General features: G+C 35.5%; 3 protein-coding genes across 4 annotated transcripts; all 3 read right to left on the reverse strand.

The window, feature by feature from the left end:
• Positions 1–12558: 12558 nt before the first annotated feature.
• On the reverse strand, positions 12559–28146 carry LOC129891630 (putative lipase ROG1). Of its 2 annotated transcripts, XR_008767218.1 has the most exons (11): positions 27516–28146; positions 23677–23744; positions 22118–22188; positions 21725–21997; positions 20175–20338; positions 20032–20087; positions 15745–15797; positions 15534–15654; positions 14631–14728; positions 13465–13669; positions 12559–13122 (listed from the first exon to the last, which is right to left on the reverse strand). XR_008767218.1 is itself a non-coding variant. In XM_055967045.1 (10 exons), exons 1-10 carry the CDS (start codon positions 27848–27850, stop codon positions 13598–13600), a joined length of 1311 nt encoding a protein of 436 aa, XP_055823020.1. In that variant the 5' UTR covers positions 27851–28145; the 3' UTR covers positions 13249–13597. The 2 variants fall into 2 exon arrangements, 1 of the variants encoding a protein (XP_055823020.1); XM_055967045.1 differs by lacking the exon at positions 12559–13122 and having other exon boundaries at positions 13249–13669; positions 27516–28145.
• A 27083-nt stretch (positions 28147–55229) lies between these two features.
• Positions 55230–56152, reverse strand: LOC129893160 (pathogenesis-related protein PR-1-like). Its single transcript, XM_055968655.1, has one exon. The coding sequence runs from the start codon at positions 56038–56040 to the stop codon at positions 55444–55446; it is 597 nt and encodes a 198-aa protein (XP_055824630.1). The 5' UTR covers positions 56041–56152; the 3' UTR covers positions 55230–55443.
• Positions 56153–62498: 6346 nt separating this feature from the next.
• Positions 62499–63357, reverse strand: LOC129893161 (pathogenesis-related protein PR-1-like). Its single transcript, XM_055968656.1, has one exon. It carries the CDS (start codon positions 63217–63219, stop codon positions 62683–62685), a length of 537 nt encoding a protein of 178 aa, XP_055824631.1. The 5' UTR covers positions 63220–63357; the 3' UTR covers positions 62499–62682.
• Positions 63358–72089: the final 8732 nt, after the last annotated feature.

A 72089-nucleotide genomic window follows, 5' to 3' on the forward strand; every position in this document is an offset into this window, starting at 1 on the left:
TTCCTCATTTTTTCTTGTGTGTACTCCATAAATATTTTGGTGGACTAGCATCTAATTGATTTTTCTTTGAAACCTTTATGGGAACCTCCTTAGGTACCAAAAGGGATTAGTACGTGTGGATTCGACATGATCCACGATGCATTCATAGCATTTAGGGGCCGCACAAGTGGAATTAAGCGATACTCGCATATTCTTTTGTGTGTGTTAGCTCGTGAATACTTTGGTGAACTAGTTTTCGGTAGATTTTTCTTCAAAATTATTATGGTATCCTCTTTAGGTACCCTAAAAGTCGGTACATGTGGTGTCGACATGATGAATGGCACATTCATAGTATTTAGGGTCCGCACAAGCGGAATTAGGTGATTTATTTATTTTTTCGCGTGTGTTAGCTTATGTATATTTTGGTGAACTGAGTTTCGGTCATTTTTTATTCAAAACCATTATGGAACCCTCCGTAGGTACTAGGTGGGATTGGTATATTTCGCGTCGCCATGATCCACAATGCATTCATAGCATTTTGGTGTCGTACAAGCAGAATTAGACGATTTTCTTATATTTTTCATATGTGTTAGCCCATTAATATTTTGGTGAACTGGCTTTCAGTCAATTTTTCACAACTATCATGGGACCCTATATTGGTACATGAGGCATCGGTATGTGCGCCATCAACACAATCCATGGTGCATTCATAGCATTTTGGGGAGCACAGGGGGGAATTAGGCGATTTTCTCATTTTATTTCGAGTGTTAGCCTATGAATATATTGGTGAACATGAATTTGGTTGATTTTTTCTTCGAAACCTTTATAGTACCCTCCGTATGTTCCTGGAGGAATAATATGTGTAGCTTCGGTATGATCCATGATGCATTCATAGCATTTAGGACCGGCACAAACGGAATTAGGTGATTTTCTCATTTTGTTTCGTGAGTGTTAGTCCAAGAATATTCTGGTGAACTGGCATTCAGTCAATTTTTCTTTGAAATCATTATGGACCTTTTGCAAGTACCTGAGGGATCGGTATGTTCGGCGTCAGCATGATCCACGATTCATTCATAGTATTTAGGAGCTGCACAAGCAAAATTAAGCAATTTTTTCAATTCTTTTGTGTGTTAGCCTATGAATATTTTGGTAAACTGACTTTCAGTCGATTTATCTTCGAAACCATTATGAGAACCTTTGTAGGCACTCGGTGAATCAGTACTTGTGGCTTCAAAATGATCCACAGAGCATTCATAACATTTAGAGGTCGCACAAGAAGAATAAAGCAATTTTTTCATTTTATACTTGTGTTAGCCCATGAATATTTGGGTGTACTGGATTTTGGTCTATCTTTCTTCGAAATTGATATGGGACCTTACGTAAGTATCTGAAGGACCGGTATGTGTGGCATCAGTACAATCGATTGTGCATTCATAGCATTCAGGTGTCGTACAAGAGAAATCATATGTATTCTCATATTTTTCGTGTGTTAGCCCTTGTATATTTTTGTTGAACTTACTTTCGATCAATTTTTATTCAAAATTATTATAGTACCCTTTGTAGGTACTCAAGGGATCGATATGTACCGCATCAATTTGATCTACGGTGCATTTATAACATTTAGGGGTCACTCAAGTAGAATTAGGTAATTTTCTCAATTTTTTATGTGCGTTAGCCCATGAATATTTTAGTGATCTGGCTTCCGGTCAATTTTTATTAGAAATCAATATGATACCCTTCGTAGGTACCCGGGGATCAGTACATGCGACGTCGGCATGATCCATGGCGCATTCATACTATTTAGGTGCCGCACAAGTAGAATTAGGGGATTTTCTCTTTTTTTCGTGTGTGTTAGCCCACTACTATTTTGGTGAACTGGCTTCCGATCTAGTTTTTCTTCAAAACTATTATGAGACCCTTCGTAGGTATTTGATGACCGGTATGTATAGCTTCGGCATGATCTACAATACATTCATAGCATTTAGGGGCTGCATAAGCGAAATTAGGCATTGTTTTCATATGTGTTAGCCTATTAATATTTTGGTGAACTGGGTTTAGGTTAATTTTTTCATCAAACTATTATGGACCCTCCGTAGGAACCTGAAGTATCGGTACATGCGCCTTTGGCATAGTCCATGGTGTATCCAAAGCATTTAGGGTCCACACAAGCAGAATTAGGGAATTGTTTCAATTTTGTTTCATGTGTGTTAGCCTTTGAATATTTTGGAAAACTAGCTTTCGATCAATTTTTCATCGAAACTATTATGGGACCCTCCATAGTACCCAAGGGATTAGTGCGTGCATCGTCAGTATGATCCACGACGCATTCCTAGCATTTAGGGGCTACACAAACAGAATTAGGGATTTTCTCATTTTTTTCGTTTGTGCTAGCCCATTAATATTTTTGTAAATTGGCTTTCCATCGATTTTTCTTCAAAACAATTATAAGACCCTATGTAGGTACAGGGGGATCGGTATGTGCGCTTTTCGCACGATTTATGGCGCATTCATAGCATTTAGGGTCGCACAAGCAGAATTAGCCCATGAATATTTTAGTGAACTGGATTTCGATCGATTTTTCTTTAAAATTGTTAAGGGACCCACTGTAGGATCAAGGGATCAGTAGTGCGTCTTCAGCACAAACCACAGTGCATTCATAGCATTTAGGAGGCGCACAAGCGAAATTAGGTGTTTTCTTTATTTTTTTCATCTGCATTGGCCTATAAATACTTTGATGAACTGGTTTCCGATTGATTTTTTTTCAAAATTGTTATGAGACACTCCGTAGGTACCTAGAGGATCGGTACATATGACGTCAGAACGATCCACAGAGTATTCATAGCATTTTGGGGGTGCACAAGTGAAATTAGGAAATTTTCTTATATTTATTTGTGTGTTAGCCATTAAAATTTTGGTGAACTGACTTTCGGTCGATTTTTTTATTTAAATTTTATGGAACCCTCCATAGGTACCCAAGGTATTGGTAGATGTGCCATCAACATGATTCACGGTATATTCATAGCATTTAGGGGCCGCACAAGCTGAATTAGATGATTTTCTCATTTTTTTTGTGTGTTTGACAATGAATATTTTTGTTAACGGGCTTATGGTTGATTTTTCTCAAAACCATTATGGGACACTCCTTTTGTAACTGAGGGATCATAACATGAGGCATCATAATGAACTATGATACATTCATAGCATTTAGGGACTTCACAAGCGAAGCGATTTTCTCATTTATTATGTGTGTGTTAGCCAATATATATTTTGGTGAACTGACTTTCAATTGATTTTTCTTCAAAACCAATATAGAACCCTCTGTAGGTACTCAAGGTATTGGTACATATGGCATTTATATGATCCATGATGCATTCATAGCATTTAGAGGTCGCAAAAACAGAATTAGACGATTTTCTCATTTTTTTCGTGTGTTAGCACATGAATATTTTGAAGAATAGTCTTCTGAGTGATTTTTCTTCTAAACCATTATGGGAACCTAAGTAGGTATCCGGGGGATCAGTATGTGCAGCGTTAGTACGATCCACTATGCATTCATAGTATTTAGGAATTGCACAAGCGAGATTAGTTTAGTTTCTCCTTTTTCGTATGTTAGACCATGAATATTTTGGTGAATTGGCTTTCAGCCGATTTTTCTTGGAAACCATTATGGGACCCTCTATAGATACTCAAGGGATCAGTACATGCAGTGTCGAGATGATCTACGACGCATTTATAACATTTAGGGACTGCACAAGCAGAATTAGATAATTTTCTTAGTTTATTATTTATGTTAGCTCATGAATATTTTGGCGAACTAGCTTATAGTTAATTTTTCTTCGAAATTATTATGGGATTCTCCGTAGGCACCGAGGGATCGGTGTGAGCGGTGTCGGCACGATTCATGGTGCATTCATAGCATTTAGTATCCGCACAAATAGAATTAGGCATTTTTTTATGCGTGTTAGCCTATGAATGTTTTGATGAACTGGCTTTCGGGCGATTTTTCTTCTAAACCATTATGGGACCCTCAATAGGTATCTGGGGGATCAGTACGTGCAGCTTCAGTATGATCCACGATATATTCATAGCATTTAGGGACCGCACAAGCGTAATTAAGAATTTTTCTCATTTTTTCGTGTGTACTAGCCGCATAAGTAGAATTAGACAATTTTCTCATTTTTTTTTATCATGCATGTTAGCCTATGAATATTTTGATGAACTAGCTTCCGGGCGATTTTTCTTCTAAACCATTATGGGACCCTCAATAGGTATCTGAGGGATCAATACGTGCGGCTTTAGCATGATCCACAGTGCATTCATAGCATTTAAGAACCGTACAAGTGAAATTAGGTGTTTTCCTCATTTTTCGTGTGCGTTAGCCCATAAATACTTTGATGAATTGGCTTCCGGTTGATTTTTCTTCGAAATCATTATAAGACACTCTCTAGGTACCCAAAGGATCGATACATGTGCCGTGAGATGATCCATTACACATTCATAGCATTTTGGGGCCGCACAAGCGGAATTAGGTGATTTTTTCATTTTTTTCGTGTGTTAACCATGAATATTTTGTGAACTGGCTTTCAATTAATTTTCTTATTCCAAATGTTTATGGAACCCTCCATAGGAACCCAAGGGATTGGTAGATGCATCATCGGCACGATCCACGGTGCATTCATATAATTTAGGGGCCGCACGAGCGAAATTAGGTGATTTTCTTATTTTTTCATGTGTTTGACAATGAATATTTTGGTGAACTGGTTTATGGTCAACTTTTTTCAAAACCATTATGGGACCCTCCATTTGTAACCTAAGGATTGTAACATGCAGCATCCGAATGAATCATGACGCATTCATAGCATTTATGGGTTGATCAAGCGAAATTAGGCGATTTTCTCTTTTTTTGTGTGTTAGCCAATGTATACTTTGGTGAACCGACTTTCAGTCGATTTTTCTTCAAAACCATTATGGAACCCTCTGTAGGTACTCTAGGGATCGGTATATGTGGAGTTTACATGATCCATGATATATTCATAGCATTTAGAGTTCGCAAAAGCAAAATTAGGCAATTTTTCTCATTTTTTTCTTGTATGTTGGCACTTGAATATTTTGGTGAACTGGCTTCCGGGCGATTTTTCTTCTAATCCATTATGGGTCCCTCCGTAGGTATTTAAGGGATCGATACGTGCAACGTCAGTACGATCCACGATGCATTTATAGCAATTAGGGGGCGCATAAGTGGAATTAGGTTATTTTCTCATTTTTCATGTGTGTTAGACCATGAATATTTTGGTGAATTGTTTTTTGCCTGATTTTTCTTCGAAACCATTATGGGACCCTCTGTAGGTACCCGAGGGATTAGTACACAATGTCGACATGATGTACGACGCATTCATAGCATTTAGGAGCCGCACAAACGAAATTAGGCAATTTTCTTGTTTTTTTGTGTGTGTTAGCCCTTGAATATTTTGGTGAACTAACTTCGGGTCGATTTTTCTTTGAAACCATTATTGTACCCTTTGTAGTTAACCGAGCGATCAGTATGTGCGGCGTCAACACGATCCACGGTGCATTCATAGCATTTAGGGGACGCACAAGCGGAATTAGGTATTTTCTCAGTTTTTAGTGTGTTGTAGCTCATAAAGTTTTTGTTAATCTAGCTTCCGATCAATATTTTCTTTAAAATCAATATGGGACCCTCTATAGGTACTCGGGAGATGGGTATGTGGGCTATTGGCATGATCCACAGTGCATTTATATCATTTTGGGGCCACACAAGTGAAATTAGGTAATTTTTTATTTTTTTGTGTATGTTAGCCCATCAATATTTTGGTGAACTGGCTTTCGATCGATTTTTCTTCGAAACCTTTATGGTACCCTCCATAGGTATCTGGGGGATTGATACGTGTGGGTTGACACAATTCACGATAAAATTATAGCATTTAGGGGACGCACAAGCAGAATTGGGCGATTTTTGCATTTTTTCGCATGTGTTAGCCAATGAATATTTTAGTGAACTGGCTTTCGGTCGCTTTTGAAACCATTATGGGACCCTCCGTATGTTCTCGTGGGAATCGGTAAGTGCGGATTTAGTAAGATCTACAACACATTCATAGTATTTAGGGGACACACAAGCGAAATTAGGCGATTTTCTCATTTTTCTTGTGTGTTAGCCCATGAATACTTTGGTGAACTAACTTTTAGTTGGATTTTTATTCAAAATCTTTGTGGGACCCTCCATAGTTACCCAAGGTATCGGTACGTGCTACGTCGGCACAATCAATGGCACATTCATAGCATTTAGGGGTCGCACAAGACAAATTAGACATTTTTCTAATTTTTTAAAATTGTTAGCCCTTCAATATGTTTGTTGAACTAGTTTCCAATCGATTTTTCTTGAAAACTGTTATAGGACACTCCATAGGACCCAAGGGATCAGTACGTGCGGTGTCGTCACAATCCATGGTGTATTGATAGCATTTAGTAGTCGTACAAGAGAAATTAGGTGTTTTTCTCATTTTTTGTGTGTGTTAGCCCTTGAATATTTTTTGTGAACTAGCTTCCGATCGATTTTTCTTTGAAACCATTTTGCGGCCCTCTATAGGTATCTGTGGGATCAGAACGTGAAGCATCGGTACGATCCACGACGCATTCATTACATTTAGAGGCCTCAAAAGAGAAATTAGGCATTTTCTCATCTTTTCGTGTGTGTTAGCCCATAAATATTTTGGTGAACTGGCATTCGGATAATTTTTCTTCAAAACTATTATGGGATCCTATGTAGATATTCGAGGGATCGGTACGTGCACCTTCGGCACAATAGATGGGGCATTCATAGCATTTAGGAAACGGACAAGCTGAATTAGTCATTTTTTCCCAAGTGTTAGCCATGAATACTTTGGTGAACAAGCTTTCGTTGATTTTTATGCAAAAACACTATAGGACCCTCCGTAGGTACTCTGCGGATTGGTACATGCGGCTTCGACATGATCTACGATGCAATCATATTATTTAGGGCCGCATTTGTAGAATTAAGCAAATTTTTCTCATTTTATCGTGTGTGGTAGTACATGAATATTTTGATGAACTGGCTTTTGGTCGATTTTTCTTCAAAAATGTTATGGGGCCCTCTGTAGGAAATGAGGGATCGGTACGTGCAGTGTCGGCATGATACACGGTGCATTCATAGCATTTAAGGGTCACACAAGCAGAATTAGATGATTTTTTTATTTTTTTATGTGTGTTAACCCATGAATATTTTAGTGAATTGGCTTCCGGTCGAATTTTCTTGGAAACCATTATGGGAACCTCTGTAGGTACCCTTGGGATCGGTATGCACGGTGTCGACATAATTCATGGAGCATTCATAACATTTAGGGCCGCACAAGCGGAATGAGACATTTTTCTTATTTTTTCGTGTGTCTTAGCCCATTAATATTTTGATGAACTGCCTTTCAGTCGATTTTTACATCGAAACAATTATGGGACCCTTCGTAGCTACCCAAGGAATGAGTACATGCATCGTCGGCATGATCCAAGGTGCATTTATAGCATTGAGGGGCCGCACAAGCGAAATTAGACAATTTTTTCAATATTTTTTTTGTGTTAGCCTATGAATATTTTGGCGAACTGGCTTATGATTGATTTTTCTTGGTACCTATAATGGGACCCTCCATAGGAACCGGAGGGATCGATACATGCGGCGTTGGTATGATCCACGGTGCAATCATAGCATTTAGGATCTGCATAAGCAGAATTAAGCGATTTTCACATTTTTTTATATGTGTTAGCCCATAAATACTTTGGAAAACTGGCTTTCGATCGATTTTTCTTCGAAACCATCATGGGATCCTCAGCAAGTACCCGAGGGATCAATACATGCAGCGACGGCATGATCCACGGTGCATTCATAGCATGTAGGGGCCACACAAGCGGAATTCAATGATTTACTCATCTTTTTCGTGTGTGTTAGCCATGATTATTTTTGTGAGCTGGCTTTCGGTCGATTTTTTTTCAAAATTATTATGGAACCCTCTGTAGGTACCCGGAGTATCGGTACGTGCACCGTTGGCACGATCCATGGCACATTCACAACATTTAGAGCCCGCACAAGCGAAATTAGGCAATTTTTTTATTTTTCGTGTGTTAGCCCATGAATATTTTGGTGATCTGGCTTTCGGTTGATTTTTCTTCAAAACCATTATGGGACCTTCTGTATGTATACAGGGGATCGGTATGTGTGGCGTCATCATGATCCGCAACACATTCTTAGCATTTAGGGGCCACACAGGTGGAATTAGGTGATTTTCTTCTTTTTTCGTGTGTTAGCTCATGAATATTTTGGTGAACTAGCTTTTGGTCAATTTTTCTTCAAACCGTTGTGGTACTTAGTTAGAACCCGAATGATCGATACATGTGTCGTCAACACAATCCACGGCGCATTCATATCATTCAGGGGTAGCACAAGCGGAATTAAGGGATTTTCTCATCTTTCGTGTCTGTTTGTCCATGAATATTTTGGTGATCTGGCTTCTAGTCAAATTTTCTTCGAAACCATTATAGTACCCTCCGTAGGTACTCAGAGGATCGATACGTGCGGCTTCAACACGATCCACAGTGCATTCATAGTATTTAGGGGACGTAAAAGCGGAATTAGGCAAATTTTTTATTTTTTCGTGCGTTAGCCCATGAATATTTTGGTGAACTGGATTCCCGTCGATTTTTTTTAAAATCCTTGTGAAATCCTCCGTATGTACTCGGAGGATGATTATGTGTGGCATCTCACAATTAGGGGTGTTCATGGTTCGGTTTGGGTCGGTTATTGATTAAAACCATAACCAAACCAATTTAATCGGTTATTAAATGTCTAAAACCATAACTAAATCAAGTAAAATAATAACCATGGGTTTGGTTATTGTCGGTTTGGTTCGGTTTGGTTCGGTTATTCAGTTTATAACTAGCTGAGATAATTCAAATATTCTCTCTCTACATTCTTCAAATTCTTACGAAGCTCTTTTTTCCTCGCGGTCCACAAAGATTCGAAACAGAAAAGGAAACAACTTAAACATTCGAAACAAAAAAGAAAATAACTTAAAATCAATTTAAAATTTGAAAAACTTCTTACAAACCTTCTCAAAATTTGACAATCTTGTACTTGGGGTTGAGGAGTTGAGGTTGCTCTTGAGCCTTCACTATTAGTCTATGACTGTGAGTTTGTGACTTTGTACCAACGTGAGAGGAACAAAAATGTAAAAGGAAAACAGATACTAGGGTTTTAAAGTTTTAACTTTTACCTTATGTTGCCTGCTGCTTAAGTGCTTAGTGCTTATTAGAAATTTAGGATTTAGAATTGAATTTAGAATTGGGCTTGACAGTTGGGCTAATGGGCTTGGATTGTTGGACTTGGACTGCTGTTTAGTGTTTATTAGAATTTATAATTGGGCTTGAGAGTTTGGCTTGGATTGTTGGGCCTTAAAAATAAGTAGATTAATATTAAATTAATAATTAAAAGGTATAAAATATCTTTAATTATTTATGAAAAACTAATATTATACATATAAATAATTATAAATTTTATATATATAATTATCGGTTTGGTTCGGTTATTTATTCGGTTATTTTTTTCTATAACCATAACCAAACCAAATATTATCGGTTATTCAAATTTAAAACCAAACCAAACCAAATGTCGATTTTTTTATTCAGTTTGATTAAATTTTCGATTTGGTTTTGGTTTTAACCAAAACTGTGAACAGCCCTAGGCACAATCCACGACACATTCATAGCATTTAGGAGCCGCACAAGTAGAATTAGGCGATTTTCTCTTTTTTTTCGTGTGTGTTAACCCATGAATATTTTGGTGAACTAGCTTCTGATCGATTTTTCTACAAAACCGTTATGCGACCCTCCGTAGGTACCTGGGTAAACGATACATGTGGAGTCGGCACGATCCATGGTGCATTCATAGAGTTTAGGGGCCGCACAAGTATTAGGCAATTTTCTCAATTTTTGTGTGTGTTAGCCTATGAATATTTTGGTAAATTGACTTCCGATCAATTTTTCATCAAAATCGTTATGAGATTATCCGTAGGTACCCTGGGGATCGATACTTGTTGTGTCGGCATAATCCACGATGCATTCATAACATTTAGGGGTCGTACAAGTGGAATTTGGCGATTTTCTCATTTTTTTTTATGTGTTAGCCCATTAATAATTTGGTGGACTGCCTTCCGATCAATTTTCCTTCCAAACTGTTATGGGACCCTCCATATGTACTCTAGGTATTAGTATTTACGACATCGGCACCACCCACAGTGCATTAATAGCATTTAGAGGCCGCACAAACGAAATTAGGAGATTTTTTTATTTTTCGTGTGTTAGCCCATGAATATTTTGATAAACTAGCTTCGGGTCAATTTTTCTTCGAAACCATTATGGACCCTCCACGGGTACTCAGGTAATGTTACGTGAAGCTTCAGCATAATTCACAATGCATTTATAGCATTAAGGGTCGCACAAGCAAAATTAGGAGATATTTCATCTTTTTTTGTGTGTTAGCCCCATAAATATTTTGATAAATTGGCTTCTGATCGATTTTTCTTCGAAACCATTATAAGACTCTCTGTAGGTTCCCAGGGGATTGGTACGTGCAGCATCGACACGATCCACCGCGCATTCATAGCATTTATGGGCCGCACAAGCAGAATTAGGCGATTTTCTCTTATTTCGTGTGTGTTAGCCCATTAATATTTTGGTGAACTGGCTTCCGGTCATTTTTTGTTTTGAAACCATTTTGGGACCCTCTGTAGGTACTCAGTGGATTAATATGTGCAGAGTCGGCATGATTCATGACGCATTCATAGCATTTAAAGTCGCACAAGCGAAACTAGGCGATTTTCTCATTTTCTTTGTGTGTGTTAGCTAATGAATTTTTTTTTGAACTGGCTTCTAGTCAATTTTCTTTGAAACCGTTATCGAACCCTTGTAGGTACCCGAGAGATCGAAAACTGCGGCATCGGCATGATCCACGATGCATTCATAGCATTTAGGGGTTGCATAAGCAAAATTAGGTAATTTTCTCATTTTTTCGTGTGTTAGCACATTAATATTTTGGTGAACTGACTTCCGATCGATTTTTCTTCAAAACCTTTGTAGGACCCTCCGTAGTTAATCGGGTGATCGGTACATAAGGCATTGGCACGATCCACGACGCATTAATTGCATTTAGGGCAAGCAGAATTAGGCGATTTTCTCATCTTTCAGGTGTTATTACACAATGAATTTTTTGGTAATGTGATTTTCGGACGCTTTTTTCCAAAACCTTTATATGATCTTCCGTAATGACATGGGAGAACAGTATGTATAGTCTCACCATGGTTACGCCATTATTTTTAATATTTAGAGACCACTCAACAGAAATTAGACGATTTTCTCTGTTTTTTGTGTGTGTTACGCAATGAATTTTTTGGTTATATGATTTCGGACAGTTATTTTTCAAAACATTTAAATGACCCTCCATAATGAACAGGGGGAACAGTATGTATAACCTCACCATGATCCACGGTATTATTTTAGCATTTAGGGGTCAATAAAGAAGAATAAACAATTTTCTTAGTTTTTTTGGGTGTGTATTGGTGATATAGTTTTCAGGCACTTTTTTCTAAAATTTTTACAGGACACTCTGTAATGACTTGGGAACAATACGTATAGCCTCACCATGATTCACACCATTGTTTTTAGCATTTAGGATCCACTGAACATGAATTATGCCATTTTCTCTGTTTTTTGTGTTAGTCAATGAATTTTCCCTGATATAGTTTTTGGGCATTCTTTTCCAAAAACCTTTACAGGAAGCTTCATCATTAACTGGAAGAACAATACATATAGTCTTACCATGATCCATGTTATTTTTTAGTATTTAGGGGACACTCAACAAAAATTAATTAATTTTCTCATTTTTTTTCGAGTGTAACGAATGAAATTTTTGATAATATAATTTTTAGGTACTTTTTTTTCAAAATCTTTACAGGACCCTACATAATGACTTGGGAAAACCGTGCGTATAATCTTACCATGATCCACACTATTTTTTAGCATTTAGGGGCCACTCTTTAGGAGTTAAGTAATTTTCTCAGTTTTTCGTGTATGTTAGTCAATAAAATTTTTGGTGATATGATTTTCGAACACTTTTTTTCCAAAACCTTTACAAATCCCTCCATAATGACCTTAGGGAACAATACTTATAGTCTCACCCTGATCCACATCATTTTCTTGGCATTTAGGGGTCATTCAACAGAAATTAGACAATTTTCTCAATTTTTCCTGTGTTAGTCAATTAATATTTTGGTGATATAATTTTCAGGTAATATTTTTTCAAAACGTTTACAAGACCCTCCATAATGACCTGGAGGAACAGTACATATAGCCTCACCACGATCCACACCATTCTTTTTAGCATTTAGGAGTCACGCAATAGGACTTAAGCGATTTTCTCGATTTTACATGTGTTAATCAAAGAATCTTTTGGTGATATGATGTGCGGACACTTTTTTTTCAAAATCTTTAAAGGATCCTCTGTAATGACCTTGGGGACAATATGTATAATCTCACCATGATTCACACTATTTTTAGCATTTAAGGGCCATTCAACAAAAATTTAGGTAATTTTTTCAATTTTTCATTTGTTAACTATCAACGAATTTTATGGTGATACGATTTTTGGACCTTTTTTTTCTAAAACCTTTACAGGATCCTCCGTAAAGATATGAGGGGAACAGTATGTACAGATTCAGCATGATCCACACCTATTTTTTAGCATTTAGGAACCACTACCAGGAATTAGGCCATTTCCTCTATTTTTTGTATGTGTAAGTCATTAAAAATGACATTGGCACTATATGTCTCACCTCTTTCTCTCGTAGGTATGAGGCTTTGTCCTTTCCTGTTAGTGGCTCCTAAATGCTAAAAAATGGGTGTGGATCATGCTGAGTCTATACGTACTGTTGTCCCCATATCTTTATGCTGGTCCATTAACGAGGAGAGACCTCTAGGTTCAATGCTACATTCTCCCATCTCCGGCAGTATCTTCTAGGGAATGAATCCCAATTCCGATGATATCTTCTGGAATCGAACTTTCTACTCCACCTAAAGTTGTGTTAGAACATATGAGTAGGGAAATAAAATGAATAACACTATGGTCATGGGAGAAAAAATCAGTTTGTCAATGCAGCAATTGGCCAGATAAAGCAGAATGAATATGAAAATACACAGTCGATTGCAACTAATTTGGGATAGATGCTTTTTTGATTGATTGATTGACTGAACATTTCTTTCCATTATAGTCACTCACAAATTCAAATTGCATGAATCCATCAACGAAATAAAGTAAACACAAAAGAAAGAAAATAAGAGAACATGTTACAAAAATTCTGATCAACGAAAAATTTGAGAGGTTTTTGAAGATACATTCACAAATGATATACTTACAAGACAACAATTTTAGCGATGATGCTCCAATTCGTGGCCATGCTTGTGACTAAGACTTTTGCAAATGGAGTTCCATAATTGTTACTGATAATCAAAAGGAGATCTCACCAAGACAGCCAATCCTCTAAGACAATTAGAGAAGGAAGTTATCTATCATATGTTCAATCACATCTGCGCCATCTGAATTTAGCCAATAAGTCTTCACCTAAATTAAACCAAAAAAAAAAAGGTAAGCACAATAGAACAGTAGAAAGGAATTCCGAGAAGAAAATTACACAAAATTCACCATTTTAGTTGCTAAGGGCAGTTTAACATGCCAAACTCAGAATATACCAAGCACTTGCAATGCTTACAAGTCCTGATATGTCTAAATCTTTTAGATTGCAAACAGACAAAATACTGTTAGTTGCTGACTTTGCCTAATATGTCTAACCCTTCAGATTGCAAACAGAAATTTGTATTCACTTCTGACATCTGCTTGCACATAATAGACCAAGAAAAGGTGATGACCAGAAAATACTCCCGCTATTTTGCTGTTGCTTATTGCATGAGCCCAAAAAGAGGAAACTTTGAGTGGGAGATACTGTTATAATTGCACCGCAGCCAACAGACCATACAATTATAAACTAACGTATTCTCACAACAAAAATTCTTCGCTACATATCTTTAGACTAGAATGAAAACAAACAGGTTTTGGTTTGTTAATTACTTGGGTAAGGAGGTCACCAAAAACAATTTATATTCTAACTCTGATGTGATCCTGCAGGTATTGTGAAATGCATGTGTATAAAATGTCAGCCACCAGTTTGGAGTGTAAATTAATGGATCCACTTACAGCAAAAATGAGCTCAACATTGATAACAGATTTCATTCTCTGTGTAAGAACTTCCCATTGTAACTGACCAATCAAGATTTAAAAAAAGAAAGAGAACAGGCTCCTCAATATAATATCGAACTACCGGTATCTCTGAATGTCAATCAATTTGATTAAGCAAAGGCATAGCATTTATAGTTGAAGCTAACAGTTTCCAGCAAAAGGCTCAAACAATCTACTAAGTCGAAACTTTTAAATTTAAAAATTCGAATACACAATTCTAAGGAAAAAAAATATAGTACATGTGGCTTAACTAGAATATATCAGCAAGAAAAATGGATCTAAAGCTTGCCTGAATAGTATTGTGTGCAACATATCGTTGTCTGCTTTCATGAAAGCTAACATCAATTCTTTCCCATGGTACTTGTGTAAGGCCTTCAATCATCTCCTCTAAATGGGCAAAGAATGGTTATGTGAGAACACCAACAATGCAAAAGATCGTGCACCAAATAACCACATAGTAGACTATTACCAAAAGAAGAAAAAGGACGGGCAAAAGAAGAGCTGAATACTGAATAAATGTACTACTTGTCAATAAGATTTTAGTAATCAACAAAGTCCTCTACTAAAATCTCTGGGAGCAGCATGCCAAAAGAATGAATAGCTTTATTACATAAATTTGCTATTAGTTACAATAATCTATCTAAGAATAGATAAAGGACTAAGACTATCACCAACAATCTGCAATACACGGGTCATCGAGGATCCAAATCACTATGGGGTTGATATCTGCTTTATTATTATTCTTATATATGAACAAATTCCTGGACATAGTCGAAAGCACCTCAGTTTCCCTAAATCTTTTATCAATTAAACAAGTTATTCTAATTAGTAAACTTTCAATATAAAGTGATCTAAGTTGAAATAGAAAAAAGTGTGTTACTGACATCCTACTGCTCAAAATGGAGTACATATCAGTTGATGCAAAAGGTTTCTTGTTTTTTATGAAATAATATTAAAGGATAACTTACGCAATATCAAACAATTTCTCTTCCTGTGGAACAAGAAAGCATTACTGAACTACGATAAGAATAATATGTATCGTAACTTTTATTACCGAAAATGGTGATGCACATGTGATAAACTACAGTTGAAGTAAAAGATGGAGAAAGTATCGTTACTATTATTACTTTATTTTCTTTCTTTGAGTGGGGCTGGGGTATGCTTCAAAAATAGAAGTAAAGGGTTTACAAACCTTCTAAATCAGCCATTTTCTTCCTTTCCAGTGAAGATACTTTATGATTAAAATCCAGAGCGGTTTCTTGCTCAATGTTTACGATATGTGGGTATTTCTGATCCTTTATTTGAAGGTTAGACTGGAGAAGAATGAAAAGAAAACCATTTACACATACAAGAACAAATTAGTACTCTAACACATAATGCAGATCAGTCAACTGAATACCAACCTTTGGGAGTTCATCCTGACGACGGATTGACGATGTTCTCCATCCGACAACATCTTAGAGATGAGTTAAGGATAAAAATAACTCTAGCATTGGTAAATTCCATATAACCATGTCATGTAGAATCTAGAACTACAGCCTACAGCCTCACATGGTACATAGAACCGAATAGCACTATGAAAAGGTTAAGACAAAGGATTGTAGTCGAGGGTACCCAAGGAGAATCAGATATTATTCTACTGTGTGGAAGAATCCAAAGAAGGAAGAGATGGAAAGTGTGAACCCGAGTATTTTCTGCAAAGCAAGAGTGGCATTTGGGATGATCGACAGGCATGAACCAAAGATTGCAGGTGATTTATGGGAATTAGCCTGCTTATTAAAATTAATTTTATTTTAGACCTAAATAAATACTACAACATATCCAGTAAAATCCCACAAAGTGGGTCTGGGGAAAGAAGAGTGTACGTAGACCTTATCTCTGCTTCTAGGAGGTAGAGAGGTTGTTTCTGAAAAAACCCTCGGCTCAAGTGAAGCAAATCAAAGTAGTAATGGAAAGGAAAAAATGGCAGTGACAAAAGCAGGGTGGAGTATATACGCAAGGAGCCGTAACATTAACAACAAGGTGCAATCACCTGAACACATTAAACAACATATGATAACAGATACCAAAGTCGAAGACTAAATGAATAGGCTAATACTACGACAGACACTGTGCTCTAGACTACCACCAAGCCAAAGACTACATAAATAGACTAATACTAAGACAACGCTCGACTACCTACTAACCTTCTACCTTATTCGTGACCTCCACGCCCTCTTATCTAAGGTCATGTTATCGGTAAGACGAAGGTGCGTCATATCCTACCTAATCGCCTCTTCCCAATATTTCTTTGGCCTACCTCTGTGTTTCCTTGTTCCCACTATATCCAACCTCTCAAGCCTATTCAGTGGGGCATCTACACATCTCTTCTTCACATGCCCAAACAATCTCAGTTTCCCTTCCATCATCCTGTTCACCACGGAGGTTTAAACTAATGATGTACGAAAATTAAAATTAACTAAGGGGCAGTTGATTCAGGTTAAAACAAGGTTTTCACAGATTGAGAGAAATTCCAGGGTTGCAGCATAAACTAAGTTCAGGCATAATATTTCTTACTTTAGCATTCGACAGGTTATCAAGTCATTGATTCACAAGGTTAAATTTACAATCATGATCTCTCGACCTCTAATCTCCTACCACCATTGACAGCCTAACGACATCGTTGAGCAGGGATAAACATGAACCAACCGTGAAGCATTAAGCTATCATCTTGTACAATAACCAAATGAGGCGTATAGGTATATTTCTATTCTATACACGAAACATTCTAAGTTTTTGCCATATATATATACTGTTTCATGTTATATTTCTCCATTGCGGGACAATATGACTTAACAGTCTAATGTTCAAGATGGAAAACCAACTTGGATTTTCTTTTTCATAAATATTTATACACAGACGATATTTGATTTTAAAAAAAGCATGAATAATGTTGAAATGACACGAAAGCAAGATGAGTATTAACATGAAAATATACGAGAGGGATTAAAATTTCAGAACTAAGACAGCCCAGAAGCATTCTGGTCTGGGCAATGTCACAGAAAAACTCTGAATTGTGCAGAATCTCGCAGGAATACCAGTTGGGACAATGACCGGAAAAATGGACATAATAACGGCAGGACCAAGTAGTGTGCACCCCAGAACAATAACAAAAGATAAGCTCAGTGGCTAGTGTGGTCCCACAAGTGGGTTCCAGGGAGGTGAGGTGTACGCAGACCGGTGAGGTGTATGCAGACCTTACCCCTACCTTTGTGGGATAGAGAGGTTGTTTCCAATAGACCCCGGCTCAAGACTGTCATTTTTTTAGAACAGGTTTGAAAAAGCAAGATTACAAAAGCTATAATGAAAACATTGAAGAAATAAAAGTACAGACAGCAAAAATAGTAAAGATAACCAAAGTAAACGATACAATAGAAGTAATAAATTGAAGATTTAGATCTATCACAATAATAAGACTACTGGAAAGGAAGCAGAAAGGTGTTCCTAACTAGAACCATGCCAATTGGACTTGGCTGGTTAAAGGAATGTCATACAGATGGATAATGGAGACACTAATCTTGGCAGAAATCATTTGACGAGATACCAATATTCAATGTGGTATGTAGGTACGCACATATGATATACTTATACTAGAAAAATGAAAATCTACTTCACAAGGAGCACGAGTTAATAAAAGAGGATTGGATGTCATCAAAGCTAGAACTTCAGATCCCTTCTCAAAAAAAATAAAAAATAAACTAGAGCGAGCAGAGCCGTATTGAGAGGGATAGGAGATAGATCTATTCACTCCACTGCATACAGACAGGGAAAACCAAACTAGCAATACCACACGTGGAATCCTTATCACGCTTGTTGATTATTGGCTGTAAGAAAAAAGCAGACCCACTTTGACCAGTCTGTGATCAAGACCGAGAAACTTGTCTAGAGCCGAGCCTTTGGGCCAAAGCAACCTGCGAAACTCGGAGAAGATGGGCCTGGATCGCCAGGTTGTCTCTTGCCTGCCCATGGATTCAGCAGCAGTTCGAAAGGCCCTCTACCCTTTCCACTTAATGCTAGAGTTAGTTTGCTAGGAGCAAGGCTTGATCCTGTGACCAAAGACAAACTTCACCAATTGAGCTAACCCCCGGGGATATTAGTTCACTAGCACATCGATTAAGAGAACTTTTGAATTATTAAATTCCAGTTGGAGAAAAATATCTAATTAGGTGCTTGAAGTGTCAAAAAAGTTTAGTAGTCAACAACAACAACATACCCAGTGAAATTCCACAAGTGGGGTCTGGGGAAGGTAGGATGTACGCAGACCTTACCACTACCTCGTGGAGATAGAGAGGTTGTTTCCGAAAGACCCTCGCTCAAAATTCATAGCCTCAAGTAAGAGAAAAAAATAATATATATAGCATAATGACAAAAAAAATGAAAAGCGAAGCAAATTTTATAAGACAAGAACAATAGCGATAGCAAAGTAATGTGATAATTAAAGGCAATAAAAACACAACTATAATGGCAAGCCTAGACCAACGACCAACCCTAAACCGACACGAGGCAAGACACTATTCTATCCCTACTAGCCTTCTACCTTAATCCGCGACCTCCACTCCTTTCTATCTAAGGTCATGTCCTCGGTGATATGGAGTAGCGTCATATCTTGCCTAATCACCTCTCCCCAATACTTTTTCGATCTACTCCTACCCCTCCATATAACCCCCAAATCCAACCGCTCGCACCTCCTCACTGGAGCGTCGGCACCTCTCCTCTGCACATGTCCAAACTATCTCAGTCTTGCTTCTCTCATCTTGTCTGCCACAGAGGTCACTCCCATCTTCTCCCGAATGACCTCATTCCTAATCTTATCACTCCTAGTGTGTCCAAACATCCATCTCAGCATCCTCGTCTCCGCAGCATGCATCTTCTGAACATGAGAGTTCTTTACTGGCCAGCACTCCACTCCGTATAACAACGCCGGTCTAACCACCATTCTGTAAAACTTACCTTTAAGTTTAGGTGGTACCTTCTTATCACACCAAAATAAAAACAATAGAGAGAAGTATCGTTTAGATTAGTTTGATATTTTTGAGAAACCCTTCACATTAAGGAAATACACCAAGTTTATGGAAAAACAAAGGAAAGTGGGTCGGTTTTTGAGGATGACGTTATAATTAGCCTGATGTAGATGGAGGTGTTAACCATGTGACTGGCTGGTGGCATCACAGCATGTCAGTATTAGGAGTCTAATTTTGTTGTAAAGGTCATTTACAGCACAGCGTATCGATGAATTTCCTTATCATCACTACTTTTAGATTTTATCGTAGAGCATTTAAAGGGGGAATGTCTTCTCAAATCCAGCATCATCCACTTTAAGAAGGTCAGATTCGCTGACCTAAAAAATTTTGGTGAAAGCTTTAAGGAAGAACAATGGCATCATCTTCAATCCTAACAGCACGTACTGAGGCTGCATTCAAGAATAGAAATTTTACAAGATGACATCAAATTTATGAAAACCTCACTGCCATAGCAAAATCTAACTTGTATTGGCAACACCAATCAAATGAACATCCCAAACCACAAGAGTTTTACTAGCCCAAATATAACTATTCTGAGGTTTTCTTTGCAGTCTACACGAGCTTATTTGTGTTCTTAAAGCATATAAATTATAAAGAAACCTGAAAAGGAAAATTGAACTCATAGGATACGGTCATAGTTTGCGTTTGCATATGCCACACGACGCTTAAATGAGCGTAATCCTGACCTACACAGAAAGCCAAAGGCAATGTTACATAATAATGCATTTGCCACTTCCCTCTAATAGGAAAAAGATATTAAAAGTGATACTGACATGAACTTGAGATCATCTGAATCATTGACCATCCTAAGGAGCAGGGGAGGCTTCCCATTATCTTTATCAGTGAGGAATAGGTGCTTTCCAGATCTCCCGACAATCCAGTGAGCAGTTTGTGATGCCCCTTTCTCCAGCAAAGGAAGACCACAGAGAAGTGGCAGCTGGATAAACAGAGAAAAATTACAAAGAAAAGGACAATTAGTATGGTCTTTGAAGTGATCAAAGTTAACTGATTTATCGAGATACGCAAGCCTTTGATGAAAATCTAAACAACAATAACTGCTTGAAGCCTCAGTCCCAACAATGATAAAAATTTAAAACATAAAATTACAAACAAACAAAAAATAATCAACGAAATAGAGGATTGTTATGGGTAATCTGTCCCATATTAAGGGACAGAACAAAGTAAAAGGCAAGCTCAATAGGAATGGTTTTGACGCAACAATGTTTACATGGGTGTGAATACTAGGCCTCTAAACCAACAAATTGACACTCAAAGAAACACATATTAAAACGAATGTGTCACCATACCTATTAGAAAAACGAATGTGTAATCATGCGTGATTGAAACATGAAATAATTTGACAGAGCGCGCAAGTAGCACATAGCAAGAATAAATGAGAGAATGTCAGTTAAGATGGCCTTAGTATGTCCTACCAAAACCTCAATATGCATTGTTTGTACATGCAACATTGTAAAATTTGAATGTGCTAAAAGCAGACGAGATTTCATATGGAGAAAATATATCTTAAGTACCTTCAATCACTTGGATCCCAGAAGACTTAGCTAAGAATAAAACTGAATAGGAGCAAATGATCCATATAGGTGACCAACTAGGAGGTATTAAGGCTTTCTTATTGCTGGACTTACATTAGGTCCATTATTTTTTGAAACTGAACTTACAATATGTCCATTATTTACCATGAATTTTGCTAGATTGGTTTGAGATATATATCTCAATGTAGGGATAAATGCGATATTGCAGAGAACTCTTAGTTTGACTTGAAAGACAACATATTCAGCATTGTACTGAAGTAGGCCTGATCAAAGCTGATATAATACAGAAAATTCATATAATCTACTTCAACTAGTTTAGGATTGAAGCATAGATGACTGATGCCAAGAAGATGAAAAAAATAAAGACAGTTATGCTCACAAGTTAGGATGGAAACAAATTTTTTTATTGTTAAGGACGGAAGCAATCCCCCCCCCCCCTTCAAAAAAGAAAAGAAAAGACTGTGATCATCCTTCTCTAATGAAGTTGCTTACTTTAGTAGTGTAGTCGTTAAAAATGGAACCAACCAGAAAAAGTTGAATCAACAACTAATATCCACTAGCCACAAGAAGAAAGCTTGACGATGAAAGCAGAAAACATATGTCCTTATGTGAAGCTTTTAATAGATGCATATGCTCAAACTTGCCCAACTAAACTACACTTTTCAGTAATTAAGCATTTGAAGTGGAATGACTAAAGTTCGAAATTCAGATAGTAATTGCTAAAGTTAGAGAAAAATCGACAAAGAAGAAACTGGGGGATAATGGAACACCTGTTTATGCCCTCTTGAGCCCAAATGCGGAGTTGCAACTGTTATGAAGTTCACAGGTTCCAACCCAGCAACAGTTTCTTCAGAATGCTTGTGACACTGGTCAGACACATTCTCTTCCCTGACTAAGCAGGAGCTATTAAGACCAGCTACTTCTGTTTTCGTTGGAGGTTCATACAGCCTCCCAATAGCATATCTTGCTACAAGGCCACCCAAGGAGTGAGCAACAAAAGAGATCTTGTGCACCCCAGGCCACCGTCTGATCACATCCTCCACCTGCACTATAAAGCAGCAGGTTTTTTCCAAGCCTCAAATTGCTTATTCTAACAGACTTACATTTGCTAGAAATACATTCGGTAAGAACCTATTAAAATCAGAAAGTCATTAGCAAAGTACCTCTTTTGCAAGTCTCTCACCCATCCTGTCAACGCCATCAAAGGTCAACATTGAAGAATTGCACTCACTACCTGGCAAGATACAAGATGTTATCATCAGCTCAAACAACTTTAGTCATCTCAATGGCTAAGATATGCAATAATCAATTGCCATTGCAAAATACATAGAAAGGAAAAGAAAAAATGAAAATCTTGGACAGTATTATTAAAGACACAATTGAGCTGTACTTCAGCCTTAAAATTTGCTTCAATGCAGGAAGTGAAGTTTGCCTCACTTGAGCAGCACTTCAGCGCAGGCAGTTATGCGCTAACTGCTAACTGCTAAGTAGTGCTTTACGGGCTATATTTTCACCCCCAACTAGATGGAAATATATAATATTGATAATGTCTAACAATGTTTCTACTATAGATCTCTGATGTAGCAAGATATAAGTTATATGCATAACCTCCTAGTTTGTCACAACCTAAAGTGACTTAGTTTACTGTAAGTGTAAACCAGTTGAACTTCCAGCTTCACATTTACCTTGAAATTGATGTTCAAAGTCCACTTAATTTCCAAGGGAATAATACATAGATAGACACCTTAACTTGGCCTCTACTGGCAACTAAATACCCCAACTTTGAAAATGCGCATCTAGACACCTTGACTTGGTTACAGTTGGCCTCGTAAGCACACTTTTCCGGATGTGCATTCTCAAAGTTGGGATGTTCACGCGGCCAACTTAGACCAAGTTAAGGTGTATAGATGTGCCTTTTCAAAGTTGGGGTGTTTAGTTGCCAGTTGAGCCCAAGTTAAAGTGTCTATCTATGTATTCTGCCATTTCCAAATACTGACCAAGGAACTTACATTTTTCTACACGGATGCCTAATCCCTATTCATGAGATCACACGGACGAACATTTCAAAAGTTCCTACAAACATTCTATATGCATTTCATCTTAAGTAGACCTAACGTATCAAATATTTTCCAAGTTTCTTTGAGCTTTCTGCTGCCTATTTTGATGCTAGAGCCTCCTTATTGGTCAATAATAAAGAACTTCACGTCAAGGTACTCAGCTAAAGTACATAACTAATTTTGTCAAAAGGGTCCTTGAAAAACCCCACTACTCCTAACGTTGCTTCAGATGTTCATATCGTTTTGCAGTCCTCTAATATTCTTCAACTCAAAGCCTCTCCTTCTATGTTAATAAAAACATCAAAGGGACATGGTTGTCTTTCGGAACAACCTCAAATCACCATTAAAAATTCCCATAATTGTCGTGCACAGTGGTAGCGGAGTGATCACTATGCTGCGCCAGATCTGTTGTACGCTATCACAAACAAATTCTTACACTGAAGTAGCAGCAGTTCTGATTCTAAAGGCAAAACTGATTCAGCCCTGCTGCAACCCAATTGAAGACATTTGACAAAATCCAACCCACAGAAGGGAGAAAAAGGAAACAAAGATATTGTGAACATGCCAACTCTGGTTATTTGGACAGGATAAGATGCAATCACAAATAAGTAACAGTCAGTCATGGGCTGCAATCTGAAATTGATTGTTACTAGAGTTGAACTTACAGTGAACAACAATTTTATCAGGGAGCCTTTTGACAAATTGCTCGGCGGCGTATCTCCAATCTGCAGAACTGCAAAAGGCAGCAGAAATAAACTATAAAGAAGTTTGGATTACTGGAATTACCATAAAAAGAGGATGTTGTTCCAGCAGGAACTATAAGACAAATGAAAGACGGAGCGCATCATTTTGAAAGCACCACAGTTATAGGACATATGAACTCCACAGATCAGACCCACCATTATAATGAGATTTGGTAGCACTCCAACAGTATGCAACATTTTAAATTCTCATCAGAAATGTGTCAGGGGGTTTCCTTGAAGCATACGCGTAAGGTTTCTGATAAGATTTTCTTGGTTTCCTATTACCTTATAATTTTAGCACCAGTAAGAAATTGCATGGAACATATGGAAGGAAAGAAATGGTAGAATTTTTTTAAGGCAGATTCAATTCCGTTCAAAAGATCAAATGGAATTGTACTAGTTCCTTATGTTTTTGGTGTAAAGAGCATAGTATAGATGATGAAATACAAATAGTGGATTTCATACGACTTTTTTAATTAATACCACTCTGTAGCACACTTTTTGGAGGTTGCCAGCATACCCCTTAAGTTTCAAAAAAAAAATGGCATGACAATGAAGTGTCAACGAAAACCAACATTTCCCCTCAATTTCTGATTAAAATGATGTTTTTTTTAAATTTGTAATTTACATTTATATCTTTGGTTGGTTTTTTTGCTTCTAGTTTATGATAGGAGGTAATTCCCTTTTTCAAGGTTCCTAACCTATTTCTCATTGTCTTCTGAAATTTTTGCATTTACAACATTGACCCACTGTATGGAAATCAAAAGATATTGTTGCTAAAGACATCAATAAATCATTTCACTTTATTACCTCTTTTTAAGCTTTCATTATACAGAGTAAAGCTTAAGAAAATTGAACAGAAATATATTCCTCTTCCCTCTCCACACCCCCACACCAAATGAAAGATTTGAAAAGGAAAAAGAACAGCATTCATGAAGGAGCTATGACATACATACCAAAACAAGAAACTATCAGAGAGTTAAGTACATTTAAGAATTTTTTTCTCTGCATTTATGGAGTAGAATAAACAGGTAGTAATAGAGATTCAAGGACATTCTTTGCTACACACTATTCTATGTTTTCAAAATAGTTAACTCAAGTTGGCTTTTCCAACTTACTTTCTCAAAAAAAAAAAGTTGGCTTCCCCAACTTAAGTTTCAAGAGGACATGTTAGAACATTAAGTCACATTTTGCACTTTTAAATACACGTGCAAATGCACCTTTCTTTTCTTTTATATTCTCTCACTCTACCTCAAGAAAAATTACAAGATGTTATCCAAAGACGGGAAGACCCTGTTTTTCCGACAGATACCAGAAACACAACACAGCCCTTCGAACATTAGGTGCCGCCTGAGCCAGAGCAAAGTTAAACTGAAAGTAGAATTCGTGAACAAGCAGGTCAATAGGGAACTTAAGTGGGGGAGCATGTAACAATCCAACCCCTCATTTTTAGTATTTGCATTCGTGTTCCGAGACTTTAAATAAGTTGATATTGAGTTTATAGATTTGTTGGGATGCCACTATCTTTATCAGTGTTTGTTTGAACATATTGAAGTATGATTAAAGGAAGGTGGTCCAAGCTCATTACAAACCCATTCCTATTCCATAAGCAAAGCAACATAAGTGTAAGGAACTATTATGAGAACACTTGCTTTCAGAAAACTAAACATCAAATCCTCCTTCCCAGATATGATATATACCACTACAAAGATCAAACACATGTTTCATATCATGTCATTCAAGCTCTGATCTAGAAATATGCTTCTTAGTGATGTTTCAATGAAACCATTTCTCATCACTCTCTATCAACTACCATTCACAGCTTAGCCAACCCAAATGAGCCTCTCACTATCACCACAATCTTTTAATTCTTTTTGTAATCGAAAAGATACACTTCAGCACGTATGGTACTAAAACATGCATTTTAGCACCAAAGAGAAAAAAAAAAGGGGGTTAAGAAAGAAACTTTAGTCCAGTTAACCATCATTTTCACTAAGATCCTTAATACAATGCAACAATGATGCCAAAACGAAAAAAATCAAGAAAGTCATATATGTCAAAACCATACTATTTTACAATTTGTCAATTTGACAAATTCCTATAAGAACCGTATAGTATTACAAAATTAATAAAAACAAACATATCCATAAAGACATCAACATGCTCCCTGCAGCATGAATGGCACTAAAACATGTGTTTAGGTACCAAAGCGAAACAAAAAAAAGGGGGGGGGGGGGGGAATAGAAAGAAACTTTAGTTCCAGGCTAACCATCATTTTCACTAAAATCCTTAATACAGCAGAAAACAATGATCCAAAACATAAGAAAGAAAAACATCACATATATTGCAAAATCATACTATTCCGGAATTTAGTAAAATCCTATACTACCACATTAATAAACACAAACATGTTGTCAAAGACCATCAACATGCTCCTAATCCCACTTCATAAATTGAAAGTAGATTAAAAAGAATTCTATCATTTTACCTCCCATAGTCCTGTGTGATAAGAAGTTGCCACCAAAACATGAAGGCAAATTCTACGGTGGTTAAGCCGACTATATTGTATGGAGCAGAGTGTTGGCCAATCAAGAACTTTCACGTTCAGAAGATGAAAGTTGCGGAAATGAGGATGCTGAGACGGATGTGTAGCCATTCTGGGAGAAATAAGACTAGAAATGAAAATATTTGAGATAAGGCGTGAGTGGCCTCGATGGAGGACAAGATGAGTGAAGTAGGACTAAGATGAATTGAACATGTGAAGAAAAGGTGCACGGATGTCTCAGTACGCAAGTGTGAGAGGTTGGCTATGAATGATTTCAAGAAAGGTAGAGGTAGGCCGAAGAAGCATTGAAAAGAGGTGAATAGACAGGATATGGCATAACTGAAACTTACCGAGTATATGACCTTAGATAGGAGGTTATAGAGGACACTAATTAGAATAAAAGGTTAGTAGGTAGTTGAATGTTGTCTCACTTATCCCTTCATACTAGTAGTTATAGTATTACTCTTGTAATTTCTTGCTATTCAATTTCGCTTACTATCTAATGTTTCTTGTACCCTGATTATTGTCTTATTTTGGTGTAGTTACGGTTCCTTTTAAGAATGTTTTGTCATGCTTTCTTTAGTATTTTCCCATGGCCTCTTCACTCCCGTTATTTATTTATTTTGAAATGCTTTTCCTTGAGTCGGGGGTGTATCGAAAACAGCCTCTCTATCTTCTATGGTAGAGGAGGTAAGGTTTGCGTATACACTACTCTTCTCAGACCCCACTTATGGGATTACACTAGTTATGTTGTTGTTACCTCCCAATGAATACAATCCTCTTTCTCTTTTTGTAATAGAAAAGATAAACTTCAGCACGAATGTACAAAAATGTGTTTAGTACTGAAGAAAAGAGGAAAAAGAAAGAAACTTTGGTTCCAGCCTGAGTTGCGCGAACTCTTTCAATGCCGCACCCATGTCGGATTCTCCAAAAATACACTACTTTTGGAGAATCTAGCATTCACCCTTTGACATTTTTGAAGAGTCCGAGCAACATAGGTACTAGCCTACAATATCACTCAAATCCTTAAACACAACAGCAAGCAAATGATGCCAAAACAAAAGAATCAAGAAAATTATACATATAACAAAATCATACTATTTCACAATTTAGCAAATTCCTATATTACTACATTAATAAACACAAAACATATCCTCAAAAACATCAACATACCCACTAAATTGAGAGTAGATGAAAAAAAAATGAATCTTTTTACCTCCCAACAAGCCCATTGACCATGATAACAAGATGCTCAGGCTGCAACTTTGCCCTAGCAGAAGCTGCATCAAACACATCTTCACCATCATTGACTGACTCAATTTTAACCTTCTGACCCTTGTTGAGACTATTCCTGAAACACCCTCTGTTCAATTTTCTCAGTAATTCCATTTTCCCATTCTCATCCACCCACAACAGCCTACAATTATTGTCAAATCTTGATTTTGACTTTGAGGAGAAACTCAAAACTGAGCCAGAAAACTGTGGGACTGAAGTCGATATTGATATTATTGGGATCTTGGGCTTAAAGGGTTGCTTGATTTTGGTGATCATAGGTGAACGATCGAGAAAAAAATGGGCATCAAGAAAGAGTAATTTTGGATTAAAAGTAGGAAAACATAGATTTTTATGAGAAATTTTAACAAGTCAAAGGCATCAAATTATCGACGGAAAACGAAAGCCATCATCTAATGCCCTATTTTGGGGTTGAATTCAATTTTTGAAACTCAAATTCGTGCTGATGCTCTTCACCATTTCCAAGTTATAAAAAATTGCTCCTAATATTAAATTTTGAAAGAAGAAATCCCAAAGTAAACAAATTTGTTGTATACATTATAAGGCATAAGTTCAATTTTAGAATGCTATGATTTAAAGAGTTTCTGCATTGAATTTTGTTTGGATGGATGGTATATGTATTGTTTCATAATGTATTGTATTGTATTGTATTGTATTATTTTAATAAATACAGTGTTTGGATAGATGGTATCTTTCTCCATTATTACATAATCTCACACATTCGTGATTTGAATGATAAAACTTACAAGAAAAGTAGGGCACAAGGTAGAGATATATGAAAAGGTAGGATAAAAGATGAAATATAATTATTAAATAATAGATAAAGACAAAATGAGAAGAAAATATTAAGGTAGCGACGCGAACACACCAAATCGATCGTTACATAAAATTGATCTTTTCGTCGTTACCTAACGATGAATTTAAATGATACGATACAATAAAATCTAAATAACAATTAAAACAAACATGATATTTAAACTAACAATACAATGCAATACAATACAACGGGTAACAACCATCCAAACAAGGTGTAATGTCTCAAGATACAAGAATTAATGTCTCAAGATACAAGTAATACTCGGTATATTCAGCTTTATGTTGTTTAAGGTATAAGTTCGAGTTTAGAACTCTCTGTCTCAATAAGTTCATGCTACTAAACTTATGTATCAAAAGGGCACAAATTATCTCTTTCAAGGCGTATGTTCAATTTTAGAACTTTATGCTTTTAGAAGTTCCTTTTTTTTTTGTGGGAACAGACCCTACACGAGGCTCCTACCTCTCGTGCACAGTCAGGGGTTGAGCAGCACCCCCAAGCCTTAACATAAATAAACAAAGTAAAAATACAAGGAGGGGGACATAAAACCTTACCTCCGATCCTATGGTGGTTCATAAGTCGGCTAACCTATTAAGGTCGGCTAACTCATCCCCGATACAAAAAAGAGACTAACTATAACTAGAAAGCAATAAACCTATGAGAGGACTCCTCCCGGTACAAATCGACTAAGAAAGCATAAATGAGGGAGACTCTCCCCTTCCATGAGAAAAAATGAAAGTAACCTACACTAGTCCTATTCAACTATGCTACGTACCAGACATAGCTACATTGAAGAAGAACAAGTATATGAAACTTCTATCTCGCATGGGATGGGAAAATTCTTTTCATCTTTGCCCTTTGTAGTCTTGTCATACCAAGTAAGTCCCAATGAAGTGTGCAACAACAACAATAGCAGCTAAGGGGGATGAAAGGAAATGAAGTAAATGGAGCCATAGCATCCAGCAACCTTGGGGCTGTTGTTAAGGAATCTGAGGTACAGAGTAGTTGTAACATGCATTAAATGTTTGACTGAAGGTGCCTTGCACTTTGGAAGGGTCCATTGTTGCTGTTTGATATGCCTGCACATCAGCAAGTCAGCAAGCAAAGATTTCCAGGTGGGTGTTGTATAATTAGCATTGTGTTTGTTGGAGCTCCATCTTCTTGTCTTCTCCTCAATGGAAACAGTCAAGGAGTTCCAAAAGACTTGGATGAAAGGGGACTGCTGCAGGTGTTGAAGGACTACAGCAGGTATGCATGGAGAGTTGATGGGAGTATGTGAGGCCCTTGCAATTGTGGCTGTTATGTCCCTTTGTCTGTGACTTTGTTTACTTGCACAAACAAGCAAACAAAGAACCAAACAAGTTTGATAGTTGTGGGGGATGTTGCAAACCTGTAGGTAGCTTCTTGTTGCCTCCAAAGGAGAATTGAGTAGCTCCTTTGAAGGTATCTGGTGATACCAAGAACTATTGGCTTGTAATTGCTCAGAGTGTGCTGCATCTTTGTGAAGCAGAGGTTGGCTGATGTTGGTTGGTGGTGGGATGGGGATCAATGTATTCTTGAAGTTGGAGTTGTTGTTGTGGTGCAGCATTGCTGCTGCAGGAACTGCTGCTAATGTTGAGCTGCACATCTGTAAGCAGCCTTGCCAAGGTGCCCCATCAGATGAAGAGGTACTTTGCTTGTTGTTTCTTGTTAGGTACAGCAGTATAGGATTCCTCATTTGGATGGTGGTCAAATCCTTGGAATACCTGCGCAGACAAACAAAACCAACAAACCACACAACCAAACAAATTTGCAAGTTGCTGTAACTAGTACTAGTAACTTGTAGTTGTTCCTTGTGTGCTAGATGTTGATGTATGCAGCTCCTTGTTGCTTCCAAAGAAAAATTGGTCAGCTTCTTAGAGTAAATATGTGCCTGCACATAACAAATAAAAAAGCAAGGAGCTGCAGGGGGCTTGTGGTGCATGTTTGTTGCTGCAGGTATTTCAAAAGGGAAGTTGTCCTGGGTGGAGGGCTGATGTATTGGTGGAGTCCTAGCATGGCAGGGTGATGTCTCCATATTATTGCCTTCTATTTTCCAAGGTGTCCTAGATGCTATTGTGCCTACACATAGACCATTAACAAAATACAAGCATCCAACCAAACAGGATAACCAGAAATGGCCATGTGAGGTCCTCTTAGTTGAGGTGTTTGATTTGGTGGTTGTATCTGTGATGTCTTCTATGCAGTTGTTGTTAAGGCATGTTGATGTATCACTCCAGCAACCTGCAACAATACAACAAACAAACCCAAGCAAGAAAGGACTTGCCCAATCTAGTAAAAAAGAAAGGACCTCAGACAGTGCTTTGGAGCTAGTTAGTTTTTTCCAAGTCGCTCGACTAACGTCTCCAATTACCCGTTTGAGTTGAAACTTCATGAGGTTTGCATATATATCCTTTTCTTTAGCCTTGTAAGATTTGAAGGCTTTTTTTCCAAGTTTGAGGTTCCAAATAGCAAATTTCTCTCTCTTTAGGCTTAAGACAGATGATTGTTTCAAGGTCGCTCGCCTAACGTCTCCAATTATCCGTTTGAGCTGAAACTTCTTGGGCCTTGTCAAAATAATATATACTGCAATCCTGCAAAGTTTGGATGCCTTGGTGTAGGTCCTCAGGTTGCAAAACACCCTGGATCTCTGACCCTGCTGTAGTTTGGTCATAGTCTGCTGTAAGTTCTTGGTTATCACCATGTTACTTCCATAGTAGAGGGGGTTAAGATGCTTGTTGTTAAAAAGTAATCCCAAGAGGAGACCCTTCCTTATGATCAGGATCATCTTTTCAGAGTACCTGCATCCAGAAAATCCAAAAAGGAAAACACACAAACCACCAATTCTGTAACCTTTTGCACCATGTCTTTGCTGTTGTATATTGCTGTAAGGGATGTAGCTCTGGCTTAGATGTTTAAGTGATGGTGCCTTGCAGTTTGGAAGGTTCCATTGCTAATGTATTATGTGCCTGCATACCAAGAAATAACCACACAAGGAATTCCAAGTATCTTGGATATCATTGGGCTGATGAAAGTAATAAAGGGTGGAATCTGGCATGTTTGAATTGTTGTTGGGGGCTGGTGAGTCTCTTGCATGTCTAGCATTTGTCTCCCTTTGTTTGGATATCTGTGGACCTGTACAAATAAGTAGCCAAAGATCCACACAAATGTGGGGGAAGTATAGGCTGCTGCAAACCTGTAGCCAGCTTCTTGGTGTCTTCATAGTGGAATTGTTCAGTAGTATGTTGTTGCAAGCTACCTTCAGGAGGAGATCATTCCTCATGATCAGCTCCTTAGAGTACCTGCACCTACATACAAAAACAAAGACAAAGCAAAGAAAAGAAAAGACCTCAAACAGTTCTTTGGAGCTTGTTAGCTTTAAATCGGTTAATTTTTTCAAAGTCGCTCGACTAACGTCTCCAATTATCCGATTGAGGTGAAAATTATTATGCTTTGCAATTACTATATTTTCTGTGTTCCTGCAACATTTGGAGGTCTTTTGGACAAGATAGAAGCTCCAAGTTGTGAAATGCACCATTGAGAGGCTTAAGTCGACTAGCTTTTTCAAGGTCTCTCGACTAACGTCTCCAATTATCCGTTGGAGATGAAACTTCTTGGGTTGTGCAAATATAGTATTTTCTGTATTCCTGCAAAGTTTGGAGGTCACCTGGACAAGTTGGAAGCTCCAAGTAGTGAAGTGTTCCATTTGGAGACTTAATTCGGCTAACTTTTTCAAGGTCGCTCGACTAACGTCTCCAAATCCGTTTGAGATGAAACTTCTTGGGCTTTGCAACTACTGTATTTTCTGTATTCCTGCCCAGTTTGGGGTCAATTTGATGTTGCATGATGCTTTTGTTGGGGGCTGCAGCTGTGGCCTGTGCTGGAATTTTGATGGCTGTTGCTTGCTGCTGGCCTCTGCTGCTGCTGTTGGACTGCTTGTTTGTCCCAACTATAAGTTCAACATTGGAACAGCTGTGGCAAACTTCCAGTGTACCTACAAACTTGAAACCAATAAGGAGGGTATTCCTAATGCTGAGTGATCCTTCACCCGCTGTTGCTGTAATGTTGCTGCACGATGTGTTATTATTTGTTGTAGTATGGCTGTACCAAGACTTACACCTGACTATCCCTCCAGTTGTTGGGTGGTATGTTGCATGTCTATAGGAACCTACACTTCCAAGAAAAGGAAGTAAAAGCAAGAAAAGATCTACTCTAGTCCTAAGCTGAAGGATTATAGTTATTATTCTAAGGAAGTAATAAACAGGGGAGAGTTCCCTTGCTTTTAGAAGTTCAAACTATTGAACTTATGCCCTAAGGCATAAGTTATGTCTATTGCACTTATGCCTAAGTCACAAGTTATGCAAACTGAACTTGAACTTATTCCCCAACTAAAGTTTTCTTTAAGGGATTATCTTGCGAATTAGATAGTACTAAACTTATGTCTCAGGGCAAACATTTTTTTTTAAAAAAAATGTCTTGCAAAATTAGGTCATTAAGAATATTTTGCCCCATAATTCTTTTTATTAAATGAGCAATAAATGTAAAAATTTAAGACCACCTATCTAAGGGACAAAAAATAAAGACCATCCAAAATAGGGGCAATCCGTACCAAAAAAAAATACTAATAAGGAAGGGGTAGCAGCAGAGACCAAATAGTGTATTTGTCACGTTCCAAAAATCGAGGTCATGATGGCACATATCCTAACACTCAACCTGATATGTAAGCCTAAAAGTAGAACTCATACGAGACTCCCAAAAGGAAAAGTCAAGCCATAAAATAAACAAAAGCTGGACACAAATAAAATATCTTAAAACCGGGTGTCATAAGTGTAAAGAACATCTAATACAATAATCGAATCTGATATACATCATAAGTCTTCGAATAATAGCAAAGACTGAAAATAAAAGTTAAAACTAATGGTGGTCCGAATCTCAAGACCTCACCACTAATCTGAATAGTAAATTATCAGCAAGAGAAGGAGATCAGCTGCGCGCGGAATACCCTGACTAGGATCTGCATCAAAAGGGACACAAAAGTAGGGGTGAGTACAATCCACATGTACTCAGTAGTTTTAACTGACTGAGTATAAGGATTAATCAAAACTATGAGATAAATTAAGAAACGCTTCCACCTGCACGCAGAAAAGTTCCACTCCGGCTACGCTGCCGCCAATTTATATAGAACGGCGTGAGTAAGTAAATATATAAATGCAGATCAATATCACAATTAAACAGATAGATCAAATATCACAGGTATCAATGCAATACAATGCATTATGATGATGCAATGATATGATGGTACGGTGGGATCAAGGCTGTCTTATACACCTATCAAGATGTGCTATGATACGCTCAAATTACACCTCCCTAAAGAAGTATAATGCAATTGTTGATCAAATATAGAACCTAACGAATGTTAGTATCGATCCCACGAGGAATATGGTTTAGACTTTAGATCAATCATTTATTATTTGCTTTAGTAATCAATTTATTTCCGTAAAGAGAAAGGGGGGATTTTTATAAAACTAACTATCAAATAAAAAATAAGCGAACACAAATACGATTTTAATGTAGTTTAAAATCAATATGAAGTGAAACTAGGGTTTTATGTGTTCCCCATGGTTCCTTAACTAAGTAGACCTTTTTTTTATTAGTAATACTTTCCTAGTATGTTACATGTAGAATCGGTAAGTTACTTTCACTTAAGTCCTTGATCCGGCAAATAGGTAAATTTTACTACGCAACTTGATCCATCTACGAGTGTATGCTTTATTGACCCTTACCAATGATCCTAGATTTAGCGATCCCTTGATTCGTTCAAGCTAATTAGATGAGGATGATTAGCCCCAAATCTCGTTGTTTAATCCTTTTTCTCATTTGTTACCTCCTTGATCCGACAAGTAAGGATAAGGCGAGTTCTAACGTTGGCCACCGTTAAAAAATAATCAAAACGAAGAGAAAAATAATACATGCATACACACTATTCAAGAATTACTTTTTATTAAGTTCTACGTCGTTAATTCCTCATGGTTCCCACAACCCTAGTTGTGGAGTTAGCTACTCATAACTACGTAATCACAATCTATAATGTTTATGTTAATAGAAATCATGAACTTACAAAGTAACTTTAAGAATCCAAAATCTTCAATAGAATCTAAACGTAAAATATCGATAACAAAAACCCAAATTCAAGAATAAAAGCTCAAAAGTAGTTTAAGCTATATTCTCAAACCCAAAAATGTGCATAAAGTAAACTAAACCAAGGAGTGTATTTATAGAAAAACAATCCTAAATAAATATGAATTTGGAAAACATAGGAAACCTAAAGTTGGTTTGGGTCTACGGCTCATTTCTACGGATCGTAACAAGTCAGACAAGTCGTAGACCCAACTCATAATCCTTCACATTGCACTGAGGAATTCTTCTTCTTCACGACCACTCTATGGCTCGTAACTCTGAGGGCGACTCATCAAATGGGTCGTAGACCCTATCCTTTCTTCATCACCTGTAACTTCAAGCCACGAGAGTATTCTATTACTCGTAGGGATTTTGTAACATCCCCTAAAAACGTTGTATATGATGTTTCAATTTTTTGCCTAAATATGATACAACCTCTGTATTTTGGGCATAACTTTTCAGAGGAATATCAAAATTGAGTGATTCAAATTTCTGAGTAACCACAAGATCATTACCTACAACTTTTTTAAAGACCATATTTTAAGATTCGGAGGTTAAGTAGGTCAAATAAATTAATTTTTGTAAGGTAGAATGCTGTGACGGAAATGAGTGTTTATAGAAGAAAAATCATATATCACTGTAGGTTTATCCAAATTGGTTGATTCTTGAACGATATGAAACTAGACTTCCATATCTACAATTCTTATGAGACACCAAATCCTAATAAGGAATTTATCTTATTCAAACGCAGCTCCCAAAAAGAGTATTCTGTCAAAAATAACTCATTTCACCTACCATAGAAAGATCTAGATACATTTGACATCACTCATGACATAAATTGTCCTCCATTTAACATCATCCATGACATCAATATATTCCACTAAATTTTTAGATTTTTTTTTATAATTATTTTATTTATTGTTAGGTCCCTCTTTTCCACCTATAAATACCCACCTTATTTCCTCATTTTATTCATCAAGCTTTCTCAAGCAAATCTTCTCTCTATACACTTCTTTACACATTCTCAAATATAGTTTTAGTTCTTAGTAGTGAAGAAATACTATTCCGGTGATTCATATACTCCGGGTAGTACACAAAACGTTCCGGCAAGGAGAGAAACTAGGACTCAAGAGTGTTCATTAAGTCTTTCGGTACCAACTAAAGCTTCGGTTTCCAGGTATGTAAGGTTTCAATGAGAGTATTCCTTCCACTCTCATGTCTAAATTATTTTGATTATATGATAAATTATGTTTATTTTCATTAAGCTTTACTCTAAGTTATGTGGGTGTTTATCCATGGGTTCTTCCACCCATGTAGTCCAAAAACTCTTTCAATTAAATATCTTGATTTCAAGTAATATTTTCTTATGTTAATTCTTAATTTTACGTAATAGTATGAATCATGGTTAAACTAATAATTATTGCTCTATATTGATGCAACATAATTTTATATGTATGAATTGATGGTTTACAAATAATTCTTTTATTTATCTATTTAAAGGTTATTGAAATTCATGGTGGGTTGTTTAAAGCATGATTTTTAATTAATGGATTTCAAAGTATTTATGTATAGTTATTTACATACATATTTGCAAGTTGAAGTGATTTGAACCCACCTAGTTTTACTATGTTTTTAACAAAGTTTGACTTGAAAGCTTTGACTCCAAATAAATATTTATGAAAGCAATATCTATGATCAAAAAGGGAGTCTTATGAAATGAAAGAATGATGAAATGATATGAATCATGGATTCTTTATGCAATAAGGACAATTCTTGCATATTTGAATTATTAAATATTTTAATGAGCTATTCTACCGAATATGATGTTTGAATTCTCAAGTTATATGCTATGAATATTTTGAAGTATTAAACTATTCCGTGGGATTGACTTAGCACCAAATGAGGCATTGAGGTGGGATTCGGTAAGGGAATCCTAGTAGCAACCCCTTGTCTCATTAACTATGTGCCAACATAGGAGCCCTTGTAGGCTTAGGCTAATGGATCCATAAATAGCCCTTAAAGTTAAAGTTAAAGAAATGAATGAAGTTGACGGAGTTCTACCTGGCAAGTAGTCTCCCCGGCCAACGTAGGGGGTTATGTTGGATTCCATGTAATAGTTCGCATGGTCTTAAATGTCGGTTATGGTTAATTTCCCACAAAATGAATGTTTTAAAGGATATATATATGATTTATTATGCATACATTAAATTATGTTTTTAATGTTTCCTCAATGTTTATGCATCCTTACATACTTAGTACATTCAAAGTACTAACGCATACTCTTTTGCCTACATGATATCACCATGTACGGATCAGTGCTCTTCCTCGTTCTCCTCCACGTGGCTAGTTGATATTCCATTGAAGACTACTTTTGGTGAGTTCCCATGTTCCGGGAACAATACTCCTTTATCTTTCTAATTTATGATATGTTAAGATATTTTACTATGGAATTTCTTCTATTATGATTGAGGGTGAGCTAGGGACTTGTCTTAGCCCCATTAAATCTAATAGTTAGAGGTATTGTTGGACATATGTAAGTTGAAGATTTACTATTATGATTTCCGCTTGTTTATCATCATTACCTATGAAAGGCTAAAAGAATGCTAAGAGGTTGATTGAGGTACTTTCGGGTACCTTATTCGCCATGTCACGTCTAGGCCCTAGGCTTGGGTCGTGACAGATTTAGACCTGCCTTAGAACTTACTCGTCGTCTTCACTTTTCCCTTATTCTTTCACTTCTACTTTGACGACTTTTCTTGACGACCCATAAGGCTGAAAACGAGTCGTTTACTCACTCATAGTCTTCAGTTTAACTTTTATTTTTCTCTTCTGCCTTTTGATGATTGATACCACGACCCGTATAGATAACGACGAGTTATAGGATGAGCCCGTAGACATCAAAAATTTCTTCCTTCAGTGTTGTGACTCCTCAACCATCTCTCTGACTTGGTTTCATGCAAAATAAGCACAACTAACATTAAATATGCTAACAAATATTTAGAAGACATACACATTCTTAAGTTTAAAACATTAAAAGTGTCGTAAATTCATGGTACATCATGCTACCAAGCAGGACCCATAGGGGTTTCGCAGACCATATACCTCGTCACAATCTCAATATATCAACTACCTCACCACCCAGTTCGTGGCCAAGGACTCATGATACTTATGTCTCATTCGCTTGCCACATATATCGTGGTCAAGGATACAAAAGATATCATATTTTCTTTCTCAAAAAGAATTTTCAAGTTCTCAACTTCCCAGTGATTAATGATAATATGAATGAGGATGAATGCATTCACAACACGTAAGGCATGGAGACAATATTCAACTCAACATGTAATACAAGGTTCAAAGATCTCAAAATTTATCCTAAACATGATATTCACCCTCGATAGATAATACTGGGAAGGAAATACCTCAAATAAAGTGTTCATCCTTTTTCGACAAAATTTCAATACTCAGGTATGTTCATGTCACGCCCCGGGAGGGTACCCTAGACGTAATCGGCACCCGAAGGCCATCTCTGACCTCCGAGCGAACCACTTGGGACAATCACTCATTCATTCAAGCACATTCTATTAGCAGAAAACTCAATTTAAGAAATACTTCTCATATCATAAGGGCCGAAGGCCAAACATTTTCAATCAAGACGATAATCAAAATAGGAATCCTCAAGATGGCCGCTCGACCTCCTCACATCTTAGTCTATGAAGCCTCTATTCAAGTCTAAAAGGTGCCAATGACAAGCCCATGGCTACCGACAATCTAAATAAAGAAGAGACAATCCAAAAACTGTACAGGAAGGCCCAATATCCTCCAGGAACTAGGAGGACTCACCGACTGGCTGAAAGTGTAAGTTGATCTTCAACGGAGCGCCGGTTGATGATCTCTAGTACCTGTCTCTGCATCATGAAACGATGCAGGCCAAATGGCGTCAGTACATGGAATGTACGAGTATGTAAAATGGCCGAATCAATGAACATCAAGGAAGAATAAATCAACTCGGGAGCTCAACTCAAAAGGGATGACAACTCAATCAAATGTCCTAAGTCTAAACAAGGATATGATTTAGACTGGACCAATCATATACAATTCAACTCAATCTGACTTAGAGTACTATCAACACTTATTTGGGAGTTTCTCTTAACCGACAACCAACACTTATGAGCCAGTGAAGGTACAACGAAACGATGTCGTTGCCACGCCCGTTCATACCTTGCCAGGGCATGAACGACGAACACTCATGGATCCAATCCAACCAGGTCCTATAATGTCAGGACAAAAGCTCCGACTTTAACGGTTCAATCCCCCCTACGTTTGGCAACACAGGTATTGGGTTCGAGTATGGACTATACTCTTGCCCAATTCGGTGCTCGATACTCCTCCCAAGACTCAATGCTCATAAAACTCCATCAACTCAACTCAATCAACTCATATCAACAAGTCTCATTACAACCTTGTCGACTCATCAACTCTGTCACAATCAAATATCAATCTCAATGCTCAATCTCAATCATATCTTCAAGGAAGCTTTAAATGCACATGTATAACATCATCTAGATATAATCAATCATTACCTCATCCATTTGAGAAAATCCTCATGACTCACCACATCTTCAAGACTTCAAATCGACATTTTTATAATAGGTAACATTTTAAAGAAAGTAATATACTTTATCAAATCTACATAATTAAGAAGATCAATAAAACATATTTAGCAACTCATTCCTTCATCATCTCATACTCACATAAGGGCTCATTTTAGGAACCTCTTAGCTCAACAACATTAGCACATAAATAATTAAATAAAATGGAGACCAAGTTCATTCAAACATGTACCATACCAAGAAACTCAATTTTCATGGATATCTAACCTCAAGACAAGAATAGGGCACATGGGTGGACTCAACCCATGTTTTGGTTAGCCTTACATACCTTAGTGAAGACTTGAAGAAAACCTTGTAGTTGGGTCTTCAATGGAGGACTCAAATCTTGAAGTTCTTGGACTCTTTTTTTTTGTTGGAAATGGAGAAGAAGAGAAGAGAGAGGAGCTAGGGCTTTTAGAGAGAGAGTGAGGGCTGAAGAAAATGGTCCCAAAATATACAAGGCTTGGGTATATATAATTTGGGACAATTCCCAAATTGCCCTTCCTCCAAAATTCTGAAAAATTAGGCCAAAACGCCCTTAGCGTGATAGTGGCGCGTCGCACCCTTGCAGCGCCAAGGCCAATTACGCCTAAAAACCTGCACACCTCGTAGTGGCGCGCCGCACCAGAGACCAAACTACTGAGGCATGTTTCTGGCGCGATAGTGGCGCGTCGCGCCCTTACAGCGCCAAGCCCATTGTTCTGAATTCTGGGATTTTGGCCTGAAAAACCCTGCACACTTTTAGTGGCGCGTCGCGCCAGGGACCAAACTACTGAGGCATGTTCCTGGCGCGATAGTGGCGCGTCGCGCCCTTACGGCGCCAGGGCCATTTCCCCAGCAGTGGTAACCCAGGCCAAAATGAAGTCCCTATCGTGCTAGTTCGTCTTCGAATCGTCATATCTTTTGGCCCCGAACTCCAAAATCTACGTTCTTGGTGGCGTTGGAAAGAAGACTCGACGACCTTTAATTTGATAGGTCGTGGGCCACCCAGATTGACGTCTTTCAAACGATAGGGTCATTGAAAGTCGACCCTTATGTGAACTTGTCCTAGACTTAGCCACGATGGATCTTTTGGACTTAGCTCGGTCCTAGGGGTCCTCAATGACCCCACATCACCTCCAACGCTCTTAAACTCCTCAGGGACTCATCTTAACTCAAGCATGTACTTCGAAATAAATGTGATGGGCCCCACATGTGTACAAAGAAGGTCCGAATCTTAGGAAAAATTTTGAGGGGTGTTACATTATCTCCCCCTTGGGATCATTCGTCCTCGAATGACGAGCAACCAAGAATAGACTCGGGGTACGAATCACAATCAAAATTCAGTCATTCAATCAATCAAATTCTCAATCAAATATCAATCAAAACTTAAAAAGGTACGAATGAACTCGAGTTAAGGAAGTAGTCATTACCTTCAATGCTCTCCTCTGTAGGCACGAATAGATGTGGGTATTTAGACTTCATGGCTTCCTCCGCTTCCCACGTGGCTTCCTCAACAAATTGATTCCTCCACAGGACTTTGACTGAGGCGACCTCCTTGTTCCTCAATTTGCGGATTTGGCGATCAAGGATTTGGATTGGGACCTCCTCATAGGATAAGCCATCCTTAATTCCAACGCTTTCAATAGGGACTACCAACGAGGGATCGCCCAAGTACTTTTTCAACATTGAAACGTGGAACACCGGATGAATAGAAGCTAGATCTGAGGGTAGGTCCAGCTTATAAGCGACACTCCCGATCCGCCTCAAAATTCGGTACGGGCCAATGTATCGAGGACTAAGTTTCCCCTTCTTTCCAAACCTCATGACTCCCTTCATGGGTGACACTTTCAAATACACCCAATCATTCACCTCAAACTCTAAGTCTCTCCTCCTCACATCGGTGTACGATTTTTGGCGACTTTGGGCTGTCTTTAGCCTCTCTCTGATAACTCCTACCTTCTCCATGGCTTGATGGACGAGGTCAGGTCCAATCAACTCGGCTTCACCAACTTCAAACCACCCAATGGGCGATCTACACCTCCTCCCATACAAGGCTTCATAAGGAGCCATTTGAATGCTTGCATGGTAGCTATTGTTATATGCAAACTCTATAAGAGGCAAGTGATCGTCCCAATTTCCCTTGAAGTCAAGCACACACGCTCTCAGCATATCTTCCAATGTCTGAATTGTGCGCTCTGCTTGGCCATCTGTCTGGGGATGGAATGCTGTACTCAAGTTCACCCTCGAACCTAATCCCTTCTGAAAGGATTTCCAAAATTGGGAAGTGAATTGGGCTCCTCTGTCTGAGATAATAGACAAAGGGACCCCATGCAATCTGACGATCTCCTGTATATACAACTTTGCATATTCTTCTGCGGTGTCAGTAGTCTTAACCGCCAAGAAGTGAGCTGATTTCGTCATTCTATCCACAATTACCCAAATGGAATCATGGTGCTTTCGAGACTTCGGCAAGCCTGTAATAAAGTCTATGTTGATCATCTCCCACTTCCATTCTGGAATTTCTATGTTTTGGGCTAGACCACAGGGCCTTTGATGCTCAACCTTCACTTGTTGACAATTCGGGCATTTGGAAACGAATTCCGCAATATCCTTCTTCATCCCGCTCCACCAGTAGATCTCTCTTAAGTCATGGTACATTTTTGTGGAACCCGGATGAATAGAGTATCTAGAACTATGCGCTTCGGCCATAATCCTCTCTCGAACATCATCAACATCCGGCACGCACAATCTATTTTGGTACCGCAACACACCATCTCCCCCTTGGGTAAAAACCATTACCTCTTGTTTGTGAACGCCTCCCTTCAATTGAAGAAGGACGGGATCTTGGTCTTGCTTCTCCTTCACCTCTGCCATAAGTGAGGACGTAGACCCATCCTGAATGGTAACTCTGCCTTCATTGTTCTCTTCAAGATGAACTCCCAATCGGGCTAATCTGTGTACCTCCTTCGCCAATTCCCTCTTTCCTTCCTCCACGTGGCTAGTGCTACCCATGGACAACCTGCTAAGAGCATCAGCAACAACATTAGCTTTACCTGGATGGTAGAGGATACTCATATCATAGTCCTTGAGTAGCTCAAGCCATCTCCTTTGCCTAAGGTTGAGTTCCTTCTGGCTAAAGACGTATTGCAAGCTCTTGTGATCGGTGAATACATCGATATGCACTCCATACAGGTAGTGGCGCCAGATTTTAAGTGCAAACACCACAGCTGCCAGCTCAAGGTCATGAGTTGGGTAATTCCTCTCATGAAGCTTAAGCTGTCTTGAAGCATAGGCTATCACCTTTCCCCTTTGCATCAACACACAACCCAAACCAACTCTGGAGGCATCACAATAAATCACAAAACCTTCTGTTCCATCGGGCAAGGTTAGAACAGGAGCAGTGGTTAGCTTGGTCTTCAATTTCTGGAAACTCTCCTCACAAGCATCAGACCATTGGAACTTAGCCTTCTTTTGGGTTAGCTTAGTCAATGGTGATGATATGGATGAGAATCCCTCTACAAACCTTCGATAGTACCCGGCCAAGCCCAGAAAGCTCCTTATCTCTGTTGGGGATGTGGGTCTAGGCCAATTTTTCACAGCTTCTATTTTCTGAGCATCCACCTGAATACCATCTCCAGATACAATGTGGCCTAAGAAGGCCACCGATGCAAGCCAAAATTCACATTTAGAGAACTTTGCATACAATACCTGGTCCCTCAAAGTTTGTAGAATGACTCTAAGATGATAGGCATGCTCCTCTTCATTCTTGGAGTAAACCAGAATATCATCTATGAATACAATCACAAACATATCAAGGTACGGTTTGAATACTCGGTTCATGAGATCCATAAAAGCAGCGGGAGCATTAGTCAACCCAAAAGACATGACCAAAAATTCAAAGTGGCCATAACGAGTCCGGAAAGCAGTCTTCGGAACATCGCATTCTCTCACCTTCAACTGGTGGTAGCCGGATCTCAAGTCTATCTTTGAGAAACAAGTGGCACCTTGAAGTTGGTCGAATAAGTCATCTATTCTGGGAAGAGGGTATTTGTTCTTTACGGTGACCTTATTTAACTGCCTGTAGTCGATACACATTCTAAGGGACCCATCCTTCTTCCGCACAAATAGGACCGGAGCACCCCATGGCGAGACACTCGGCCTAATGAATCTCTTAACAAGTCCTTTAGCTGCTCCTTCAACTCCTTCAACTCGGCCGGAGCCATTCTATATGGGGGAATTGAGATAGGCTGGGTATCAGGAAGAACATCAATCCCGAAGTCGATCTCCCTATCAGGAGGGACTCCAGGCAGATCTTCAGGAAAGACATCCGGAAATTCGTTGACAATAGAAACCGACTCAAGGGATGGAGACTCAATGCTGTCATCTTTCACTCGGACAAGGTGATAGATACACCCTTTTGAGATTAGCTTTCTGGCCCTAAGGTATGAAATAAACTTACCCTTAGGCGCAATAGGACCACCCTTCCATTCTATGACAGCCTCATTTGGGAATCTGAAAGTGACAATTTGAGTTCTACAATCAATAGAGGCATAGCAGACATAAAGCCAGTTCATACCAAGGATCACGTCGAAATCAACCATGTCTAACTCAACCAAGTCATCCAAGGTGTCCCTGTGATGAATTGACACAGTGCAATCTCTATAGACTCTCTCAGCTAAGACAGAATCACCGACAGGAGTGGCCACACAAAAGGGCTCAAGAAGACGTTCAGGGATTTTATTGAACTTACTAGCCACATAGGGAGTTACAAAAGATAAGGTGGCACCTGGATCCATCAACATATAACAATCAAAGGAAGAGACTCGAATCATACCCGTCACGACGTTTGGAGAGTTCTCCTGATCTTGGCGACTACCCATGGCATATAGGCGGTTTGTACCTCCACTCGTACCTGGAGTAGCGCCCCTCTGAATTCCTCTAGCTGGTGGTGCGATGGCAGAGGACTGGGCCCTGTTCCCCCATGTTGGACACTCCCTCAGAAGATGGCCTATTTGGCCGCATTTATAGCAACCAACCCTTCCTGCTCTGCATTCTCCCAAGTGGAGCCTACCACACTTGCCGCATGGTGGCTTTCCCTTCGAACCCTGACTTACACTGGCCGGGGATTGAGAAACCTGGGGTCTGAAATTCTGGCGACTTTGTCCCTGCCGATCATACCTGTCCTGCGGCATCGGTGCGCTGGCGGTAGATGAGGCATAGGTGGAAGGCCTCTTCTGGAAGAAGGACCTGTTGCCCTTGCTTTGCCTCTGCTCATTCTCATGCCCATATGACCTTGCCTTTTTGCTCAGGTGCTCTTCTCTGTCTTTTCTCTTTTCCTCCTTTACCTGTTGAGCATACACCATTAATCTGGAAAGGTCCATATCCGAGATCAACAATGCTGCCTTGCATTCCTTCTTCACATGCCTCCCTAATCCGGAGATGAACTTCCTCATCTTCGACCTCACATTAGGAATCATTTCTGGAGCATACCGGGACAATTGGATGAACCTTAGGCCATACTCCTTAACCGACATTCCTTCCTGCTTCAGATTAACGAATTTCTCCACCTTCGCTTCCCTCAATTCTCGGGGAAAGAAGTGGTCAAGAAAAGCCCCCTCGAATTCATCCCATCTAGCAGGTTCAACATCTTCACCTCTACTCTGCTCCCATTGATTATACCAAATATTTGCCACATCTTTGAGTTGATAAGACACCAACTCGACCCCCTCGATTTCTGTAGCGTGCATAGCTTTTAGAATCTTCCACATTTCATCAATGAAATTCTGGGGATCTTCATCAACCTTAGAACCCGTAAATGCCGGTGGGTTCATCCTCAGAAAGTCTCTAATTCTAGTGGCAGCAGATGGTTCCTGGGAACTAGAGCTGAGAGTCGGCGAACTCTGATTGCCATTTCGGGCGGCCATTAGTTGGGTGAGCATGGCAATTACCCATCGAAATTTAGCTTCTGATGTGGGTGCAGGTGGAGTAGATGGCATTTGAGGTGCCTCCGCATATCTCGCGGGTCGGCCTCTAGCTCTTGCTGGGCGTGCCTCTGACTGTGGCATCCCTGCATTATCAATATTCCTCTGGCTAGCGGTACGTTTAGGAGGCATTATCTGTAACGTATGAACGCACGAATTAGAAAGGAAGTTTCATGGAGTTCAACTCCATCGTACGAATTTAGAGTATGAAAGAAGTGAAACAATTCCTAATGTCCTATAGCCTCCTGCTCATAAGTGTGGTGCACAACACACCCATAAGCAAGACTCTACTAGACATGGCTTCATAGACTCCCTAGGACACTTGAACTCTGTGCTCTGATACCATCTTAGTCACGCCCCGGGAGGGTACCCTAGACGTAACCGGCACCCGAAGGCCATCTCAGACCTCTGAGCGAACCACTTGGGACAATCACTCATTCATTCAAGCACATTCTATTAGCAGAAAACTCAATTTAAGAAATACTTCTCATATCATAAGGGCCGAAGGCCAAACATTTACAATCAAGACGATAATCAAAATAGGAATCCTCAAGATGGCCGCTCGACCTCCTCACATCTTAGTCTATGAAGCCTCTATTCAAGTCTAAAAGGTGCCAATGACAAGCCTATGGCTACCGACAATCTAAATAAAGAAGAGACAATCCAAAAACTGTACAGGAAGGCCCAATATCCTCCAAGAACTAGGAGGACTCACCGACTGGCTGAAAGTGTAAGTTGATCTTCAACGGAGCGCCGGTTGATGATCTCTAGTACCTGTCTCTGCATCATGAAACGATGCAGGCCAAATGGCGTCAGTACATGGAATGTACGAGTATGTAAAATGGCCGAATACAACGAACATCAAGGAAGAATAAATCAACTCGGGAGCTCAACTCAAAAGGGATGACAACTCAATCAAATGTCCTAAGTCTAAACAAGGATATGATTTAGACTGGACCAATCATATACAATTCAACTCAATCTGACTCAGAGTACTATCAACACTTATTTGGGAGTTTCTCTTAACCGACAACCAACACTTATGAGCCAGTGAAGGTACAACGAAACGACGTCGTTGCCACGCCCGTTCATACCTTGCCAGGGCATGAACGACGAACACTCATGGATCCAATCCAACCAGGTCCTATAATGTCAGGACAAAAGCTCCGACTTTAACGGTTCAATCCCCCCTACGTTTGGCAACACAGGTATTGGGTTCGAGTATGGACTATACTCTTGCCCAATTCGGTGCTCGATACTCCTCCCAAGACTCAATGCTCATAAAACTCCATCAACTCAACTCAATCAACTCATATCAACAAGTCTCATTACAACCTTGTCGACTCATCAACTCTGTCACAATCAAATATCAATCTCAATGCTCAATCTCAATCATATCTTCAAGGAAGCTTTAAATGCACATGTATAACATTATCTAGATATAATCAATCATTACCTCATCCATTTGAGAAAATCCTCATGACTCACCACATCTTCAAGACTTCAAATCGACATTTTTATAATAGGCAACATTTTAAAGAAAGTAATATACTTTATCAAATCTACATAATTAAGAAGATCAATAAAACATATTTAGCAACTCATTCCTTCATCATCTCATACTCACATAAGGGCTCATTTTAGGAACCTCTTAGCTCAACAACATTAGCACATAAATAATTAAATAAAATGGAGACCAAGTTCATTCAAACATGTACCATACCAAGAAACTCAATTTTCATGGATATCTAACCTCAAGACAAGAATAGGGCACATGGGTGGACTCAACCCATGTTTTGGTTAGCCTTACATACCTTAGTGAAGACTTGAAGAAAACCTTATAGTTGGGTCTTCAATGGAGGACTCAAATCTTGAAGTTCTTGGACTCTTTTTTTTTGTTGGAAATGGAGAAGAAGAGAAGAGAGAGGAGCTAGGGCTTTTAGAGAGAGAGTGAGGGCTGAAGAAAATGGTCCCAAAATATACAAGGCTTGGGTATATATAATTTGGGACAATTCCCAAATTGCCCTTCCTCCAAAATTCTGAAAAATTAGGCCAAAACGCCCTTGGCGCGATAGTGGCGCGTCGCACCCTTGCAGCGCCAAGGCCAATTACGCCTAAAAACCTGCACACCTCGTAGTGGCGCACCGCACCAGAGACCAAACTACTGAGGCATGTTTCTGGCGCGATAGTGGCGCGTCGCGCCCTTACAGCGCCAAGCCCATTGTTCTGAATTCTGGGATTTTGGCCTGAAAAACCCTGCACACTTTTAGTGGCGCGTCGCGCCATGGACCAAACTACTGAGGCATGTTCCTGGCGCGATAGTGGCGCGTCGCGCCCTTACGGCGCCAGGGCCATTTCCCCAGCAGTGGTAACCCAGGCCAAAATGAAGTCCCTATCGTGCTAGTTCGTCTTCGAATCGTCATATCTTTTGGCCCCGAACTCCAAAATCTACGTTCTTGGTGGCGTTGGAAAGAAGACTCGACGACCTTTAATTTGATAGGTCGTGGGCCACCCAGATTGACGTCTTTCAAACGATAGGGTCATTGAAAGTCGACCCTTACGTGAACTTATCCTAGACTTAGCCACGATGGATCTTTTGGACTTAGCTCGGTCCTAGGGGTCCTCAATGACCCCACATCACCTCCAACACTCTTAAACTCCTCAGGGACTCATCTTAACTCAAGCACGTACTTCAAAATAAATACGATGGGCCCCACACGTGTACAAAGAAGGCCCGAATCTTAGAAAAAATTTTGAGGGGTGTTACAGTTCAAAACCCCCAACTCAATCCCTCAGGTGGGCATTACAAGTCAAATAACTTTTTCACATTTCTAACTCAGTTAATTCATGGATTACATAGTCTCAATACAGATAAAATATCAATTAAGCCCCCACACGGGCTATACAGCACATATAAGCCTCTATACGGGCATCACAATATAAATTACAATTCCAAACTACACTACAACCCCATCTCAAAGTCTACCACATAGAATTTGACTAATCACCCCAACTCAACCCCAAGAAGTATAGTCAAACCGCACTCGAACACCTCCACCAGACGACCATCTTTCAAATTTAACGCCCGAAATGTCAACCCACTAACAAGAATGAAATATACGCATCACAAAGAGTTCAATGACGCCCATATTGATAAGTTTTAGAATCGAGAGTAAAATAGTTTAAAAATTGATCATTTTTAAAAGGGTCAAATCTGGATTTTATTGCAAAATCACGTTCTACTTGTAATAAGAAACTCATGGTTGAAAAACCCATAAAAATAGAGTTCAAAATGAGTTAGAAATCACCATTCTCCTTAGATTCAGATTAGGGAAGAAAACAAGAATTTGGGGTTTGAAACTAAAGATTAAGAGTAGAAATCATGATATAAATGATGGAATATGAAAGATTTTAGTGAAATGTGACTTACCCCACGAAATTACTCAAAGAACTCTCTCCAAAATTGCCCTAAGAAGCTCAAGAAACTCAAAAATGGTGAAAATGGAGTTTCTTCCAAAGTTGAACACTATTCAGGTGGAATTGTGCATCGCGATCGCAATCCACTAATGTTTGTGATTGCAAAGGACAGACTATCGCGATCTTGAACCACCCCTCGTGATCGCGAAGACCACAATACTGACTCATCGTGATTGAGTGGCCTAAGGTCGCGATTGTGATGTGATCTTGGGCGCATTTATAAGCCCATGCACTATGTTTGGCCATTGTTGTATGGCATTCTGAGAAGTAATTGAAGCCAAATAACGTGTTTTGGATGAAAATCAAGCAAGTACGAAATAAGGTATGAGTTCCAACATATGCAGGGATTTTGCAAAGCAAAAGGCAAAAAACAATGGTCCTGGCGCTATAGTAGCGCGATGCGCCACTGCAGCGCCAAAACCTGCATATACTTTAGTGGCAGGACGCGCCAGGATGCAAACTACTGCGGCATGTTTTGGGCGCGATAGTGGCGCGATGCCCCACTGCAGCGCCAAACGAAATTCTTCAGAAATTCTCTGGGCGCGATAGTGGCGCGATGCGCCACTACAGCGCCATCACCTTTCCAATTGTTTATTATTCTGCTCTTCAATAATTGAAAGGAGAGAGAACACTTTAAATAGTGGGGTGTGCTAGGGCAAGAGGGAGGAGGAGAGAGGCGTTTTTGGAGGCAGAAAGAGAAGAGAAGAAAGAAGAAGAGAAGCACAAAAACATCTTAGGTTCTTTTCTTACCTTAGTGTGTTCTAATGTATTTGGAATTGATTCCTGGTTGTTGTTATTTACATATGAGTAGCTAAACACCCAAATTTCGGGGCTATAGCTACGAAACATGATTTAATAGCATTTTAACTTGGTGGAAGATGGGTTGTTGATTCTAATTACTCTTCCATTCTTGTGATTATGATTTTGATGCTTGGCCAGCATTAAGATATATATGTTGTTTATCTTGAATTCAGAAGAGGACAGGTAGATAGAACAAAGAAGGGAAGGAATGTGTTCATACTAACATACGTTAGCATGATTAGTAGATAGGATGCTTGTGACACATACCTATTTACCACATTTGGTTATGATAAAGGATGATAGTTAAATGCGTTTTTATTGTTTCATACCTATCACCGCTCAAAGATGTAGTTAGGTTGGCAATGAAGATAGGCAATTATAGGTCGGAAAACCATAATTGGATTATTAACCCTTTTTATCAGTAATTAAATAACCCATCAGAAACTAAGATTGAATGATAGTAAACATGATTTCACATGATGCTATAGCCCTGGAATCTCTTAAAGCCCGATTAATATACATAATTATAGCATTGTCTTCACTTCGAGAAAGTGTTTATATTTCTGAAAATTAGTAACAAACAATCTCAACCTCATTGCATAACTATAATTAGTGGAGGCATTTGAAAGAAACTGTTTGCCTTATCAAGGTCCCTGTGGGTTCGATATCTGGCTTGAAAGAGCCGCTTTACTACTTGAGAGACTACATACACTTGCGTGTGCAATTGTAGCCACAACATGATGGATAAATGTGACTGCACCAGAAACCAGCAAAATCCCAAACTCAAATTCTCCGATCGGACCCTCGGGATTCGTTTAAAATTTCGTACACACAAACCATATATGCACTCCTACTAAATTCGATGTTCTGGATACAATGAAACTATCAAAATTTGAATACGAGGTCTCCTTGACCCAAAATCTGATAAGTTGCAACTAAACTAGTTTCGACACTTAAAATACCCAAAATACCCTCGAAATCTCTAAAAATTACAACAAATCCTTTCTAGCGTTAGAATCACCCTGCGAAATCATTGAAATCATTAGAAACCCAATCCAAGTCTCTGAACTCAATTTGTTAATTAAAGTCAAATTTAGCTCATTTAAAACAAAACTTTCCAACTTGGAACCTCAAATTCACATATCAACCCCAAATTTAATTCCGACGACTCTCCTAGACCAATTTCCATATTTTCGAGTTGATGAAACTCACAGAATCTCATTTCAAGACCCGTATCAAAAAACACTTTTTAACATCTTAACTCTATAAAACTCAAGAACTTGCCCAATTCACAAACTATAAAGAATTTAACAATTAAACCACACAAACTAATCAAATAACACTCCGGGGAACTACAAGAGGAATAAATAGTAATTTCGCAAAAAGTTTCAAAAATGACCCTCAAGGTCATTACAGTATTTTATAATTTTACTTTCGCTTAAATAGTATAAAATTTAGATTAAAATTATATTAAAAAACTACATACTCTTTATATAATTTTAAAATTTTGAATTAAACAATTCAAATCTTCATATTAGTAAATAAAATTTTATGCAACATTATCAATAGATGGTATTGCCACAAATGACTATTAAAGACTTTATGTTTTCAAGGATACTACACTATAAAAAAAAGTGTAAAATGAAAAATAAAATATAGGTTTCTTATTAAAATTTGGCTTTAGGCCATTAATTTTATTGAGTCGGTAGTGACAGTGAATAAGTTTTAAAAGATTTCGGAAGGAAAAAAAAGGGTAAAAAGAAGAGTGGAAGGAAAACATGAGGGCTTATTGATTATGGATAATTTTGATTGGCCTAATTTGTTAGTATTATGTTTGTGAGAAATTTAACGGAGTTTATTGTCAAAAGATTGTTTTTTTTCCACTTTCATTATACAAAGGACAGAGAAGGGAAGTACATGGTCGTTGCTCCTTTTTCGCATGCATACACATATATTCAAGTCTAGATGACTTGAGTATAAAATATTTGGGTTTTCTCACTTTTCTACATTAATTTTAATATGACGAGAACTAAATTATATTCTTGAATTTCATTCATTAAAAAATTCAAAGTGTAATCAATCTGATTTCTCAAAGCAGGAGATAGTACATTTTCATCTCAAAACTCATTTAACAACATCATTTTATTGAGAGATTTTTGTGGAATATGAACAGAGTTATTCGCAGAAATGTCGTAATAAAAAACATGGATAAAAATCACTCATAATATTAGATTTAAGAAAAATTGCAAAGCAAAAAATTTGTCTGACATCAGTTATAATAGGCATAAGTTCCATTTTAGAACATTATGAGTAGAGCTGTCAAAATGGGCTGACCCAACCCTAAATGATTAGTGTGTTAATTGGGTTAGGATGGGCTAACCTTTTTAACTAAAGGGCCTATAAAATAGCAGCCCAACTCAACCCTAAGCAGACTACGGGTAGGTACGGATTGGCTCTTCAATGAAAAGATGGACAACATTGGCCTGTTAGAAAGACTATTGAACATTGATCAACACAACACTAATACGTCAAAAATTCACATGTTCATAAGTTCCACATACTTTAGTGGATTATTTACAAAATAATAGAACAAGCAAAATAAAACAGTCAACAATCATAAGATTTATCATAACAACATACATTACATGATCATTTTTACAAAAACTAGACAAGAAAGGAGAAACGAGAAGTTAGGCATAAACACAAAAGTAAAAGAAGTCAAGTATTCATAGTTATAATAACTTCAATTGCCTAGTTGTCGAAGATTTGGAAAAATAAAACACTACTTAAAATATAGAAAAAATTACCTAATTACACTTTCTTATTTACCATATTTTTCATTATTCCCATCTATTTCAAAAAAAATCAAAAATCCCTTCTTTCCATCCGGATACATTAATTCAGTAATCCGGATACATTAATTCGCATTCATAAATTATCTCTATATTCAATGTATCATGCTATAAATATACATAAAAATCCAAATTAATGTATCCAGATTACCATTTTTTAACGGATTTCTGTAAATTAAAAAAGGATAGAAAAAATGGTAATTAGCCCTCTAGACTATGTGATTCCAAAAATATCTACTAAAATATATATAATAAATATATTTAAAATTCATGACCCACAGACTGATCAGGCTCGCGGGATGAGCCCATGAGGCTGGGCTAGAAAGCCTCATTCCTAAATGGACTGAAAATTTTTAGCCTAACCCCACTTAATTCAAAGGTTGGGTTGGATCGGCCTAACGGGTCAAACCCATTTTGATAGCTCTAATTATGAGTTAAGAAGTTTGTATACTCAAATAATGTCTCAAGATATAAGTTATACCACAAAGCATATTTAGTTTTAAAATATCATATTTTAAGAAATTTATATGGCAAGGCACAAGTTATGTCGTGCAAGGCGTAAATTCAATTTTAAAACTTTATAGTTTAAGAAATTCATAATATTGAACTTATGACTCAATGCACAAGTTATGTCTTCAAAGCATAAGTTTATTTTTAGAACTTTATTTATGTCGTATAAATTCATATTATTAAACTTATGCCCAAGGCAAAATTTTCTAAAAAATTTGTCTTGCGAATTAGATATTACTGAATTTATGTCTCAAGACAAACATTCTTTGAAAAGGTTTGTCTAGCTGAATTAGGTCATTAAGAATACGTTGGCCTATAAATTTTAATTAAATGAGCAGTAAGGGCAACACTTGAATGATTTGGAGGTGCAGTAGAAGTTGCTGCAACATTCACCGTCCAACATTGACTTCATTTAGATTAGTCATTTTTCTGTAACAAATAAACAAACAATTTAGTATTTAGAATACTACTAATAAAGACTGAATATTCATACAAATTGTTTCTAGTTAATGATGACGTTTTTATATTCTTCAAATTGTCAATCAAATGAACTTTGAGTGTTGACAAAGTTTTTATGACTTCAAATAAGTTTTAAATTCAAACGGAGTAGAAACTCAAAAGGCTTTGATCTCCAAAAACCAAAAATAAAGAAGAAGAAAAAATAATAATAAATTCCTTACTCTTTCCTTTTCCTGAAAATATTTACTATTCGATGAATTTTTTATATTCTTTGAAACGAATATTAAAATTTTCTTTTCTTATTTTTTTTCGAAACAAATTTATTATCCAATGAAGGTTTTATACTTTTCGAATCGAATATTAAATTGGAGTAGAAAAATCAAAAGGGTTTTAGTCTCTATATTCAGAAAATAGATGAACACAAAAAATAACAATTATAAATTTCTTAATCTGGATGGGTATTGTCTTCAACAAGAATATAAGAAAAACAAAGAAAAAAAACATAAAGTTTAAATGTAATAAACATATATCCGAGTTTGCAAAATTCATTGTGTGCCCTTAAAGAATTTAATTCCATCACTGTATCCGAGATTGTGGATTATTTCCTTTCACGACAAAATGCATATACGTATTAAAAAAGTAGTGGTACCTCACACTTCAATAACTTCAATGAGCTCAAAAGTTAGCAACAAAAATTACACAAATTCTCTACTTTGTTTGTAAGAAAATGTATGCAGGAGAAGGAGAAAATTCGATCCATAAAAAATGGGAGAAAAGCTTTCCGTTTATAGCCAACATGGTATGAAAAGGTGTTTATTGTGTTTTATCAGAAAGGCACAATAGTTTGGAAAAGGCACAACCATTCGAAAGGAAAAAAAACTTCGAAAAAGTCACGAGTCTTTAAAAAAGTCCACAACCCTTTTTTTTCATTCAAACCTTTTAAAACTCAACACCCACTAATCTAGATAATTAGGAATCCACCCAAACCTACAAGCTATCAAATCTTCAAGATAATTCACATTTTGTTAGAAACTGTATTGTAAAATATTAAAACAGTAACAATAATCTCTGAAAATAAAAGACAGAAACTCGATATAAATTGAAAATAAGAACAATATATGAAAAAATTATGTAAGAACAAAAATTGAGCCCACTGAATGCATAGTGTGTCTTTAAGGAAATTATTCCCCTGAACGTACCCGAGATTTTGGAATCTTTCCTTCTAGGATAGAACGATTTACTCACCAGAATAGCGGTATAACAAATTATGGTGATTGCGAACCACTCGAAGGAAGTATATCACACGAGATTTTAGGAAGTGCAGAAAAGAAGAAGAAGAAGAAGAAGAAGAAGATTGTTTATCAGAAAATTTCGTTGAGAACAATTCTGAGGATCAACAGAAATATATAACTTGTTTGCAACTTTTCAGAAAAGGTGTCTGTTGGGAAGAGGCCGCAACTTTAAGGTTTGCAACTTTTTAGAAAAAGTTGCAACCTTTTTTCAAAAAATTCGTTGAAACAAAAAATGGTAGAAAATGTTTTAAATTAATCTGGGAAAGAAAGAAACGGGTCGGAATTTTCAATTAATTAATTAATTAAATAATAATAATTAATTATTCAATCAATCAAATCATTTTCCCATTCCTATTCTCATTCCGAAGTCGAAGCCAAGCGAGCGACGATGACAGTGCGAGGGGAGACCCTCTTCTTGACCCTTTAGCAACATGAAGGAGTGCTTCTACTTTTAAGTAGGAGATTTTTTCTTTCCACCACCTATGTGAGACAAATGCTTATTTCATAAAAGCAAGAGGGAACAACTCATTTTTTCCTCCACTTCTTTTCCCTCCATTTCTCATTCAACCTATCAATTTAATCCAAACACATTCAACATCATGTTAACATAATCTAAAGAATGAAATGACTAAAAGCATGTATTTATAGTATTTGTCTTTACATGTATAACCCAAAAGTGGTTATTTATGATATGACTCCAAATGAGCCATGCTTCATCACCCAAATACACTTGGCACCTCCCAAGTGCTCCTTCATCATACACAAAAGAAAGTCATTACATATCATCATATTTTGAATCAAGAATAATTTTATAACCACTAAACATCACTAATCAAACATCAATAAGGTTTTTCACCAATATAATTCCCAGGAGGAGAATAATTACAAGTCATGAAAACATCACCACTATCACAAATAACTCTAGCACATCCAACTTTTCTAGTACTCTTCCACACAATTTGTGTATAATGTCCACATAATTGCCCTTCAACACAAGAATTTGATGGATAATCATAATATTTTTGCTCATCAGCCCAAGCATTAACAGCATCTGTTGGAGTCCAAGTATTTCCACTACCCCAATAAATATTTTCACCTAATTTAAAATCACCTTCTGGAAATGAATGCATAAGTCTACAATCTTCTTTTCTTGAACTTGCCCACCATTTTGCATAATTTTCAAGATTTGAATCCCATGTTAAGGGTAATTCCATTTTTGTTGCTCTCACTAAATTGTGATGAAACAAGAATTGAATTGCTTCTCCTAAGCAATTCCAACATAATTGCTTTGAGATTTTGTAGATTGTTTCATTTTTAAGGTTTTTTAAACTTGTTTGATCAAGTGGTGGTAATGATTTTGAGGGGGGGTTAAGGGTTTGGATGGAGGTGATTAATGAAAGGAAAAATATGAGGAAAAAGAAGAGAAGAAACTTCATGTTTTTTTGGGTTATGGAGAGACAGATTGATGTTTAATTTCTTTGGAAATTGAAGTACTGAATAATGTGGCTGGTGTCTTTATTATATAAAAGTTCTAGGAATATTTGTTTTACATAGGAGGATTTATAGTCACGCAATATCTATGACTTGTTTTAGAGCATAAGCTTTTTTTTAAAATTTTGTGTTGAGTCGTCAAAGTGCATAGCATAAAATAAGACGAAGGAAATAATACTACTTTAATTTTACTTAGTCTTTAAATATGTAAATTTATATAAACAAATTTGAGCAAAAAGCACTAAATGATTTATTCTGGTATGTCCAAATTTTTGGTGGACAAAATTATCCAATCCCTATGTTATTGAGAGGCAACAACAATATCCTATAAAACTAGTTGAAATGCACATACGCTAAGTTGACTCGAACATCACCAATATTAGTGTTTCTTTATATGAAAAAATGTTGGACAAAGTTGATTCCTATGTTATTGGGAAATATCAATAATATCCCATAAAATTAATTGAGATGTGTACAAACTGATCTGAACTCCACCAATATTAGCTAGTGTTACTTAATATGGAAAAATTACATGTTATGTGGGTCGATCATTCTAATCATTTTTGTAATATTGTATGGTTGTAAAGATAGCAAAATATTGGTGGCATTTGACAATTTTTGCAAGGATTGGTCATTTTTGTCATGGCATTGATTAATAATTGATCGTGAGCTATGGCATCATGTTATATGTTGAACCCGTGAACTCTTTTTTCCCTTGCTCTATCCGATGGTGACAACTTGACAACAATGGTCCATTGAAAACTTTCTACATGGTACTACTAGAAAATCGACACGTTTCATGGCAGTTAGAATACATATATAAAAAATTAAGTTCTATTTGTCACTTAAGGGAAGAAATATTCCGACTTTGCTAGCCAGGATAAAATAGACATATGAGTAATCAGTTATGAGAGCTCGATCGATCATATGGTCCATTGAAGATTTTCTAAACGGCACTAGCTATTAACAAATCGCCACGTTTCACAACAATTGTGGAATACATATGAAAAATCTTAAGTCCTATTTGTTGCTAAGAGGAGAATATCTCGACTTTTTTAGCCATGATAAAATGCACATATGAGTGATCGGGTAGCAGAGTTCGACTGATTAAACAAGATAAAAAAGAGAAAGAAAGGTCAGTATTCGAATTAAAGATAGTTGAAGAATTGAGTAACACATTTTTCTTAAACAGCAAAAAAATTTATTACCTTTGTTTCATTTTATTTGTCTTAGGGCATGAAACCAAGACCGAAAAAGGGCTTAGGTTAGATAAAAAGTGGCTAAACATTGAATAGTTTTGAGATGATTATTAAAGCTTGATTAGCGGTCCAAAAAGTGATTATTTGCCGGTTTCTCCCATAATTGAGGTTCAAGACCAGCCCAAACTGAAGGCCCAATTTAAAGTGGGCCGATTCTAATCAGACTGGCCTACTTTTCAAGTCTCCTCTTAGCCATAGCCCATAGGTGTATTTGAGTCAATAGCCCTAAGATACTACGATGATGTAAGCTCAAATCTCAATATATATATATATTTAATTTCACATTCGAAAGTTGTTCGGTACTCGCTTTGGGACTCGACAGTTCAGATTCACGTCAAGAAGTCTCACTTGAAAAGTAAAGGTACTATCCAAAGTCGGCATCATTCTCATGACTCAAATTCTAAACCTTTAATTAAAGCTGCAGAAATATTTATCATTCGCCACGACCAAACATTTGGTGGTTCAATAATTACTAGTTACAATGTATCTAATGAGTCATTATGACCAATTTGAGTGCATAAGGACTAATTATCCTTCCATAAAATGGTTTTTCTTAAAATAATTAATTATGTTTCATGTGGCAAGTTATGGAAAATGATTATATTCCTTACACAATTATAATATTGTAGCATGTGCACTTGAGGTATGATTCTTAAAAGTTAGACATATGGATAACAATAACAACATCCTTATATTTAACTATGTTACTCATAATCTTCAAAATATGAAGGGAAAAAAGCTTAAATATACCATCGGATTTTTAGAAAAGACTCATTTATATCATCCGTTAAAAATTTGGCTTATATATGCCATTATTTTTTAACTTCGATTTTGTAGAACCATCTAAATAATTTTTAACACTTTTCAATTGAAGCTTACGATCAAATTTACTCTTTTTGCTTATTTTTCTTGAAGAACATCAAGAATTATTAATTTTTAACTTTTTCAATTTTTCACAAAATTACTTCAAAATTCAATAATACCGTTCCTCTGAGCAAGATAACAGTAGTGGTCGAAAAGTCTCATCTTAGCCATAGCCCATAGGTGTGTTTGAGTCAATACTAAGGTAGTAGGATGATGTAAGCTCAAATCTCAATAATTACTTTCACACAAAACAAATATATAATTTCACATTCTAAAGTTATTTGGTACTCGCTTTGGAATTCATTTACTTTTTCACACACACATATATATAATTTCACATTCGAAAGTTGTTTGGTACTCGCTTTGAAATTCAACAGTTCAGATTCATGTCAAGAAGTCTCACTTGAAAAGTAAAGATACTATACCAAAGTTGGCATTATTCTCATGACTCAAATTCAAAATTTTTAATTAAAAATACAGAAATATTTATCATCCGCCACAACCAAACATTTGGTGGTTCAATAATTACTAGTTACAATGTATCGAATGAGTCATTATGACATATTTGAGTGCTTAAGGACTATAATTATCCATCCATAAAATGGTTTTTCTTGAAAAAATTAATTATGTTTCATGTGGCAAATTATGGAAAATGATTATATTCCTCACACAATTATAATATTGTAGCATGTGCACTTGAGGTATGATTCTTAAAAGTTAGACATATGGATAACAATAAGATCATATCTTTATATTTATCTTTGTTGCTCTCAGTCTTCAAAATATAAATCAATGTATATTAATCAAATACAATGAAAGTAGTATTATTTTGAATTTTTTTTTCCAGATTTCGACAATGATTCTTCCACAGATATTTTGAAAAATTAAACTACAAGTATAATAATATTTTTAAAGAATTCGAATAACATAAATATCAATTCGACAACAAAGTAGACCACCCAACGAATTCTTGGTGGGTTGCAAGTGCCATAAAAGAACAGAATCTCTTTCTTTAAATTGCGTAGGATATATATTCACACAAAAATTCATAATTTAAATTTTTAACTTTTATGTTCTTATTACTAAACACTTGTATGTTTGAAATTATAGGTCTACAATTTAATATTTATTGGAATTTTGATAATTATATATATATATATATATATATATATATATATATATATATATATATATATTAATTAGCCATTAAATGGATATCCTTTGTGGTATTATTACTGAGGTTAACTGAATTTAACATTTTCGACATGTAATATATATATATATATATATATATATATTATATTCCAATGAATGTCTTATAATATCGAAAACGGAAAAGGGTCGCCTTTGCTCCTTCTTTCCGGAGTGCACTAACAGAAAACCTGAGATAATTCTTAGTTGTTGTGGAAGTTAGCATCTTAAAGAAGAATTATTTGAAATGGTACAAAAATATTCCTCATCCATCTATTGGACCTAAAATGTCTTTGGCATCTACCTTTAGGTCTAAAAATGACATTTTCTTTAACGAAAAAGGTCATTTCAGGCCCAATAGATGGATGAGGGGCATTTTTGTACCATTTTCAATAGTTCGAAGGCATTTTAGGCTCTTTTCACATAATTTTAATTAAATAATTTGAATATGTTTTTAAACACGTGGCGGTCATCTATTGGTTACAATTTAATTATTTGAAATTAATTATAAATCAAAATTTATTTAACAGAATTTTAATTAAATAATTTGAATAAATTTTTAAACACATGGTGGTCATCTATTGTTTACAATTTAATTATTTAAAATTAATTATAAACAAAAATTTATTTAACGGAATTTTAATTAAATAGTTTTTTAAATACGTGGCGGTCATCTATTGGTTAAAATTCAATTATTTAAAATTAATTATAAATCAAAATTTATTTAACAGAATTTTAATTAAATAATTTTTTAAACACGTGGCGGCCATTTATTAGTTAAAATTTAATTATTTAAAATTAATTATAAATCAAAATTTATTTAACAGAATTTTAATTAAATAATTTGAATAATTTTTTAAAAAAATGTGCCGGTCATCTATTGGTTACAATTTAATTATTTAAAATTAATTATAAATAAAAATTTATTTAACAGAATTTTAATCACGAAAAATAGTCTAAAATGCCCTCGAATTATTGAAAATGGTACAAAAATGCTTCTCATCCATCTATTGGGCCTAAAATGTCCTTTTACGTTAAAGAAAAGGTCATTTTTGAACCTAAATGTGGATGTCAAGCGCATTTTAGATTTAATAGATGGATGAAGTGCATTTTTATACCATTTTTAATAATTCAAAAGTATTTTTCGAAAAATAACAAATATTTGATAAAATAATTAAGGTGCACCAGGTAGTTTTTTCAACAACTAGATATGTCAAAATTATCATTTTCTTGTTGGATTTATTTTGCATGAAGAGATAGGAAAGTATATGTGGATAAAGAGAAGATAAAGGGTTTGAAAGAGAGATTTCATGAAAGACACGTGGCAATAAAATCAAGTGGTATTTATTTCTACCACAAAAATAAGTTCCCACTTTATCTTTTATTGGGTCTACACAATAATCATGAAAATGAAATGACGATCAATAAAAACAAATTAAAATAGGATAAGAATATATTTATTTTTTTCTCTTGGAATAATCACATGAAATTCGATATTTATTAGTTCGACTAATTTAATTCATGTTATTTAAATTTCGTCACAAAAAAATGTTTTTTACTAAAAAAAATTTTCATTTTGAAGGCTCGAACTAGTGTAAATCATCAAAATGAAATTACAATCAATCAATCAAGAAAAAAAATAAGTAAATTTTTTTGCGTAATCGTCTAGTATTTGATTTCCATTGATAGCTTCATTCATCTAATTTTTTAATTAATTCTCAAGATTCGAATGCAACACTTATAATAGAACTCGAATAAAAAATCTTTAGTTAAAGACGGAGATTAAGAATATACATTATTGTTTTTAAACTAAAAAGTTAGAAAACCAAATGTATATTATTATTATTATTATTAGAAAGGAGTATAGTCTTCAAGAAGTTTGCTCTTAATCAAGCTGGCAACTAGTCATTTATGGGTGTTTTAGATAGCAATATTAATCAAAGATATATATATATATATAGAGATGTTCGATATATGTATTGAAATATAATTAATTTTTAATTTATGCATTATAATTCAGATTTGTGCATTGTAGGATTTATTTCTGTTGCGTCACTTCCAAACATAACTTTTTTTTATTTTTAGAGTCTCAAACCTAAGATTTTTTGATTAAAAATGAAGAGATGCTGACCCAAACCACAATTGGTGTTGCTAAACAAAGATATCTTAATATACTTATTATAAAATGATTTATAATAATTAATGTTCTACTTTAGATTTTTATAAACAAATATTATTTTGTATAACCTATGACTATGTTATGATTCTGTTAATTGAGCCCCAAATATTCCTCAATTTTCTAAATTGCCAGCTGTTGTTTTGACTTATTCCCTCATTCCAAAACATAGAAAGGAAAACAACAAAAAAGAAATGGAAGAATAGAAGAAAAAAATAGTGTGTGAAAAAAGAGGAATATATAATTATACTCTAAAATAAGAATTGAGCTATCCTTTTCTTTCTTTTTATCTTTGTTAAATCATAAAATTTGTGTCGATTCGAATTTAGAATTTTACGTTTATAAATTTCAAATTACATTTATTTTTATATATTGATATTGAATAAATTATATGCACATTTAAGTAAAAATTTTTTATCAAAAATATAAAATTTAATCTAAAAGTATTGACTTAATGCCGAACTCGTAACATCTATTATTATTCCGCCCTTGAATTTATCTATTGCTTTTAATCAGTTAAATTTGGTCCATAATTTTTGTTATTTTATACATTTAAGAATACATGAATTATTTTTTAATTAAATATTAATATTTTAATCAGTATGTTCAAACTTTGAACACCAATAGAAGAGCGCGTAGGACAGAAACACCGGTTCATCAAAATTCAATAGCTTTATCGTAATAGCTTTGAGTCAAATTTTGTATAAGTATAAAAACCACTAAAAAAGTACAAATAGTAGATTTTGAACCTATTATAAAATTTCGAACTCGAATCATAAAATTCAAATTTTGAATTCACTCCGGTCCAAGAGAACCAGTTTTTCACTTCCCTCTCAATGTCTTATCTTCTTGAGAAATGGAAACACAACAATGGCATACAATTAACTTCCACAATCACATAACTCGTAAACCATATGGTTAATTAACTTTCAAACCATTCATATTACACTTGTCATTATTGATACAAATTAATCAAGTACTGAGAAAATATTCTTTTCTCATTCTCACATAACAAAAACAAAAATTTCAAGAAAAATAATAATAATAATACAAAAACCAATAAAATGCATTTTTTTATTTTTTCTTTCAAAAAAAGTTTAGTAAGGTCTTTCACCAATGTAATTACCAGGAGGATCATAGTTGCAAGTCATGAAAACTCCCAATCCATTATAACAAGTAACTTTTGCACAACCAATTCTTCTAGTTTCTCTCCACACAATTTGTGTATAATGTCCACATTCTTGTTCCCCGTTGCAACTATTGTACCCATAGTTGTACGAATGTTGTTCGCCAACCCAAGCTGCTACAGCTTGGATTGGCGACCAACTATCCCCACCCCCCCAAAAAATATTTTCGCCGTAAGGTCCATTAGAATGAATTAATTCACAATCATACCTTCTTTGATTTGCATACCATTTGGCATAATTTTCCAATTTCTTGTCCCATACCAATGGTTTTAGCCTAAGCCTTGAACGAGCTGCATTTTGAGGAGCCAAAAATTGTTGAATGAAATTGTTGTTGTATTTTGTGTATTTTTGCATCACATAACTACTTTGTTGTTGAGTGAGGCCATTAGTGGTTGATGAAATAATGGAGAGTAGCAAAAGAGGGACCAAAAAATAGTAAGAATTCATTTTTGGAGAATATATTTTTTTGTTGTTGGTTAAGTACTTTTGGAGGGGGTATATAGTATTTATATGAAAGAAAAAAAAGTTGGTAGATTAAAGTGTCAAACTTATTTGGTGGCACCCATGTTCGATAATGATTACCATACTTGTGTTTTGTAGATTGAAAAGAACAAAAGAGGAAGAATTTAGCTTAAAGAAATCTAATCTCTTTGACTATTTATATATAAGAATATTTTTTAATGTCTCTCTCCTTATTTTATTTTAAAAAAATTAACTATAAAATTTACTGTCACTAAATAGTTCTTAGATGACATAGTTTTTGATGATTAGTTATTAATTTATCGTTAAATAGGATTAACAATAGATATTTTGTTGTTTAGAGGCAGTAATACTTTGTCGATAATTCTTAATTTTTTTCTGTAGCGTCGTAATTTATGTGTCACTCATGTTGACTGGACATAAAATTAAAAAATTAAGAAAGATATTTGAAAGTTATGATTCAAAATAATTTATAGATATTTTAAGTGGCTATAGTTAAATCACCTTGTTAAGGGTGAAATCAAGAGTTTTAAGTTGAGTTATTTGTAAATAAGGAATTATGATATTTTTTGGGGGGGAAGACTAAAAGGGGAAGTATGAGACATAAATTGGCACATAGAGAATGGAATAATAAAAAAATGATATAAATGTTAGAATTAGTTTTTGGTAAGAGTTTTTTGGAATTCTTCAAATGTATAGTTTATTTGACTTTGTGGGTTTAAGAAATACTTTCTACAACATGCTCTTCACTACTTTGATGTTTTAAAAAATGAACAAAAAATAATCCATTTAAAGTAAAACCATTTTTTTTTGTCATTGAATTTGTCTAGTTTTATAGTGCACAAGTGTAGAAATTTTCATTTTTCAAACTTTAAAATTTCTAAAAGGTTATACAAAACATTGTAGAATTTCAAAACACAAAAATAGTATTTTACCTTGTGTATCCATTAAGAAAGAACACAATTATTTACTTATTCAAACAAAGATTTGATAGCAGGATGACGTATTATTGACAAAAGAAATTAACTATCATTAGTTTTTTTTAAAAAAAATTAATCATTACTATATTTTAGAATTTTAACGTAGTTATTAAAAATCACTCTTGTGTGTGAATATTTCCGTATATGAATGCTAAGGATAACGATCTTTTAAGTTCTAGTAAGGGAATTATAAAAATAACCATAGTTAATTAGTAGTATATTCTTACCTTGTAATTACAATATAGTAGTATAATTTGATGTAAATACTTAGTGTGTGTCAAATCTTTCCTCTATGCTTGTGAGTTGTAACCAATGATAGAGTCAAGATTTTTATTAAGTTAATTCAAAATATATAAAAGTAAACAAATAAAAAAGTCAGGAGATTCAACATATAGTATATTATATTTACATAAAAAAATTGACTTATCTATACAGTATAATTTTTCGACGAGATGGAGATACCTATTGAATGAGGGTATCTCCACATCCCGCTTTTGATGTCGTGTCTTAGTGGATAGAGTTGTCCGACACTTCTACTTTTTGGAGGTGATAATAGATACACCATAAAATTTAATGGAATATACGTAAACTGAATCAAACATCATGATTATAATTTTTTTAGTCTTTCCACTATAGTTAGTATGTAGTATATATTGTCCAAGACTAATATGCCCAAAGTGCCTCAATTAACGCAGGTGAATGCGACCTGAATTAACGGGAACTGATTTATTGAACCTTATTGTATATTTTTTTCTCAATCCATTTTTTGACTTCTTTTCTACTCATAAATAAAGGCAAATCTTGAAGAGTAAGAAAGGATTTGTTAGTTCTGAAGTAATTATTATTATTAGACATGAATAGAAACTGATTTTGATTTTGTCTATATAATGTAATTTTTGAATAAAGGGGTTCGGATGAACTACTTCTTTCTTTGTCTAGCTCCGCATTTCATGCATTTATGCCTTTTTACAAAAGCAAATTCAAAATTTGTGATTTAATTTTTTTTTAATTACTAGGTTCTAAATTAACAATTTGTACATATTAAACAAAAAAAAAACGTATATAATGCTTTTATACATTGGGAACTTAAATGCTAGTAAATAAATTATTCTCATGAGTTATGTGAACATTAACATATTCACGAGCTATATATTACCACCACTTGAGAAGTCACATGAAGATGAATCCAAAATATATGAATCGAATTAATGAAGAGGGAGTTCTTGAACTAACGGGAGTAAAAATATTCGCGTAAATTCGGAGATCGAAATTTTTCAATAATTATGTTATATATCTTCAAGAGTCTGATTATGATATCGAATTAAAAGATGATAGTTTTAATAAGCTACGAGCGAAGAAAATTCCACACGTTGGTGTAAGGCCATGAAAGAAGAATTGGAACATATTGCTAAGTCTGATATCTCGTTGAATTACCAAGAGGCTCTACTATAAGATTAAAATGGATTTTAAAAATTAAAAGAAACTCAACTAGTAATATTGAACAATATATAAGGATGTAGTAATTAGGGGGCGGCCGTTCGGTCGCCTATGATACTAGGACTAATAGGTTCAAAATGGATTTGTGCCGCAGGTGTTGAACGATCTACTCTCAAGTATTTATTCTAGAGTCCGAATAATTTAGAGTCATATTGAAAATTTTTCTCTTTAGAGGCTAAATCGCACCTTACAAAAGATGACTCTATACGCAAGGCTCAAACTAGAAACATCTGATTAAGAATAGATGACTACTTGTTACTCCACCACAATTTTTGGTGGTTACTAATACTAAAACACTTGCTTTTTCAAAAATTTGGAATGATGAAAAATATAAGTGAAAGATCTTATATTATTGGCATAGAAATTCACAAATAAATCTCAAAGGCTATTTGGACTATATATCTCAAAAGGGCCTATATAGTTCTGGAAAACGAAGAAAGTGATTATAGGCCGGGCCCAAAGCCCTCAAGCCTGTAAAAAAAGAGGGAAATTTTTAAAGGGTAAATTACCCTTTTACACATATTCCCCTAATATATTTACTTTTATTCCCATATACATCAAAAAATTTCCAAATTCCCTCTTTTTCCTTTCTCTCTCTATACCTCACTGATACATCCGCCTCTTCCTTCATCCTTGCCCTAATTTGCTCTAGTTAATTTGTTATTCTTCAACTGTTAATCAATTTCAAGGTTCCAAATAAGGTATATTTCAATCTTCCCTTATATGGAATTTTACTTCATTCTCATTCAATCTGATTTCTCCTAAAATTTGTATATTTTGATTTCTTCTGAAAATCTTTGAAAAATCTTCTAAATTTTTATCATTTGCTTTCTTCTGTAAATCTTTCTATTTTTGTTTCTCATACCTTCAATGATACATATGGAATCCGTTCATGGTCTCAAAAAGTCCAATAAAAATCAACGAATTCTTGTTTCTCCTGGTTTTGATTCGTCTTGGGAAGGTTACGACGAAGTTAGATCCAAACATCGTAACGATCCAGCAGTGATGAATAAGCTACGTGAGAAATTGAAGTCGAAAGCTACAGTTAAACATGCACCCAAAGAAATAGACAACAAGATTGAAGGGGTTACAACATGCCCTAATCTCCCAAAGGTATGTGTTCAATTAAATTTTTGTTTTAGAATGAAAATTTTGTGAAGGTTTTAATGATTCTGATACATATCATTTATGTATCAGACACATAATGTCTTTTTAAAAGGAATTTTTTTGGAGATTTTCTATTTCTGATACATCATGTTTAAGTGTCAGTTTCTGTTGTTTTAATTTTTAATGATTCTGATACATATACATTTATGTATCAGATACATAATGTCTTTTTCAAATATAATTTTTTGGAGATTTACTATTTCTGATACATCATGTTTAAGTGTTATTTTATGTTGTTTCAAGTTTTAATGAAGCTGATACATATCATTTATGTATCAGATACATAATGTCTTTTTCAAATGCAATTATTTGAAATTTACTATTTCTGATACATTATGTTTAAGTCTCAATTTCTGTTATTTCAAGTTTAATGATTCTGATACATCTACATTTATGTATCAGATACATAATGTCTGTTTCAAATGTAATTTTTTGAGAATTACTATTTCTGATACATCATCTTTAAGTCTCAGTATTTGTTATTTCAAGTTTTAATGATTCTGATACATATATATTTATGTATCAGATACATAATATTTTTTCAAATGCAATTTTTTGGAGATTTACCATTTCTGATACATTATGTGTAAGTGTCATTTTTTGATGTTTCAAGTTTTAATGATTCTGATACTTCTACATTTATGTATCAGAATATAATATATAACTGTTTCTGATACATCTTCTGTATGTATCAGAATCTCATCTCATGGTTTAGATATTTTAATGCATATGATACATCGTATTTATGTATAAAGTTCAAGTTGTATTTAACCATTTTCATGCCAATGCAAGAAATGAAATACGTCATCAAGAAGATCCCGTCCCACCCATTGAGATTCGGAACGGCATATGGGGCTAATTTTCTTGATGATTTTGAATCATCAATAGGTGAAGAAGGTATAAAGTTATTTAGGATGGAATTTCTATTCCAAATACTGGACTACATGCCGAATTCTTCCGTTCAAGATATGCCACACTATTGTGGAATTTTGGTTGTCGAAAGGCCAAGGATGGTTATGTTAGCGATACCGAAGATCCTAAAAATCTAAGAGAGATTTCATATCTTCTAGTCAAGGAGAACCGATGGACGTCGAGTAGTTTTTTTTTGAATTTTGTATTAGAAGAATGTACAATTACCAGACTTTTAAGTTTTTCTCATGTATGAAACTCTAATATAAGATGAAAGTTTATATATCATATTATCAAGCATCAAACTTGACTGCTTCTTGATTCTGATACATACTATTAATGTATCATATTCTAATGTATAAAACTTGACTGCTTCTGATACATATTGTTAATGTATCATATTCTAATGTATAAAACTTGACTGCTTCTGATACATACTGTTAATGTATCATATTCTAATTTATCAAACTTGATTGTTTCTGATACATACTGTTAATGTATCAGATTCTAATTTATCAAACTTGAATTCTTCTGATATTGTATATGTATCAGCATCTCATGTATCAAGATTTAGTGATTCTGATACATCTTATTTATGTATCAGAATCTCATTTATCAGCTTTAATGAATTTGATTCATCTTGATTATATATCAGATTATCATGTATCAATATTTAATGTTTCTGATACATCTTGTCTATGTATCAACACCTCATGTATCAACCTTTAATGTGTCTGATACATCTTGTTTATGTATTAAAATTCTCATGTATCAAAATATAATGATTCTGATACATCATGTTTATGTATCAGATTCTGATACATCTCATGATTCTGATTGAATTTTTTTTTCGCACTGATGCTCTGTTTTTAGAATTTTCCTTGATCTTCATAACTATTTTGTTCTTAAAAGGATTCTTTACCTTATTTAGCACTTTAATTGATTGAAACAATCAATCATAACTTAAATTACGTTACTATCCATAAATAACTCACAAGCATTAATTATTTTACACCCAAAAACTGATGTATCAGGAAGGTGAGTAATGTATCAGAAATTTGAAAAAAAAAGGGAAATCGGGTAATTTAAGAAAAATGAGGGATACATTGTAATTGAGCTTTTTCACTATGGGATTTAGGTAAAGTTTACATTTTTAAAAATAGCAAACTTTAATCTTTAAATAGGATTTCTTAGCTATATTTTTAATATTTGCAAAACACAATTATATTTTTATTCATTATGCCTCCAAATTCTGTATTTTTTCTCGTGATGCATACAAAAAAAAAAAAATACAATCTAACTGATTGTAGTAAATTGAGTATTATATTTGATAAACTCCCTTAATTTACTCCCTCATTATTCCTGTTACAAAGAGGACTCTAGATTCCTCATTATCTCTCATCTTCCATAAAATTCAAAAACTCATCAATTCTCTTTTTTTTGTTTTTTCTAAAAAAATCAAAAACATTGATAAATCTAACAAGGAAAATTGGAGCAGTTCATCATGGCTCTTCCACCATACTCTTATAAAACGACGCTCGTTTGGAGACATCACAGTTGTTATACAAACCAAAATTGTTCAGAAAATAACTCCCTATTTCCCCCTCCAAAAATGGTGTAATTTGTATTTCAAATCATAGTTGAATCTTTGTTATTCATCATTTATTTGTGTAAATAGGAATAATTTCGAATACAAAATTATGAAATTTATACGTCGAATAAGTTGTGAATACAATTTTGGTATACCATTCGAATTCTATATTGAATGTTTTTTAATTGGGATTCCTTGTTAATATATATGTTCAAAGATTCGAATACAAAATTGTACATTATATAAAGTTGAATTTGGATACAACTTTGATGCTTTAGTGGTGAATTAAGTCCGGAATACAAAAAATATATATTTTTATATAGTTGAATTTGGATACAACTTTGATATTTTGGTGGTGAATACACTTCTGTAATTGAACTAAGAATGTAATACAAAATAAGCATAGAATACAAATTAAAATTGAATTAAAAAAATATTTATAATACAAATAAATTTGGGATATAAAATAATTTTAGAATACAAGTAAATTTGGGATACACATAAATCTTGAATACAAAAAAGGTATTTCTAATACAAGTTAGTTGAGGATACAAATTAGTTTGTAATACAAATGAACTTTTTATATAAGTAATTTTGAAATATAAAATGTAAAGCTGGAATACAGAAAAAGGTGTTATGAATATATGTAAGGTAGTAATACAAGAAAAAATTTAATATACAACTTGGTTTGTAATACAAAATGAGTTTATAAAATGCAGTTAAGTTTGGAATATAAATATATTAGTATAACTTGAAATAATGATACATTTAATTCGATGGAGAGATATGAGTGAATCAGAAGAGAGAGAAAGGGGGGGATTTGAGGAGAGAGAGTGTAGTTGAGGGGATGGGAAAATAGGATGTATTTTAGAATTATAATTAAAACCAAATATTTTGCTATAAAAACACATATAGTATTTTTTAATAATATTTTTAAACTATAGTTATTCTATATAAATAAGTTGATAATTTTGCCTAGTTCCATAATTTTTCCAAAAAAAAAATATGTACAACCATGCTATGATAAAAATAAAAAAAGGACCTAAAAACATAATATTAATCTTTTCTTGTATTGGTTCTTGATTTCCACGCCCTTTTGATACACTTTAAGCTCTTGATGTCAAGTGAAAATCCTTCCATGCAATGAGCACTTTTCAGACTTGCATCATTCTCTCCTTTTTGAAAAGAATTCGATCTCGAATTCGAACCTTGCAAATCATACATGAGAATTAGTACACAAGCCAAAAAATAAGCTTCCAAACAAATTACATATCATTCCCAAAAATGCACACTTTTATGATAGAGCCAAGGATCATGAAATTTCAAAAAAATCAACTTTTCAAGCATAATATCAAGAACTTGACTCAATAGTATACCGCAATCATAAAATAGCTTAAAGAAGTCAATAATTTTAAATATTAGAACTTTCAAGTAAAAAATAATTTCTTCAACAACTTGAACCAAGTAGTACCTCAATTTACAATTTGATTTTACTCTTCTAACCATAAGATTAATAGAACTAACAATATCACTCACAACCCTTAAATGCAAGTAAGCATTTCCGGATCAAACACAAATATCAATCTCAAAATATTTTTAAATTGCGCACTTAGTAACTCACAATATGAATCAAATAGCAACATTAAATAATCTTCACTAATCATAAAAATATTGCTATTGTAAAGATCAAAGGCATAGAAATTTATATGTCAATTTCACACTAAAACTCTATTAATGATAAGAAAAAAAAATTATGAAATGACTTACTAATGATAGAAATGGGTATGAACAGACTCAAAGTAATATAATGTAAGATAAAATTGAGCAATTTCGACTAATACATGTACCCTATCATTTAATATAAAATATTATTTAATCTTTTAAAGGGATACATCTTGTAATGTGCTTATCCAAAAGCAAATAAGTTAACTTAGCTTGGGGCGAAGGTGGAAGTTCATATATGAATTCGATCGAGTTCAAAATTCCTAAAATTAAAATTTTAATTTCTTTCTGATTTAATCAGTAAATTTCGAATATCGAATAACTAAAAAAAAATAATACAAATTAATATATTCAATGATGCAAAGGGGTATATATCATCATTTTAGTTGGTTATCTAACTTTGAACTAAAAAAATAGCTAAACAAATGAAACAATGATATTTTTTTATCATAATTAATTAAGAAACATTCTAGCTAGGCTAGAGTTTTTCTTTTATCCTTTGACTCAAATCAATATTTATAATGCATGGCCTGTATATGTGTATAAGATTTAGTCATTTTAATGGTGATGGTTGTAAACCAAAAACAAAAATGAATTAAAAAAATTCTTTTATTTAGTAAAAAAATATTAAATTTTCAACATAAATCCAAGTCGTCTTTAGTAAAAAAGATTTTATTCTTAAATATAGCTTCTTCTTTTTTTTTTTCATGCAAATTCAGATTAATTGAATCCTAAAATGAACGGAAGAGCAAGTTGTTATTATAAAAAGAAGAAACTTTGTATGAAAATGTCAAATATATAATGGTCTTGAATGGAAGGTAGGACTGTTCACAGTTTTAGTTAAAATTAAAATCAAATCGAAAATTTAACCAAATCGAATAGAAAAACCGATATTTGGTTTTGTTTGGTTTAAATTTGAAAAACCGATAATATTTGGTTTGGTTTAAATTTGAAAAACTGATAATATTTGG

This window comes from Solanum dulcamara, chromosome 6, assembly GCF_947179165.1.
Source record: "Solanum dulcamara chromosome 6, daSolDulc1.2, whole genome shotgun sequence".
Classification (NCBI taxonomy): domain Eukaryota; kingdom Viridiplantae; phylum Streptophyta; class Magnoliopsida; order Solanales; family Solanaceae; genus Solanum; species Solanum dulcamara.

Excerpts from the sequence above, each read along its gene's own strand:
- LOC129893161 (XM_055968656.1), bottom strand. The coding sequence starts at position 63,219 with ATGAATTCTTACTATTTTTTGGTCCCTCTTTTGCTACTCTCCATTATT.
- LOC129893160 (XM_055968655.1), bottom strand. The coding sequence starts at position 56,040 with ATGAAGTTTCTTCTCTTCTTTTTCCTCATATTTTTCCTTTCATTAATC.
- LOC129891630 (XM_055967045.1), bottom strand. The coding sequence starts at position 27,850 with ATGATCACCAAAATCAAGCAACCCTTTAAGCCCAAGATCCCAATAATA. Across the intron at positions 20,339-21,724 it reads GCTCAAGAGGGCATAAACAG|CTGCCACTTCTCTGTGGTCT; the intron begins GTGTTCCATTAT and ends CTGTTTATCCAG. Across the intron at positions 13,670-14,630 it reads TTGCACACAATACTATTCAG|GTGAAGACTTATTGGCTAAA; the intron begins GCAAGCTTTAGA and ends GGTTTAATTTAG.